Genomic DNA, 72,089 nt, shown 5'->3' on the forward strand with positions numbered 1-72,089 from the left:
TTATTATTATTTTTTTTTTGATGCAGCATTTCAGAAAACATAATCAATGGCATGCGTCCAGTTCCCATTTAGTAACCAAAGAACTAGCTGCAGCTGTTTTTTATGCCTGGTGGTGCCAGTTTGATAGTGTATAATCATATTTGCATAAAGATAAAAAGGAAGGTGTTATAGAACACAGTTAAGCCTATGGTTTCGCCATGAATTAAAGGTAATTTCAGACTAATTAGGTATAATTTGTTAAGGAATTCTTCCCAGCAATGATGACTCTGATTTTGTAATTACAGGACAATGCTTACTGTGGCTTTCAAGGCAGGAGAAAGCACACCCGAGGGGGTCGTGTCCCACACTAGGCAGATCTAATGGTGCCACAAAAGACAGGTGTTTTGTCAGATTTCAGCCACACACTTTCACACCTGCAACGCATTAACTACCGCAGCAATGTTAATGAAGACCAGGTGCCTATTCTCCAGCATAAATGAGGAACTGGCAGGAGATTTGCTGTTTGCTACCTGACGTCTACCCCTGAGTCTCTGAACCCTGTCCTTCTGGTTGAAGGGGAAGGTGAGTGGGGTGTAACAGGGTTTTGGGTTCCTTTTGAGTTGTGGGATGGAGATACTGAAACATTGGTCTTCGCATTATGGTAGTGACCTTTTTACCCACCCATTGAATTTCCCATCAATTCCCACCCTAAAGTAGTGGAAAACATTCTTCCAGCACTAAGTATCTCCAGGCTTTCTGTGCTGCTACCCCTTTTGTGCAGAGTTCAGCCTCTGAGAGTCCTGAAAATAGCTGATCTGCACAATCTACAAAATGGATTTCTGGAAAGTGCTGTGTTATCAGCTGCTACCAGAGAAAGTTTGATTGTAGCTACTTGAGTCTTTTCAAACTTGAAGTTTTGCCATTTCATCCGGAAATGAGTAATGGAGGCCTTGAGCAAGCCTTTTCACTTTAATAAAACACAAGGTTTTCATTGTGTGGGGCTACATCATTTTAATGCTCTCTGTTATGAAATACAAAATCTTTTTCTTCCTCCCTTAAGAAAAAAACTCGGCAGCAAAGCTTTTCCCTCCTCTTTTTTTCCTCCTTTTCTTTGTTTCACCTCTTTGAGCTGCAGTTGTCTGCTCCCTGCAATTTCCAGCAGTTAAGTGAAAAGTTAATATTGTCACACACACACACACACGAATTGAAAGTGAGGAAAAGAATGAGCATGTCTAGGTTCTCAACAATAGAATATAATTATCTAACTCATTACCAGTGACTTCTGGCCATGAAAAAAAAGCCTCTTCACCCTGGGAGATGGAAGGATGGACAAATATCAAAATGCTTGACACTGTACTTAAATTCCAGGTCCTAATTAAGTTAGAAAATAATGGACTCATAGACTTTTAGAGTAGCAGATCTGGGTGTGAAAAGGATGGTTCAAATCCAGATTTCTTTAACTCTTCAATCCCTGAAGTTAATATATTGGGCAAACCTTCAGAAATGGATGCTCACACTCTTGAGGTGACCTGTTAGTAACATAGATCCAAACCATTCATTTCAGGTCATTCTGCAGTGTTTTTCAAGACGTTTCCAATGAGCTTGCTTAAGATTTTCAAGAGGCACCCTCAAGGTACAAATATAGCTGGGGAGTTTCCAGAAATCTCTGGCTTTCCCTTTCCAGGTCCCACCACCTACAACTAAAGCAATTTTAGTTTTCAATTTACTTTATTGATTTGGTGTCTATCAATGATTTAATATATTAATTTTTTTGAATTAATACCAAAAGCTTTGGTTACAGCTGCCAAAGAATACCCTATCTTATGGCAGAAAATACTTGTGCCTTTACCAAGTGCTCAAGTACTTGAGCAAATCCAAATTCTTCATGTGGACAATGTAGGCTTGTATGCAGATTCTCCTGAAGGCCACTTCTATGCACAAGTGCTGAGGCATTTGGACAGAGTAAGAAATCATGTCTTGTTTTCAGTGTTTCTAGCAAGCTTAATGTCTAAAGCAAATGAATTACTTCTTAATGAATGCTTCTAAAAATTTGGATTATAGGTACTGACCAGGAAACTCAACTTCAAATCCTTGACTCCCCAGTCTTATCAAAAGCCAAACTGAGATCACTGACATTTGAGAGATTATCTCAGGCCTTGCTACTCAATATATGATCTATGGACTGGCAGCAGTGACATAATCTGAGAGCTTCTCAGAAATGCCAAATCGCAGGCCCCAACTCAGACTTACTAAATCAGAATCTACATTTAAAAAACTCCACTGTTTTGGAGTCAACTTAATGACTCATTTGCCTATTAAACTTTAACATTGTAATCATGTATTCTTCTAGATCAGAAATTCTTAGTTTGGGGTCCTTTGAGTCCATAAATTGGCCTCAGGTTTATCAACTCACTGCAATTAAATGCAAAATTGAATCTGTGTGGAGGCGTGGCTATGTATGTTTGTGTGTTAACCCATAGATCCTTGTTTTTGGTAAAGAGAATTCATAATTTTTCAGCTTTTCAAAAATGTTGCAAACTATACAAATAAAGGTCTTCTTATTTATAGTGGCCATGCACTTCCCTGGGTAGTGCTCTGGGACAGAACTCCAGACATAAAAATGCTATCATAAAATTATAATGGAATTTAATTTTCCGAGCTTCTGCTGAGTGTAAAACTAAATTGTTTTTGCATCTTCTGCAAACAGGTGTACAAGTTTGTCCACAGTGTTGTTCAATATCACTTATCAATTTTAGGGCACTAAACAAAGAAGTGTCCGATGGACTATTATGCTTCTTTTTGTCAATGAGCACTCTATAATTTCTTGTCTCCTCCACACCCCTCTTTTTTTTTAATGTGCGAAGCTTAAAAAAGCTCAGAAGTATTATGAATATGGCATTCAATTACAAAACTCTCCAAAGACAAAATTTCTGGGACAGATCTGTGAAATAGTTAATACTGCACAGCAGTAACAATTGAACTGTGCTGGAAAAATAAGAATCGACAACGATGAAAAAAATAAAAGGAGGGCATTTAACACAGAACTAAGAATTAAAGTACACATCTAATGAGGGTTGGACTCTCTATTTTCTTGCTGCTTGCTCTGCCATATCATGTATAGTGTCTGACCATAGCTACTTGGAAAATATCTTTTGTCAAACAAACACATTGATTTAACAAATACTTACTAAATGCCAACTGTGTGGTAATGTGGAATTGTAATTAAGAGATATCTTAAAATGAGTCTGTCTGGATTTCAGTTCCAGCTCCACTGTTCAAAGCTACAAGATCTTTGGCAAATTTCTTCTCCTCCCTGTGTCTAAAATGAAGATAAAAGTAGCACCTAACCTATAGGCCTGTAATGAGGGTTATATTAATTAATGCACGTAAGTTCTTAAAACAGAGCCTGGCATGTAGTAAGCACTCAATAAGTAGTGACTATTACTAGGTACCTGGCACTTCTCTAGGCTTTGTGGAAATGGGAATACAAAAAGTACCATCTTAGCTCTCATAGGTCTTCTATCAGGGAATAATAGATATTCAATAATTAATTTTATAATTAATTACTCTAAATTGTAATATGTGCTATGGATGGAGACATATAAGCTGCTTTTAGGAAGACCTGACCAGAGATGGGATGTCAAGAAGGTTTCCCTGAGGAGGTGAGTTTTAGGTGAAGGGGAATAGGGAATGGGAGATAGAGCAAGCCAGGTCCAGGGGGCTGGAGCTCAGCAAGTGATCAGCAAAGGGTGTACGGGAAGCTGATGAGGTAGACAGGGCCTGGGTCATGCTGTGCTTTCTGGAGAGTCTTGGCCTTCAAGAAATTTGAGGTGTACAGAAAAGGTTTTAATCAAGGGAACGACATGAGCGGGTTTGAATTTTTAATGTATCTCTCCAACAGGCATGTGGAAAATTGATTATAAGTAAAATCAGAGTAACTGTGGAGACATGAGTTAGGAAGCATTTAGAGTATAATATGAAAGAATCAATTGTACAATTCTGTAGGATGTTGACAGTGAAAGATAAAGAGAGCTGGATGAATTGGAGAAACAGTAGGTAAAGTAAGGAGGACTTGGGGTTGATAGAGTCCTAATTGAATTGGATTGTGCTTTTCCTTTCTATTTCTTCAAGACAACAAGAGACCTTCAAAAGTGACTTTATTTCTCTCTTTTTCCTTCAATTTGTAAACACAGACCCACTTATTCTCACAGGCTTCCCTTAGCTTCATATATGTATATATTCATATACATCCTCCCATAGATCTGTATATAATTCATATTGAAAATAGCCTTCTCATGTAAGACTGTTCTGTTCATTTCAGAAGGAAATTCATTTATGCTTATAAGACAAAAACTCTGTTCTCTGTTGACACTTCTTGAAAGCTTTTGAAGTTCTTTGAGGTGCCTGGGGTAGGTAGGACTAGATAAATCTTACTTTTGCCTTTCTTAGAAGGAATACAGCAAACAATATATTCTCATGGTTGTGATATACAAACAGGATGTTAGTTATTATCCATCTCCACCTGCTTAATGTTGAAAGGTTGGGGAAAAACCCACCTCTTCCCTCACTCTTTCAACGTTAAGCAGGTGGAGATGGGTAATAAGTAACATCCTGTGTGTAAAATCTTTGCTTTTGTTTTCCTGGGGGGATACAGGCAGTGAAGAGCCTGGTTACTCAGAATTCCTAGTGTTTTTGCTTTCTGCATACATTTGAGCATATTTAATCTTAATCCAGGACTTATGCTTCCTTACTTCCTTGTGGAGGGGGTGACATGATTACAATTGTTATTTCTGCCCAAAGAAAAAGAAGACAGTTATAAGAGGAATTAAGAAAGTATCAAGTAGGTTATAATATTAAGATAATAAAATGGTAATTATAGATGACTATTAGAGAGGCTAGCACTTAACCAGGTGCCTGTAACCACCTTCTGAGTATTATTATTCCCAGTTGCCTAGGAAACCAAGGCACTCCATTAGGCTTATGTTGGCCCTGATCCTAAAACAGCACCCACCCGTTGGTTTTGCGGGATTCTTCTGGCTCTGTCCTATCCTATATCCCAGAATCCCACCTCTTGCATTTCTACACAGAACTCTCTGTCCTCAAATATTGTGTTTCCCACTTTCTTCTCCAGACCACTGTCTTCTGTCCTCTCATTCCCTGAGGCCCTTCTCTTTAAGGTGATGGCCAAGAAATTAGAGAAAAGAATGCATTGAGATGTGAATGACTCTTTTCTTTTTCAGTGGCATTGTATGAGAACATAGTGAAGGAACCCCAGGGTGTGCCTCTGATAGGCAGACAGTGCAGCTCCTTGGGATGCACGGCGGTGCAAAAATATTTTTCAGACCCTATTAAATGTTGTCCTATTGATGGCACTCATGGCTCAATAATCTGTTGGTTTTTTTCCTTAAGTAAATAAGGTGAGGGTTTTAGGCTCCTGGCCTTCACCCAGACTGGGTTTGCACAGCCCTGAAGTCTGAGCTGAATTCTGCCGTCTCTCCAGCAGCACTTAATTGCTTTTAATTATCCCTCTACTGAAGCCGAACCATCCTTCACCCAGGTCACACTACAGAGCATGGCTCATAAGTTTTACAAGCCACCTTGTGTATCTCATCCATGTGTGCAGCCACCTTTTCTGACCGTAAACAATCCATCAGCCAGCTATCCCTGTCCCTGCAAAGGTCTGGATGCTGAGAGTAAGATCAGGGTGTTCTTGGTGTCACTATGTTGACTACCATTGTAGCAGGAAGCCTTGAGATGAACTTGAGATTTGAATTTTAAATCTGAAGATTGCACATGAATTGAACTTTGAAATCGTCTTCCTTTTATTCACCTGTGAATGTAATCAAATTTGAGAAAACTAAAGGGGTTTGGATTTCCTAAGCCCAATTCTCTTGCTAAGCTGTGAATTCTCACTCTGGATCTCTAGTGAGATCTTAGGTACCAGGTCTAAGTCCTCATTTGAATTCAGTAAAAACTTGCAAATTAAATGAAAAGCCCAATATTTATGGGTAGCTTGCATAGCTATGAGATCCAAAACGTACTTTCCACTGGCTCTGGTCAGTATTGTAACATAGATGTCTTCATTCATTCATTCATTCATTCCTCAGTCTTTCTGAGAGAAGCTTAGAGAAGGGAGGTGGAGAGTTTTCAGTCAAAGGAGCTAAATTCTCAGAAGTTTGACTTTTTTCGTTTCTGGATTGACCATGAAGGCATCCAGGCATATGTGTCTGTTTATCTGTGAAGGATACTAGGTAAAAATACAACTGATGGATACACCTCTCCTCAAATAAATTGATTAGACTAGCTAGTTGTCTCAAGTAGGCCTTGGTAAGAGCAGTCCTTCTCAAAGAGGGGTATGGGTACCATAGATACAGGCGAGATGGCTTTTAGAGGTTCCCGAATGAATGCCTTTTTATTATTCTAATCTAGCATTTAATATTCTATTCTATTGCTTGCAAGTGATAACGGTTTCCATTTAGCAGTGATGAAAACTTTCCATTAAAAATGTGTGTATTAAGGAAAGTGAGTCATTAAAATAAAAATATTGATAACAGTACCAGTCAGTGATAACTGAAAATGTCAAGTCATGAAAGATGCTACACAAGTGATTGGACTTCGGGAATCTTTGGGATAGAAGATGCAGTGATTTGAATAAAGGCTACAGGGAGCTATAGAAGGCAGGGCACTCATTGGAGGGTATGGAGTGGGAATGAAAAGAAGCAGAGGGATATCTACACCTGCCAGCATAAGAGCATGCAAGGGAGTTGACAGGAGGCTGATGTCTGCAAGCAGTCCCCGTCTTGTGGAGGAGCAGTGGTTTCAGAGTGAAGCATGGTGAGGGAACCTGGTGTGGTGAGAGAGATCTCCACTCTCCTAAATACCCAGCTCCCTGGGGAATGTCTGCACCAGCTCTGGCAGCATAGAGCTCTAGGATTTTTCTAGCTGGCTACTTTCCTACCCTCTCCTACATTCCAGTATCATTTCCCCATTTTCAGTTCCACCAGAGATAGATTCCTCAAGCCCTTGAGTATTTCACATGAAATAATTTTGACACCAAAATTGCTTTATGCTCACCAGAGAATGTCCTGTCCACTTGGAAATAAGGCCTAGTTGAATTTGCCCCCTTTGTCCTTCCAAATGTCACTGGATGAGGGAGAGGACTTGGCAGAAGAATGCAGTCGGTTTTGGCAGAAGCATCCAGAAGCCTTGGATCCCCTGATATACAATGAAAGCCGTGGAAGTGTCCAGTCTTTGAGTCCGTATGCCTCTGTGGGAATGTGGGTGAGGGTGGAGGTATGGGTGTGGGTGCATGTTTGTGTAAAGGGTGAAAAGAGAATCTTTGTTGGAATAAAGAAAGGCATGCAACAGGGATCAGCTAGACAGCCAACCCTGAGGGAGTGAGGGAAAGAGTAGACCATAGCAGACTCCAAATCAGTAAATGCAAATTGCAGCAGAAGGTTGACCTTTTACTGTAACCGAAATCAGCTGCATATTGTAACCTCATGCCATTAATTATAACCCAGCATACCTCTGGTGGGCTCTCCCATTGGCCTTGATCTCGTGCATCCTCCCTCTCCACCACTTCCCTCCTTAGTCCCCACCCCACTGAAAGGCTCATGTTGCAGGCTGCACTCTGAGATAAAATGCTTTTAAAAGTAATGGGTCTTATAGGACTGGAGTCAATTCTATACATTTCACTTTTTTGCAGAAGAAATTGTCCTGTGTTGAAGACTGAGATGGTCTGAGAATGCCCATTTAAAAAAAAATTAGCTAAAGCTTAGATGAACAGAGTCCTTAACCAAAAAAGTAAAATATTCATCAGCAAAAGTAAAATATTCTGGGCCAACATTGTTTCTGGAACGTAATAATGCACCCCCACTCTCCTTTTGGAAAAGGTTTGCAAGCATTTTGTTGCATGACTGGGAACCTACAAAAATATAATTTAAAAATAGATGTATAAAGGAAATATAACCCAGAGAATTCTGTGCACAGGTCAAGAAAGAAACTTGCATAATAGGTCTAGGAATATTTTGAAAATTCTGAGCCCTTCTTTCTGTTCCATTTCTTGTTGGATTGTTTTAGGAAATCGTATTCGCTTTATGTGAGAATCTTTGGTTTTTACCTCAATTGAAAGAATGGAAAACTGCAGACAGACATTTTATACAGACAGCACTGGCTTCACATTACATGTGCGGTTGCACAGGGTCCTGTGCTTAGAAGGGCCCTGTACTTGGTTTAATGCTCTGCTGTGAACATCCTGAAGCCCTGAATAACCTTAAACAAAGGGCCCCACATTTTCATTTTGTACATTATGTAGCCCTTCTGGTGTAGGGGCACTGGAAAGTGAAACATATTAATGGCTGGTGAAGCCAATACCAAACTTAGAAAAAGTTGATGTCTTCTGGGCCAATATTGTTTCTGGAAGTAGTTAAAAATTTAGAATAAAACAAATATATGCTGAGGCTAGTCTTCCCCTTAAAACACAAATTTATATCAGCCATGTTTTGGTACTTTGAATAATTAACTGACCCATAGTACACCAGATTTTCCATAGTTTACCTTGTTTAGGTTGTCCAAAGCCTCTTGATATTCTCCTGTTTTAGTTCTTCAGTTCATGTATTAGATAAACTTCTAATATGATCATGATACTATTTTAAAATTGCATGAAATAGGAAAGACTAAAGCACAGCCATGCCCTCAGGAAAGTTTCTCTATGGGGAATGATACAATTAAAAATTGCAAAAACAAAATCTGACTCAAGCTTGAAAGAAAAAAATGCATTGAGATACAACAAATGTTTGAGAACAGAGGAAGGAAATATAATTCACATTGGGAGGATGAGGAAAGGTAATGAAGATCACGATACACATAAGTGAGCGTGTGTGTATATATATGTGTGTGTGTATATATGTGTATGTGTGTGTATATAATTTCAATATACAGAGAAGTGATCAAAGGATATTTTTGGGACAAGGAATGATATATAGGGAAGGGAGAACAAATGGCATGTTCAGGCACCAGTGGCTAGAACAGAGTGATTGGTGTAGGAGATACAGATGGGAGGGAGGTGTTATTGGAAAGGAGCTAAGACCAGATTGTGGTATGGGCAGTTTATTTAGTAGCAACTGCTAATGGAAATAGGACTAATGGAATAGGAGAAATGGTCATATAGGTCTATGAGTTTTTTATACCGAAAAAAACAATTAGAAACTGTCACTCTAGTCTCACCAGGTAATTGAGATTAGGGCCAAGACAGACCACACAGAGAATGTGAATGTCCCAATACAAACAGAGTTATGGTGCATTCCCTAATAGTAAGGATCAGTATACCATGTAGTCTTACTGGGAGAAGGAGAAGGAAGGAGAATCTTCTCATTCCTATGCAGTCTTAACACTGAGGTTCAACTTCGGACTTTCCCACAGGTGAACAAACCTTGGGAACTGTCCTTAAACTCCTCTACCATTGGTTGGCTGCTTTTCTGTGTCTTGGAGATATTGGTCCACTTTCCATAGCATCTTCATTTGAATGGTTTTGAAAGAAATACGTAAAAACATATGAAAATGTTTGGAGTTGGAAAACCAACAATGTACAGACTGTGTATACAAAGCACTTATTTTGTGTATAAAAATAAATGGATGGATGGAGTCATGTATGGGTTTATGCTGGTATGAAACAAACCAAAGTTTTAACAGTGATGGTGTTATCTTTACATGCTGAGATTATGGATGATTTTTATTTTAAACAATTTTCATTTTTGGCTTGATTTTGTTTGGTTTTTGAAGATTTTAGAGAAAAATGCATTGTTACTAGGATTAGATTAAAATTCCATTTTGGGGGCTCGGATGGATTTAGCATTAAATCCATCCACAAAATGAATGATCATTTTAGGAAATATTTTATGATGTGGCAGTGTGTCCATCCTGAATCTTTAGTGCCATGTGGTGCAGTATGTCAGGATTTGGCTTACTAAGAAGATCAATAAGTACAATGCTGAATAATCTGATGTTGCTTGACTAGCGTAGGAAAGTATCCGGATTTTTTTTTCTTTACATTATTTGTTTTACTTTTAGTTTTATAAAAATATTTTCCAGGCTACACTTTGACGGTGGGATTTCAAGTTGTAAAAAGTTCCTTTCAAATTTTGGATGCAGAATTTACTATTGCCCCGGGGTTTCTTGGAAGAGAATTAGAAGAGCTGTTTTTCTTATGAAACATATTCAAAGAGATGAATTACTTTTCCATGCAACAAACTCAAGTAAAAAGTGAGATGCAATATCAGTGATGATGTGATTGCTCATTTGGAGATGTCCCACTCAAGTGCTCAAATAATTTCCTGTGTTATGTCTTGGGCCAAAAAGCTATTGAAAGAATATAATTTCAAAAATGCAATGTTTGCTGTGAGAATGTCAACTATGACAACTGTATTCAGCATACTTATATACTGATTTGTATTTCATTCAGGTTCACATACTTGTTCTTAGGTATTTTTAATTGTGATCATATTAGTAAGTGTTTCTAGTCCCTAAGTGGTTTTTAGTTGATTGTGTATGTCAATAAACATGTAGATGTTAGATTGAGCCATATGATATTAAAGGTAAGCTTCTTTGTACTTATTTTGATAAATCATAAAATGTTTACATTTTGTCCCATATACTTGATCATTTCTTTATGTATTTACGTGTATTTGTACATTTTATGAACTATTTGATTTGGGGACATTGTGCCCTCTTACCTCTAAATGCTATAATTTGTATTTCGTAAGATGATAAGAAGAAATTAGAAGAGATTTCCTAAGAAGAGATATTCTCTTTTCTACCCACAGAACCATTACAAAATAAGAAAATCTGACATAAATACAATGCTCTTATTTAATTCATAGTCCAAACTCATATGTTCTCAATTGTCTCAACAACATCCTTTATAAAAATTTTTTCCTGGCGCAGCATCCAACCTAGGGTCATGCTCTATATTTGTGTCTCTGTAGTCTCTGTTGATTTAGAACGGTTTCTTGGCCTATCTTTGTCTCTCTTGACCTTGTTATTCAAGAGTTCAGGCCAGTTGTTTTGCAGAATGACTCTCAGTTTGGGTTTGCCTGATGTTTTCTTATGAGTAGAGTCAGGCTATGCTTTTTATAAAAAATATCACAGAAGTGATGAGTGCTGTTTTGTCCTTCTCAGATAATCCTAACAGGAGGTAAAATATATTAGTTTGTCCCAGTGTTGGTGGTAACTTTCATCACTGATTAAGGTGGTATCTGCCAAGTTTCTCCACTCTAAAATTCTATTATAAATTTATCCTTTATAAGTAATAAGGAATTTGTGGAGAGTTACTCTGAAACCGTGTAAATATCCTAATCCTCATCAAACGTTCACCCATTCATTGGGGATTTTCTATCTCCATCATTCTGTTTACTTTTGTTGATTGGCATTGTACTGTAAGGAAGAGGTTTTTCCTTCTCCACTCTATGTTTATTTGTTCATTAATTTATTTTTATAAATATAGTATTTAATATGTTTCAATCTTCACTTGATCTTAGCCAAAAGGCGGAGAAGTGATCTTTTTGATCTTTAACATGGCAGTTTTAAGTAGTTCAGCCAAATACGTCATGCTATGCATTTAGACTGGAAATATATCAAGCATGTATCTTCATAGCCCATTGTATTTTCAATAATTAAAAAAATTATTCATTGACTAAATTATGGCATGTTCTTTACTTGGTGACTATGTCAGTCTCAATTTTGATTGTCAATATTAAAACCTCTACCCATCCCCTTTACTCACAATAACACATTTCACTAGGCCTGTATTGAAACAGTTGTAAGGTGAGCCCTTAGTATAATCTAGTCTATATTGAAGGCAATGTGAGTTGTGGATGTATAAATATGAACAATGTTTTTAATGATCATTCAAATATTTTGTTTTCGTAAAGTCCCTGTTCTGTTTTTAAAACTTAAGTTCAATAACCATGATTTTAGGGAGGACAGAAATTGAACTCATCTGGTAATAAATGCAGAATACAAACTTCTCCTTTAGCCAGTTTACCTGCACATTTATGGTAGATAGTTGTCATTTTTTATGACAGTGAAAAAATCAAAGTATTATATATAATTGTTCAAAAGAATTGTCCCCAAATTGAATGAATGTGTTTTAAATTCCACTTACCTTTTGTTTTATGTCTACATTTAAAATGTTAGAAGATTTTTGAAACTTCAACACTTTTTGAATATTCTACATGTGGTCTTTTGAGATTCTGCATGTTGTCTTTAAAGAGATCTTGTCAGAGTTACATTTCTTTAATAGTGAAGTTTATATACTTAAGAAAATGAAGGCAAAAAAATAGTCATTCATAATATAAAAATAATAGTCATACACCAATTAATGGCATTCCGGTCAATGACAGATCGAATATATGACAGTGGTTTCTTAAGATTATAATATGGCATTTTTTTCTGTACTTTTCCTATGTTTGGATATACACATACTTACCTATGGTTACAATTGCCTATGGTACTCAGTATAGTAACAGGCTGTATAGGTTTGTAGCCTAGGACCAATAGGCTATACCATATAGTCTAGGTGTGTAGGAGGGTGTACCATCTAGGTTGTGAAGAAACACTCTATGATGTTCACACAATGAAACACCTAAGGACATATTTTTCAGAACATATCCCATCGTTAGGTGACATATAACAGAAGTACCTACATAATAATTTTTATGAGGATTAAATGAGATATTTGTAAGACACATAGCTCATGCTTGACACTTATTACATAAAATGTTAGCTATTTATTATTACTCTAATTCTTAATATAGTAATTGCTACGGCTCTTAATTTCTTTAAAGAAAACCTCAAAAGGAAATTTCTGTAGTGATATAAAAAGGAACTGATGCGAATAACTTGCATGGAGTAGTTGAAAGAATACGAAGTTTCAGTGTTAGGTTGTGTGTTCCATTAATCCCAATGGGTTTTAATTCCAGTTTCAACACTTGTTAGTTGACAGGAAGGCCAGTTGCATGGTTTCTCAGCTAATCTATCTTTAAAAGGTAGGGCATGAATAATGGTATCACTTTCCTATGAAAGAATGTCTCAAGTGGTCTAGTGAGAAAAGGTTAATATACAAGAGAGCCCTTGGTGAATATGTGGAGTGGAGGTCAGAGAATCAGAGAGGAGACAGGAGGAGGAGGGGCAGAGTGTCCTTGTGGATGGCAGGAGGTGGTCCTGACTAACATTGCTTGTGGAGACATTAAAGTGAAATGCTATACAACTCTTTCATAATTTTCAGTGGTGGGCTAACTCCATTTAAAGAGACTGGCCAGGACAGGTGTGGTGGCTCACACCTGTAATCCCAGCACTTTGGGAGGCTGAGGTGGGCGGATCAATTGAGTTCAGGAGTTTGAGAGCAGCCTGGGCAACATGGAAAAACCCCATCTCTATTAAAAATGCAAAAATTAGCTGGGCATGGTGGTGGGTGCCTGTAATCCCAGCTACTCGGGAGGCTGAGGCAGGAGAATTGCTTGAACCCGGGAGGCACAGGTTGTAGTGAGCTGAGATCGTGCCACTGCACTCCAGCATGGGTGACAGAGCAAGACTCCATCTCTAAATAAATAAATAAATAAATAAATAAATAAAATAAAAATAATAAAGAGACTGGCCAAAATTACACTTCAAGGACCTCTGGGCCTCAGTTTCCTCAACTGTGACATGGAGAAAATTTCTATTTACAAAGTTGTAGTCAGGACTGTGTGCTCGATACCTTTTGGGTACTCAGAAACAGTCCTGTCAAGTACCTACTGTAAGTCAATAACCTAGATTATTTTCTGACTCACTCCATTTCCTGACATGGCTGATGTTGTAGCTCTACAAACAGACACACGTTTGGGTTGGTTTGTTGGTTCAGTCGTTGCTTGTCCAGGCTGAAGGCAGTTTGCATGGGAAGTAGTAGCTTGTGTTCAGGGAAGAAACTGTGAAGGGATCACAGGTGGCACTAAGCAGGAACTTGGATGAGCAACATGTCAAGATTTGATAGTGGTTTGGCAGCATTCCCACAAAAGAGGATGATTTGATTGTTGGAAGGGTTCTTGGAAGATGAAAATGGTCTTCGTAAGCTTGTTTACAACAATAAAATGGGAAGACAAGGAGGTAGAAAGATACAGAGTTGAATGATAGAGAAAAAAATCTTATAACTGAGTGACGGAGTTATTGAAGGGAATGAACTAAGGAGCAGAACCAAAGGAGAGGAACAGAGATGGAAGCCTCGGTAAGAAAAAAGCTTCAATTATGGAAATACAGTACAGTGTATTCCATTAACTGCTCCAGCGAGTCCTTGGTTGAATTCTAGTTAAAATAAGATATTTTAAAGAGTGAAGAGACATTTCCTTTAAATATCCACATTTACAACTTTTCTATGTAAAGTCCAAGGCTTTAGCCTCAGTATGACAAATGTAGCCAGGTATCGTTAATCAGATTAGATTTTTATGTTAAACTTATGACATGAAAATGTATTTTACAAAAAAAATTTTGTGTTTGATTTTCTCAGATTTTCTACGAAATAAAAAAATTTAAAAATTTGCCTTTATTGGAAAAGTGTTGCCCAACTTATAAGACTTTATATTTTTAAAATATGAGAATGAGATGTATTGAGAAAAGGTTGACTGTGTCCTGGGAGGTGGAAGGCCTCGATCTTAGCCATTGGGCTAGTCATTAGATACGAAATTGTGAATGTTCTCTTGTAAAATAAGCGTGATGACTATAACGTTGAAGAGCTTTCCAGATTTGGTAGTGGAAGATCCCATGTCCCCTCCCTTCCTTAGTGAAGATCCATAGACAAGTGTGATAAGAACACCTACACTGGGGTGAGCCGGGTGGAGGGCTCGAGTCTCCTTGGTATCTTCCTGGGCAACATCAACTTTAAAATTTTTAACAATATTTGGGCATAACAATTATTCTTCAGACAGCCTTATTTTTCCTTTTTAAGTGCATTTAGCATTTAGAACCATAATAGGCATTATCAAACATCTGAGGATGCATTATTCAAAGTTTAGAGGTCACATACACAATCACACTCATTTGCTTACTTTCTCTATACTCTCTTTAAATGCATTAGGGAGTTTGGGACATTTAATTAGGGTGAGTTAAAAATAGGTGCCTTGGGCTGAACGCTGTGGCTCACGCCTGTAATCCCAGCACTTTGGAAGGCCGAGGCAGGCAGATCATGAGGTCAGGAGATTGAGACCATTCTGGGTAATACAGTGAAACCCCATCTCTACTAAAAATACAAAAAAAAAAAAAAAAAAAATTAGCTGGGCATGGTGGCAGGCGCCTGTAGTCTCAGCTACTTGGGAGGCTGAGGCAGGAGAATGGCGTGAACCTGGTGGAGCTTGCAGTGAGCCGAGATTGTGCCACTGCACTCCAGCCTGGGCGACAGAGCGAGACTCCATCTCAAAAAAAAAAAAAAAAAAAAAAAGGATGTTGTGGTTTGTCTACTTATTTACAGCTGTTCTAAAGATATAGTTTTAAATAAAGACAATTATTTTAATTGAATATTTATAATGTTACTAAAATATAAAAATCAGAATTCCAGACATTAAAGATTTTGTGTTTCTTGCCAGTAGTTTTTTAAAGAATGGACATAAAATATCAATCAACACAGAAAAACAAATCCTCAAAAAGTCTGTATTTAGAGATTAGCATTTTTAGAACATATTCAGTATACGGCATTTCTTCCTTGTGGCATTATAAAACTTTGTATTAAGTGTATTTAACATAATGGTTTCAAAGTGATGACAAACTATGTAAATGAAACAACCATATTTTTCTTGTTTTGTTTTTCAACATAACTTTTCTTCCCTTAATGTTAATCTTTCTTCCTTATGAGCTGTTAACTCATGTTGTGTAAATTGGAATGAACTAGATAGAAGGTTCTAAGACTTAGGTTCTAGTTGGGTTCTGTTCTACATCTTAAAATCATTTAAACACTCCACTCTCAGGTTTCTTATCTACAGAATGGTGTGATGGAATAAGTTGATTTGTATAGTTCCTTCTCTTCTGACATCCTATGATTTTATTAGTCTTTGGCTATGGACAAACAGCAGAGTTTCATACTCATGAAGGCAATTTAATCAATATGAAAGGCAATCTGGATCATTTACCTCAACATTGCCTTTATTTTTTAATTGCATGGTAGAAATTCTTTTTCTTTTTGGTTTAGCTGGATAATTGCTTGAATGCTTTCCAGGACCATTTTGCAGCGGAATTTCAAATTTCAACTTCCATACTATCTCATTGCCATTATACTCCATTGACTGCTAATCCTGGTCTGAGGGCCTCTTTCTTTTTGAATTTAACAAGTATTCTGAATACACAAACTCATATGGAATTAACAATAACTGTGAAAAATAAATGCATCCATTCCACTGTGAGGATTTGCTTGGTTCTGGTGCCTGTTTTTATTGTATCTTTAATGTGTGTGCTATGTGTGTCAGTTCATGGAATTGCATGTGGAGGAGTCTATGACTGCTTTTGAACCATGTCTTCCCTGCTATATAAACCCCTAGTTTTAGTCAGTCAGGGAGATGGATTTGAGACCAAACTCCCATCTCCTTGGCTGCAGCACCAGATTAAAGTCTTCTTCCTTGGTAATACTTGTCATCTTAGTGATTGGCTTTCTGTGTGGTGAGCAGCAGGACCTAGACCGAAACCCTGGTTTTTCAGTAACATGCCCCGGCACTTTGCTAGATCTCAGATTGTCGTCAATTGTGCAGTCCAAGAGAGAGGAAGAACAGGTTATAAGAGCTCTATAAAGGCTATGAGATACTTTGTTTTACAACCTGGATCTTTACAAGAGAGTTATGTCTCCAATTGCCTTTCAAAATCAGAATAAAAAGTTTTGGAATATCAGTTGTTCTATGTACACTGTATCTCTTTGTTCCCTTAATGAATGATGGGAGTTACCTATATAAAGAAAGTTCTCTGAAAAGTGGGGCTCAAGGGAGGATTTTATGATCATCTACCTTTAAAAAAATAAATCATTACATCACATCAAAAGTCTTAAATGAGCTTAGGATGTTGGAGGGAATTTCAGAGACATCTGGTTCAAACTACTCAAAAAGTGTAGAAATAGACGCCCAGCATGGGTCTGTTAGTGAAAAGAGCTCAACCTTAAAGCTTCAGACACCAAGTCCAGATCCTTTCTGCCAAAATATATAAGTTTAATTCTTAAGAATTCTTATATCAGTTATTCTTCCTTTAATAGTATTTAATACAAGACACCTAAAATGTACAGTTCAAGGGAAACTCCAAGTCCTTTCCTTTTTTAAGGTATAAATGCAGAAGTCAAACTGGACAAAATGTAGTTTTACTAACACGTGTAAAGATATTTAATTTCCTTGACAATTATATCAGTACTAATCTATGTCAGGTATATTTTTCTGGTGAAGTTGTATTGAGGGGAAACTTTTCTCTTGGAACCACCTAAGTATAAATGTAGTGAAATGACCCCATGGTGTTTTCTTTGCATAGAAATAGCAGTGGATGCCAGCCAATAGACAGAACTTGGGTCATCAGTTCAGATTTGTAGCAGTTTTGGGGAAAGTAGCTATGGTATGAAGAGAATAGAATTATTGAGACAATTAGGTTGAAGGTTATCAGGTTAAATGGCTGCCTTAAATGTGATTAATTCCAACAAGCCAGTAATAATGAGTCTTTGCCTATGGATTGTGACTTTAATTCTTGCTTGTTTGGGAGGAAGCATGATACCCTATTCAATGATTATATTGAATTAGCAGTAGCTGGAGCAAGAGGAGAAAGGAGGTGGTTATCTAACCAAACATTTAAAACGAGTGAAATATATTATTGAAAATATTGACAGCATAATTTAAAAGTCTGTAAATGATTATAATAAAGCTAGTAATTTTCTATTCAAATTCAGCTTCCTCAAGACGTAGACATTACTAATGTTTATTCAGCAATACTAAAAAGAATCACAGAAACCAAGGAAGAATGCCTTGTATCTGTAATAATACTAGTTTCAATACTATTTAAATTTGTCCTTAGATCAAAGAGTATTTGAAGAAAAAGATGTACAGGGAATTTGCCTGATGCTACCAATAAAAAAGGTAAGTCAGATGTGTTTATATGGTCATTTAATAAAAAATAACTGTCTCAAGACAGAGATTTTTTTGTTTTGGTTTTTTGTTTTGTTCTCCTTTATTTAGACTCAGGTCTAGGGTAGATGCTCAGAGAAATCTCCACATGTAAGTTTTTTTCTGTTATGAAAGAGAGATGACAATATTCAATATTTTTTATGAGATAACATATTAGTGAATAACTTTATTTTAAAACTTTTTGATGTTCTAATAAAAGATACTAAAAAAACACAACAAAAAATTTGTCAAGATTACAATCTATTTTGCTGTTGAGAAAATATTAGCCTTCTAAATCACACTGTCTGCAGGACTTTTCTTGATTTGTTCCCATTTTTATTCTTCTACTTTTCTATTCCTGTTTTCTTTTACTGCTTTTACCAGCTCTTACTACCACTTAACCTAAGAGATCTAACCTAGGTCAGTTTTTGCTAATAAAGAGAATTACACATATACTGGGTCTGGTCTCATTTGCCCATATGTTGTTGACATTTATTTTATGATAGCCATGTGGAAACTTCTCTTGCTTCTCCCAAGATTAAAACTACATGAAATATTTATGATTATTTTTAGGTTTACTCTGTTGATACTATTGGTTATAGACAGAGTGTGAACTTTAGTTATTTAATATAAAAGCGTGATTCAGTTTTATATTTTGCATAATTCATGCCGTCAGGCTTGATTAGTGTGGCTGTGTTGAAATTTGTATTTAGTTTAGGGCCAGCGTTTCAAACATGTTTGGTTAACATTGTTGATCTGAACAATAAAGCAATCAATCTCTACTAATTCGTGTCCACATAGAAATAGACAATTACATGCATGGGAAGACAGGACCATGAACTATTCGGTTGATGATATTAAATATTAGTGGGAGAATTAGAGCAATCAAGAATTATCCTTACAGTATTTTTTACAAAATACTTGAAAGGTCAATGAGCATAGAAGTGTGAACATGTCATTTAACATGTTTGGTTCATATTATCTTTTATATACACAGTTGATATCATGATAGGTTGAAAAACAATTTAGCATTAGAGCTAAAATGATCTTTTCTTTCTATATCCACAGCTAAACTCTCCAGACATTTTAAAACTTTCTTTCAAAATTTCTAGTATGGACTTTTCTAATGTAATACTTCCAGATATTGCTGACAGTGACTGTGTCTTTCTAGAATTATATAATTAAGGAAAGAAAAGTAAATTTCCTCCAACATACTTTTTAAAGTTCTATAAAAATTTCAATATGGGAAGGAAAAGTAAAATACTGTTTTTTTTTTCCTCTGTATTTTTACTGGATATTACTTTTCCTTGGCAGTCTCTTATCTTTACTTGGCTAATATTCTTGGTCTTTCTTAACTATAAAATCTGAATCTCCAAAGTGCTTATTCATTTTACTGAATTATTTGATTTAATGTTGGTTTTCTTGTTTTACCCTGAACTTATTTTACCTGCTCTGAACTGAAAGAAATGTAATCTTCCTATTGTATAATTTTCTTTGGGTTCATAACCTTAGTGTCCCTTATGCCTTATTCCATAATGTTCTTGTCACATTTTATGTTTCCTTTGGTATTGGTGTTCACTGTATTCAGAAAGCACTGACTTTGTAAAATTGAGTTGTTTGGAAAGTTGTTTGGAGAGAATCTACTGTTTCTCTCTTATAAAGCTCCTCAAGACCTTATTGAGGCATGTATTGCTAAGAGCTAGTTTAGATTCTTTAGGGACCTTGCCTAACTTCATATCATTTATTTTATTCTTCTGCGAGTAGAAAGCCATCTAGGAGCACAGATAGGAGAGGCTGAACTGTTTACTGTGGTGAGATGGGATGATATTCTTTATCCATAGATGGTATATCTTGACAGGTAGTGATTCTTTTTCTTTTTGTTTTTTTCCTAACTCTCAATATACTTGGTACCATATAGTAGATCTTAGGCTAAAATATAATAAATACAAATCATATTTCTTACTTTGGAGTGAGAGCTCTCTGTATCTTTGAAGGAAAAATAAAGTAATGTCTATTCAATGTCAACATAAAACATTTTATTAGCACTACTATAAAGTTTATTCTTCATCCATTCGGTCAGTAAATATATATTGGGTTTCTACTGTGTGTCAGGCTCTATGCAGGTGTGGTGATATCAAGATACACAAGACATTGTTATTGTTCTTAAGAACCTCTTTGACAAATGGGAAAGTTAAGCATGTACAAATACAGTGCAATGCAATGCACCAAAAACAGAGTACACAAGTTTTCTTGGTATCACATATTACAGTTTACATATTTTGGTGAACGGTTTCAGATTGTTCTTAACTAATAGGTTCATCTAGAAATTTCCCTATGCAACCTCCAGTCTAAGAAAGATGATTTACGATCTTTTAAATCCATTATTTCAGGGCTTAGTGAAAGCCAGGCAGATGTAGGGGTTTGGGTATTAGGTCTGTGGTATTGGGTGCATGTTACACAGTGGATGTTCTTATTCCTGCTCATGCCTGTGGTGATCACAGTTACCAGCCTTATGTTGACACTGGCTGGAGTTCTGTGTCTGTGGCCCTTAGGCAACCCTGACTTGGTTAGCCTTATTTTTAGGGTTTCAGATGATCACAAACATAATTCTCTGCCATTGCAGAGGCTGCTACGGTATCTAGAAATGCCTGCATTCCTCCACCACGAAGTCCGTAGCTCTCATGTTCTTGCCACCACGTACTTAGGATGATCATTTCCCCCTGCACCTGCCATGCTTGTTCTGCCTACAGCTGGTTTTCACTCTAAGCAAGAACTTGTCATTGAGAGACCTCTAGAAGTGCCTGAGACTTTAGAGATGTGCCAACCTATGGGTGGGGTTAACCTTTTGTGTTTCAGAGAAAAGCAGCATCAACCAAAATGGGGAGTCCTCTGAGCCATTATGATGGGGCTTTTCTAGATTGAACCACCTAATTGCATGGAGGCAGAAACCAGGTTTGCTGGCTCCTTCATCTAAGAGGTTGAATTTTGACAAAATGTTTTCACTTTACTTTGCTGAGTGATAAGAATGATCAGGTTGGATCTGACTTTTAAATTGTGTGAAGAAGACCCCTTAAGAAAACTCTGACCGTACCTCAAGCCCAGTAGGTCATCTGTTCTCCCTTTTTAATAAAATCCAGTGCCAAATAAAGGTGAATGAGGGACGGCATCTTCAATAAATAGTCTGATCCTATGAAAACACTGAAGTTCCAGAGAAAAGTAAAGAAAATGTTTGATCATTTATTTTGGTCAGTAGAGATATGCTTTAACTCATCTGACTTTATTTCTTCTCACCATTAGAAATTATACCCCTGGAATGTTTGGGAGAATCAGGGATCATGTATTGAAATTGAACTGATTCTATTCACGTCCTTCAACACTGACTAAAAAATATACACTTTAAGGTATATGAAGGCTGATGATTGTTCTGGGGAAAATAAAAAAAAATTCTACATATCAGAAGACATTAAAAATTTTACTGAGCATGAGTTTTTCTGTGGTCTAAGAGAGCTTCTGGTTATGAAACTCTTTCATGGAAGGTCTTTCATAAGGACACCCAGTTGCTAATCTAGATCTTATATACACAGGTATACGTTTCTCTACAATATAACTTTTTTTTTTCTAATTACTAACATCTATCATTTGAGAAACTCTCCCTTCTATTCGGGATTGATCTGCCCCAGGACTTCTCTCCATTACCCTAGCAATGTTATGCAACAAAACTCTATAAATGGCTGGGCTTCAACATGTTTTGACCTATGAAGATGGAAATTTTATGTGTTTAAAGTTAAAAACTTCCTGAACTCTGATCTAGTTTGTCCAGAGTAGTGCTCCAGATTTTACATAGAACAGAGATGAAAATTTTTTTTCTTTTTTCTTTTTTTTTTTTTAACAATTTTTACAAAGGATTGGCACTCCAAGTCTTCCCAATGGGTTGAGGTGATGTGGTCTCCCCAAGCGTGCATCTTTTCAAGGTATTTCTACCAGCATGAGTTGAAACAGCTTGCAGACGTGCTTGCTTCTTTGTTTATTCATGTCCAGTCAACACCTGTAGGCTCACACACAAATACAAACATGCACACACATACATTTTGAGGGCAAATGTTAATTCAGTTGGCAATAGGGAGAAAGAGAAACATTTTTTAAATGTCTATAATTTGATTGGCAGATTCTTTCACAAATAAGCTAGTAACAAACTTTTTATGGAGAGCTGAGCTAGTTCCATTTATTCATCTCTCTGTTTTCAATAACCATTCCCTTTACTAAACAATGACCCATCCAAAGATTTGAAATTGATTTATTTAAAGAGGACCCTTCATTATTTTAAGCAGGGCTCATCTACCACTTCAGTATTTCTTTTAGTGGGGAGGATGACAAAAGAGTATAGTGATGCCTTCTTTAATTCAGTATGAGTAACTGCTGTTAGCAGTTGCTGCTCAACAAGTAATTTGTCCAGGGTATCTTAGGGAGAAAATGTACGTGCTGTGTATTTGCCCACCCTGCTTATTTTAATTGTTCTTTTCTGTACTATGAGCAGGTAGGTTGATGTAGTGACCTTTTGTCACTAACGACATTTGGCCACATGAGGATACTCATTCAGCTATTCAGTAAAGACAAATCTCCAAGTCCCAGTCATGACTGTAAAGCAATATTCAGGAAAATTTCAGATTATTTGGAAAGCACTGTTTGATAGGTTATTGAGCTTTTTCTTACACATCGCAGAATATACATCACAGAAGTAGCATGGCAAGGAGGAGGAAGATGATGCTTGGAGACATATATCCTGCCTTTGGGTTCTGATCTTTCTGATTGCTATCTGGGGAAGATTCAGGCAAGCCACTGAGCAACTTCAGTCTCAGTTTCTTGACTGATTGTGAGGATTAAATGAGAGAACAACAACAGTTAATATCTGTTGAGCAGGCTGGGTGTGGTGGCTCATGCCTATAATCCCAGCACTTTGGGAGGCTGAGGTGGGTGGATCACCTGAGGTCAGGAGGTCGAGACCAGCCTGGGCAACATGGTGAAACCCTGTCTCTACTAAAAGTACAAAAATTAGCCGGGAATGGTGGCACATGCCTGTAATCCCAGCTACTCGAGAGCTGAGGCAGGAGAATCGCTTGAACCCCGGAGGTGGAGGTTACAGTGAGCCAAGATTTTGCCACTGCGCTCCAGCCTGGGCGACAGGAGTGAAACTCCATCTCAAAAACAAACAAACAAAAAATCTGTTGAGCACCTTCTGCTATATGTTTTAACTTACTGATTCCCTACTCAACCCTATGAGGTAGGTACTCTTATCATCCTCATTGTAAGGATGAGGAAACTGAGGCACAGAGAATGAGGTAACTTGCCAAGTGAAGGAACCGTGATTGGGATTCTGCATGTCCCACTTTAGAGACAAGAACTTTGTCACTAAATTTTGAGTGACTGTACAATGTGTACTCCAAGGCATAAAGGAAATAGCAAATCTAGCATATGACAGGCTCTAGCTTGACTGCTGAAACTATGAAAATGAACAAAGCAGGCTCACCTTTAGGCTTCCTTTTGTCTTCTTTTTCTTTGACTATATAACTGGCTATCATTGATATATTTCTTTTGTACCAATTTATAAAATTGGGATTTTTTTTTTCCAAAGCAAGTTCAGATCAGAGTGTGAACTCTGTTAACTCTTAATTTCCTGTTAGAGCTCTTGCAACTTAGGTGAAGTGGGCTCTCAACACCACCCTACCCTACTTTTGGTGCACAATTCTCAAATGTTCCCAGTGTCCATAACCAGTGGCCATGAACAGTAAAACTCCCTTGAGGCCTTTTTGCTCCCTCCTTCCAATTGAGCCACATTTTCTTGGAAACTTGTCTTCTGACTCATTCTTTCCAACTCTAAATACTTACCTACTTACTTACATATCAGGGCTACATACTTCGTTCCTTAGTTGGATACTCTAAAATTCTGGTGGTAGAACTTTTGTGCTGCTTCTCCTGGGCCATTCATATGAATTCATGAGAAGTCTTTTGGAAATGGTAGTGGAACAAACAAGCTTTGGAGGCAGAGTTAGGTTCAGATGTTGTTTCTGCTACTTCTTAGCTCTGTGTCCTGAGGCAAATCACTTCTCTGACTCAACTTGATTATCTGTAAAATGGGGATAATAATACTGGCTTACACACACTGAGTATTTGTCAGGAGGCAGGCAGTGGACCAGACACATAGATTATCTTGCTTGTTCATGACACCATCCTACGCTGTAGGTTGAATAAACTGTCTAGGTCAGGAACCTGAAGCTTTGAAAGGGTAAACAAATTAGCTAAGGTCTCACAGCCAGTAAATGTTGGAGCTGGAATTCAAACTTAGGTCTGCCCAATTGTGGAGCTTATGTTCTTATCTCTTACTAATTGCTTTCTTTATGATATATGCACTAGTAACTTCTTAAGATATTTGTAGAGTTTAAGTGAAGTAATGTATATAATGTATCTAGCATACAGACAAGCACATTTTTAAAAGAAATATAGTTGCCTTTCTTCTGCTCCTTTTCCCAAAGGCCCTCCAATGTTGGGAAAATTGTCCTTGGCAAGCAAGATAGGGGGACTATTTTTGTCTGGGTGATTGGGGCTGGAGAAGAGGAGAACCAGGAGCTTTTCTGCATCTCAAATCAAACCAGGCTGGCAGCTTTCAACTCTGTCTATACATAGGCCTGGCTGGCCTTGTTGGTTTTGTCTTTATTTAGAATCTCATGTCCCTTTCTGAACTTTGTAACCTGAGAAAGAGTGAACAACTGAAGGAAGAATGAGAAAGATTAATGGATTAAAATACATTTGCAAAAAAAAAAAAAATCCCATAGGAATTGGAGATAGTTAGCCTGGCAAAGAGGAGACTGAGGGATAGAATTCTCAATATAATTTGAGGATTATATTATTGATATTGACAACATGTTTTTCTCTAAAGGTGAGAGGTTAGACATGTTGCCATTCAAGTCCTTTCAAAATCTAAAATTTCATGTCTCTGAAAATGAAGAATGGAAGAGTTAGGATTAGAGTAGAAATTTCAGACCCATAAGGGCTTAAAAACAGTAAAAACCTGATATTGAGTTCTGTGGATATGTTAGGCAAATAAGTCTTTCCTTCTTCCTGTGATTGCTCCTATTCTATTTAGGTGGGAGGCAGTAATTTATTTTGTGTGTCCCAAAACATAGCTCTTTGAACACAATTCATGTGAAAAGTTCTGTTTTTTTCTTCATATTAAGTCATAACTTTTTAAAACTATGAATATGTATTTTTTATTCTATAAGTAATGGTCACACAATCAACATTTCTTAGTAATTTATACCTTAGCATAAATAAGGTTAACTCCTGGTCAGTGAGCAGCTCTTCTATATGTGGTTCTTGAGGGACCAAGGCTCCCTCATTTGTGTGACTCCATCATCTAATGGAACTCCATCTTCCATAACATTCAGCTGGTAGAAGGTGGAATGAGAGGCTGGAGGAGGCCTCCCCACTTCTTAAAAGTGATTGATCTCACTTGGGCTCCCATTTCTTTGTGACAGCCAGTTACATGACCACAGCTAACTGCAAGGTAGGTTGGGAAAAGTAGCCTACTTGCCTGACCAGGAGAAAAAGAAACAGAGTTTTGGTAAACAGGTAGCATTGTCTACTACACACATTTACAACTGGCTTTATGAAAACAATTACCAGTGTTCACAGAACATTTGCCTGTTAACCATAGTAGTTATGCCTGTACGAAAATTTCACAAACCCTGGGCCAGAGCATTTGTTATAAGATTTAACTTCCTAGCAGATTTAAGTATTATACCTTCCTATCCATTGCTCTTCCTTTCTCTCGTCCTCTCCTCATCTTGCCTGTATCCTTATGGCTTGGGGCCACTCTATACTTACATACTCTTTACATACATTCTAGGCTAGGAGCCAGCAATCTGTGGGCCTTTTTGCATGACCCAGGAGCTAAGAATGGTTCCTACATTATTTTATACACTGTTGATAAGGGAATGTAAATTAGTGCAATCTCTATGAAAAACAGTATGGCGATTTCTCGAAGAACAAAAAATAGAACTACCATGCAAGCCAGCAATGCCACTACTGGGTATCTACCCAAAGTAAATCACTATATCAAAAAGATACCTGCACTTGTATGTTTGACAGCATCATTTGCAATAGTAATGTCATGGAATCAACCTAAGTGTCCATCAGCGAATGACTGGATAAGGAAAATGTGTCTAATACACATGCACGTGCGCGCGCACACACACACACACACACACACACATCATACACCATACACCCACAATGGAATACTGTTCAGCCATAAAAAAGAATGAAATCATGTCTTTTGCAGCAACATGCATGGAGCTGGAAGCCTTTATCTTTTAAGTGAAACAACTCAGACACAGAGTCAAATACCACGTTCTCATCTATAAATGGGAGCTAAATAACATGCACACACACAGAATGTTGAATAATAGACATTGAAGACTTGGAAGAGTGGGGGGGTGGGTGAGGGATGAGAAATTACTTAGTGGGTACAATGGACACTATTCAAGTAATAGTTAGACTAAAAGCCTAGACTTTACCCATATGTAATATATCTATGTTAACAAAACTGCGCTTGTACTCTTTAAGTTTATTTTTTAAACAGAATGGTTTCTACATTTTAAAATGTTTGGAAAAAATTTAAAAAGAATTTTTGATGACATGTTAAAAATTATATGAAATACAAATTTTTGCTTGCTTCTGCCTATATCTAAAAAGGTAAGCAGTTGCAACAGAGACTGTATGACCCATAAAGCCCCAAATATTTACCATCTGGCCCTTTGCAGAAAAAGTTGCAGATTACTGGTCTAGGTCACAGGACAGTGGAGAGCCGATACTGTGGCATAAAGGTATGATAAACAAGCTGTAATTGTGCTGGTCAGGGACAAGAAAAGGCAAGTGGAGACCATGTTCCTAATCCCTGATAATAGTTATGAGAAAGAGAAGAGGGGATGGTGATCAAAGTTAGGAGAAGTGACTTGTATTATGTTCAATCCAGGAAAGGAAACAAGATCAAGACAGGATGAGAATAAAGGGGCCTACCATGAAGAATTGAGAGATGAGACCCACAATCTGAAGCCCACTCCTAGTATTTCATTTTTGCTTCTTTTATCCCTTTAAACTTTATATTCATGCGCATGCTGAATCTCCCTAGGCTGCATTGCTTTGTTTTTTTAATCTCCTACAATAGCTAGAACAATGTTTTTTACCCAATGGGTACCGAGACAATATTAATTGATTGAGTGAGTGAATGAATGGAAACTGGGCTGCAGGTCATTTGTGACATCTCTGTGAAAATTTGGAGAAATTGACTTATTTGAGATTATGCAGCCTCTCAGACACGTGTATTAGCAAGAAGAAGGTGCTGTAGATTTCACTGTCCTCTTCTCATCTAGTCTGGCATCGTTGTACAGGGAAGAACCTGCACTGAGGATGCAGTATCCCTGGATGGAGTAATAAGAGCGTTTTTGTTGAGAAGTACCTTGAGCACACATACAGCTAAGCAAGTATCATGATTAACTTTGTGTGTCAACTTGAATGGGCTAAGGGATGCTCAGATAGCTAGTAAAACATTATTTCTGGATATGTCTGAGAGAGTGTTTCCAGAAGAGACTAACATTTGAATCTGTAGACTGAATAAAGTTCACCCTCACCAATGTGAGTGGGCAACATTCAATCTGTTGAGAGCCTGAATAGAACAAAAAGGCAGAGGAAGGGAAAATTAGTTTTCTTTTCCTGAGCTGGAACATCCATCTTCTCCTACCCTTGGACATCAGCATACCTTATTCTCAGATCTTCAGGTTTGGACTGGAACTACACCACCAGCTTTCCTGGGCCTCCAGCCTGCTGACGGCAGGTCATGAGACTTCTCAGCCTCTGTAATTGTGAGCTAATGCTTTACAATAAATACCTCCCTATATAGCTTTACATGTCCTATTTATATAGAGTTCTGGAGAACTCTAATACAGCCAGATTCTTGTTTTACACCCACCTATATACAGGTCAGCTCTCCAGTCTCCTAAATTTGCTCAAAGTAGTACAATGCAAAGGAATTTTCAGGCTTTTTGTCTCCAGCATGTAAGTTGCTTGGTGGTAGTATGCCTACTCAAATACTCAGACACTGATCAATTTTCAGCTTAAAGGATGAGCAAAAGCTAGTTCAGGGGAAAAGGCTATATACCATAAAAACACTTCATGCCAGTTATTGGAGAAGTGCAGAAATTGGAGCCTATATAAATACCTTGGTGCTGTTCCATTTGGATATATGCCACAAAAAATAACCTAGAGTAGTTCCGAAAAAGTGTCAATAAATCATCTATTTAGCTTGACACTGCAATGTACCAGTTTATTTCTTTTATAAGCTTAAGTGCTCTTCAAAGCCAGACAACATTTAAAGCTCTAATTTGAAACTTACCCCCACATAGGACTAAAGGATGACCAAAACTACTTTAGGAGGAAGATTAGGGAAGGGGGCTCAAATTCTGCTTGACTAAACTAACTGACATTTCAATGGTTCTAACATGATATCCCTAACCCTAAAAGGATTTTTGAATTAAGAGACTCATGCAATTTCTTCCAATATACTTATGCCATATATGTCCTTGCTGTTTGATTCATTCCACTGTCTTTTATTTTCTCTCATAATTCTTTCTCTCCTTCTTTATAAACTTGTTTTTGCCTTTGTTTTCACCCCTGTTATTCTAATTAGCTACTTAGTACTATCTAGATGCACTACTAAGCCATGTGAAGGTGACCTCAGAATGAAGAAGTTGGTGATTAGTTTATTATAGCATTATGGAGGGGTGGGCATTCTGTGATGTGGAATAAATTTGAAAAATATTGGCTTAAACAAAAGATTTTTCACCAAATGCCTTCAGTATACTCATGATGGCTATAATTCCTTAAGGTATGGATACATATTAGTGTACAGTGCCAAACAAACTGGATACTTTTTTTGACTTCAGAACCTCTTTTGGTAGAAAGATAATACCCTGGACTGCTCATGTCATGATACTGTGCTCAGTGTGATAGGTCCATTTTCAGACCCTGGTCAGTGGGTCTGCCATACAATGTGTCAAAGATAAAACAAAGTCCAATGCAAAATTAATGAAGGCTATTTACTTATAAACGTGCATCCAGAACTCGTATGTGGTCATTTTCTTTTCAGCAGGTATACAAAGGTCTTAGAAAGGAGGGTACATTTGATAGAGTAAAAAGAGGAAATACTGAGACAGCCTCTGGTCGGCAAGCCTTCAAGTAGGGTGGGATTTGGGAAGTGGAGGAGATGTTCTAATTTGTCTTCAGGTGTATTTGGCCCTCCTTAGCTGGCTGCAAGGGGACAAGGGAGCAGTGTGGGGACATTTCAAAAGAGGAAGAAAAAGCAGATTGATGAGATGCTTTGCGACCACACTGTCATAATATTCCTTACAGAAGGCAGCTGCACAGCTGGCAGCTTCTCAAATGTAACAATGGATCAGAATGTTTGACACTGGGTCAAAGCGAAAGGATATAGTTCAAGATGCTAGGCACTGTACTAAGACGTATAGGTTAACTTTCCATATGCTATTTTTCTTTATTTAAGTATACCAACTGTGAGAGAGGCATTATCATTTCCATTTTACACATGAAGAGCTATTAAATAACTATTCACGTTTATGGCAGGGAAGTCATGGAATTCAGTCTCTAGTCTGCCTGGCTCAAAACTTCTTCCAAATTCACCAACCTTTTTCTCCTGCTGAAGCCTGGTAAATTCAGAACCTACGAGGAGTTGACATTATTAGACCTTTCACTAGTCACAAAAACAGTAAACGCCTCCTGGCTAACACGGTGAAACCCCGTCTCTACTAAAAATACAAAAAATTAGCCGGGCGTGGTGGTGGGCGCCTGTAGTTCCAGCTACTCCGGAGGCTGACAGGAGAATGATGTGAACTCGGGAGGCGGAGCTTGCAGTGAGCTGAGATCCGCCATTGCACTCCAGCCTGGGCGACAGAGCGAGACTCCATCTCAGAAACACAAACACAAAAACAAGAACAAAACAACAACAACAAAAAACCCGGTGAACTCCAAGAGAGGATCAACAGTAAACTCCAAGGGAAGGCCAATTTATGATGAAATATTGTTGAATTAAGAATGACTTGTAACAAATGGGGTGTTAATCTGGTTTTGCCACACTGAAGTCCCTTTTTGAAAAGATATGTGTGGGTTTTTTTTTTTGTTCTAATGATATTTGCTAGTATAGTATTTGATCTAAATTTTTTTTAGGCCTTTGAATATTCTCAATATATACTTCAGTGATGGATTAAGATGGAGCTTAGAATAAAGATTTTTGTTTGTAAAGTTCTATTGTTCTTTGCTTGGCTTTCAAGGTTCTTAATAATTGAATTTAATCCAACATTCCCAAACTTACTTTACATCTTCTCCTCTCTTCCACAACTCATATCTTCTTCTTTAAAAAGTCATCTCCCTTTACTTCATAGAAAATCTGTCCTCATTTTCATTCTGTTCCTAGGCCTTTCTGTCTTCCCTTTCTTTCTGTCTAACCAAACCTTCCGCATTATTCAAAACTCATCTCAAGGCTTTATGAAGGCTATGCAGAGTAGTGGGCAGAACAGAGAAAACTCGTCCTCTTTAAAAAAGTAGATTTTTCCCATTTTTCCAATTATGAAAAATCTCATTTGTAGATAAAAGTAGTGTGAATAACAATGAGTGTTATTCATTGGTCACCCAGGTTTAGCATTTATAAATATTTTTCAGACATTGATTCATCTATTTGTCTTTACTACCACTCTTCCCCTTGCTCTTCCACTGAAGCGTTTACAAGAAAACTGAGACATCACGTTATTTCACCTCTATATTCTTAAAAAAGAATTTTGCATTGAAATTCTGACTTTGTCATTTATTATAATAGCTGTGTGACTGTGGGGAAGTTTTCAGAAATCTTTCTGAATCTCTATTTCCTCTTCTGTAAAATGGTAATGATGATGATGATAATATTAATACAAACAGACATACAGTCATTCCTTGTACTGTTGCTATGAGGCATAAATGAGATTATATATATATATATGTATATATATATAAAGATTTCCAGCACATAGTAAGAGCTCAAACAAGTTTTAGTTTTCTTACCCACTCATGGTATTTGCTCAAGACATATTAGTTAGTTCCTCTAAAAATCAGTTACTCCAGCTCTCATTGTCCTGCTCATTTAAATTCTAACAATTAAAAAATATATTCTGTATCATTCTAAATGTTTATAAAGCATAAGGGAAGAGAGGGAAATAACCTAGTATGAGCTAAGACAAAAATATGAATTAAAAAAAGTGGTTAGATTAATGCAAAGAAATGTGCAATATGCTATTGACCCAATGTAATTGTTAGAGGCAGATGGAAATGTGGATATTTAAATGCACAAATATATAGTTATGTATACTTGTAAACTGGTTGTTAGTTTTGCATCAATACTTAGACTGTAAGTTCAAGCAGGAGAGTCCTTCAGTTTCTTCTTTATCCTGTTTAATGCTTAGAACAGAAATAAGTAGTAGGTTTTCAATGAAGACAATTTTCCAGAGAGATTGTTGAAAAATGATTTTTAATTTTAATTTTTTTATTATACTCTAAGTTCTAGGGTACATGTGCACAACGTGCAGGTTTGTTACATATGTATATATGTGCCATGTTGGTGTGCTGCACCCATTAACTCGTCATTTACATTAGGTATATCTCCTACTGCTATCCCTCCCCTAGCCCCCCACCCCACAACACGCCCCAGTGTGTGATGTTTGCCTTCCTGTGTCCAAGTGTTGTCATTGTTCACTTTCCACCTATGAGTGAGAACATGTGGTGTTTGGTTTTCTGTCCTTGCGATAGTTTGCTGAGAATGATGGTTTCCAGCTTCATCCATGTCCCTACAAAGAACATGAACTCATCCTTTTTTATGGCTGCATAGTATTCCATGGTGTATATGTGCCACATTTTCTTAATCCAGTCTATCATTGATGGACATTTGGGTTGGTTCCAAGTCTTTGCTATTGTGAATAGTGCCGCAATGAACATACGTGTGCATGTGTCTTTATAGCAGCATGATTTATAATCCTTTGGGTATATACCCAGTAATGGGATGGCTGGGTCAAATGGTATTTCTAGTTCTAGATCCTTGAGGAGTCACCACACTGTCTTCCACAATGGTTGAACTACTTTACAGTCCAACCAACAGTGTAAAAGTGTTCCTATTTCTCCACATCCTTTCCAGCACCTGTTGTTTCCTGACTTTTGAATGATCGCCATTCTAACTGGTGTGAGATGGTATCTCATTGTGGTTTTGATTTGCATTTCCCTGATGGCCAGTGATGGTGAGCATTTTTTCATGTATCTGTTGGCTGCATAAATATCTTCTTTTGAGAAGTGTCTGTTCATATCCTTCACCCACTTTTTGATGGGTTATTTTTTTCTTGTAAATTTGTTTGAGTTCTTTGTAGATTCTGAATATTAGCCCTTTGTCAGATGAGTAGATTGCAAAAATTTTCTCCCATTCTGTAGGTTGCCTGGTCACTCTGATGGTAGTTTATTTTGCTGTGCAGAAGCTCTTTAGTTTAATTAGATCCCATTTGTCAATTTTGGCTTTTGTTGCCATTGCTTTTGGTGTTTTAGACATGAAGTCCTTGCCCATGCCTATGTCCTGAATGGTATTGCCTAGGTTTTCTTCTAGGGTTTTTATGGTTTTAGGTCTAATATTTAAGTCTTTAATCCATCTTAAATTAATTTTTGTATAAAGTGTAAGGAAGGGATCCAGTTTCAGCTTTCTACATATGGTTAGCCAGTTTTCCCAGCACCATTTATTAAATAGGGAATCCTTTCCCCATTGCTTGTTTTTGTCAGGTTTGTCAAAGATCAGATGGTTGTAGAGGTGTGGTATTATTTCTGAGGGCTCTGTTCTGTTCCATTGGTCTATATCTCTGTTTTGGTACCAGTACCATGCTGTTTTGGTTACTGTAGCCTTGTAGTATAGTTTGAAGTCAGGTAGCATGATGCCTCCAGCTTTGTTCTTTTTGCTTAGGATTGTCTTGGCAATGTGGGCTCTTTTGATTCCATATGAACTTTAAAATAGTTTTTTCCAATTTTGTGAAGAAAGTCATTGGTAGCTTGATGGGGATGGCATTGAATCTATAATTTACCTGAAAAATGATTGTTTTAAGATGTCATGTTTGATTTCTCCCTGATTTCAGCGACTGAACTGATTATAATTTTACTGAAGTATTACATATATTGGAACGTAAACTATTTAAGACCCCCAACCTCTGAATTTACAATTTGTAGAAACTAAGGCTCACTCTGGAGTAGAAAGTTTTACTTCTTTCCAAGCTTTGTCTTTTAATTATTTTCCTTGCCTCATTAGACTTGCCAGCACACGAAGTACAATGTTGAATGGAAGCAGTTGGAGACTTTTTTGCCTTTTTCTCAATCTTAGAAAAACATTTTTAAATATTGTATCATTAGTTATACTAGCTGTAGATTTTTCTAAATGCTCTGTTCAGATTGAGAAAGTTGTTTTCTATTTCTAGTTTTCTGAGAGTTTTTAAAAAAATCTCAAATGGCTGTTGAATTCTGTCGAATGCTCTTTGTATATCTATTGAGTGCTCATATACTTTCGCCCCTTTGGTTTATTAATATCGTGCATCATATCAGTTGATTATTTTAGTGTTAAACTAACCTTGCATTCCTGGGACAAACTCCACTTGGGAATAATGTCTTATCCTTTTTATATATTGTTGTGTTTGGTGTCCTAATACTTTGTTAAAGAATTTTTTGTATATCCCCTTGGTCTTTAGTATTTTCTTCTTATAATGTATTAGTTAGGTTTTAGTATCAGGGTAATATTATGGGCAATAAAATGAGTTAGGAAGTGTTCTAAACAACTTTATTATCTGAAAGAGTTTGTGTAAGATTGGTATTTTTTCCTCAAATGTTTGATACAATTCACTGGCAAAACAATCATGACTTGAAATTTCCTTCGTGGGATTAAAAAAAAATTACTCATTCAGTTTTCTTACTAGAGATCTTTTCATATATATGAATATATAAATGTGTAATTTCCCCCTATTTCTTCTTGGATCAGTCCTGCAGTGTTGTAATTCTTACAAAAAAATTTAAATTTTATCTAAGTTGTCAAATTTATTGGCATAAAGTTGTTTTCTTGTGTTCATAAAACTTATAAGTGGCAAAGAGTAAAGCAACCCAAGTCTTCTGATCTCATGTCCAGTGCTTTATGTACTATGCTACCATATGATACAAATCATGACTTTCCTAATTTGGCAAATATTTGTTTTCTGGCTATGTACCAAAGTTTTTGCTATGCTATGGAAATGCAGATTATTAAAATGATATCTTTGGCCTCAAAAATCCCATAGTCTAGAAAAGGAGATAAACTTATAGGTAGATTCTGTGTTTTTTGCAAAGTGATAAGGGCTACCATAAATTAATATTACAGATGAAGTGATTAATTACCTCTGGAAGTAGAGAAATCAGAGAAGGGTTTGTAGAGAGGATGATATTTACACTTAGCCATTTTTGTAGGGATATCCTAGGCAGACAAATAATTCAAGGTATTGAAGAATAAATGTATAAAGGAGCCAAGATGTGAAAAAGCAGGTTGTGCTCAAGGAAGAATGACAAATTTGTGTCAGTGGAGGTGAGTTCGGTAGAGTTTCACATGTGGATGGGGTCAGATTTTGAAAGATCTGGTCTTTCAGAGGGAGTCTAGGATTATTTCCACTAGCATTAATGGTTTAGGTCTCTAGAATCTGTATTTGTGTGTCTTTTCCACTTTATGACTCCTGTCAACACAATAATGACAGAAGAAATCACTAAATATAAACGTCAAGATTCTCATCTATTTCTAGGCTGGCAGTTTACTCATCATAAGCCACTTGCTTAGAAGGTTAATCCTTAAGCTGATTATTTATCATGGAGCATTACCACCTCTCATTAAAAGGAATCTAGATTTGCTTTAAAAACAAATGTCACTCTAATCTAGAGAATGGGTAGGCATGAGCTGGAAAAATTGTGTTGTTATAATGATTCCCTGCCAGAAATTCTCCTCTTTTCTGGGGCAGTGAGCCAAATTTACTACTCCGTTCTTGAGCAGAAAGAATTTATAGTCAAAATAAAATAACAACAAAAACCCTTTAGGGTTCAAAATAAATAATTTTAAAAGTTTGGAAAGGAGACTCTTCATGATCTTATTTTTTTTGGTTTGTTTTGTTTGCTTTTTATTTTTTAAAAAAGTTTGATAGTTGGCTTAAGTTTGGCCTGCTGACCAAAATAATGCAAGTTAAACCCTTATTATTTTGGTTTACTTGTTGCTGAGAGGTTCTCTAACAGCACCGATTGGTTAAAAAGAGGATCACAATGACCTGTGATGCTGGGTTGCAAAAAAAAATACGCAACCTTCTCAGAAAACTGACAAGCCACATATTTGTTAACCTGTTTGAACTGGTGAAGAAACACTGACACACTGTTTTCCTAATGCTAAATTAAATCGATGGGCTTATATCATGAACTATAGTGAAATCAGCTCTTATGGCCAGTAGCAAAAACATAACATACTGTTAAATCTTTGAGGCAGTTGAGAAGCAACAGAAATCTGTTATTATATGGTTCTGTAAAGTACCCCAAACAGCACCACTGATTAAATTTGTTACTAAAATATGACCTAGTTCAGGTACCTAAAAGGGTAGTTATGAGATCTCCTTCACTTTATTCTTTCAGATTAATCAAAATGTGCCAGTAATTTAGGTCTCTAAATACAGGAAAAATCAGGAAATTAAACGTTAGCACATTATAGAAACGTGGTTTGGACAAATGAGCTCACTTCAGATATTTATTTAGCAGAGGATCAAGATACAACTCTACTTCTTTTAGAGATGTAATCTTGGAAAAGTCTCTTGACTACTCATCACTCATTTCTAATCTGTACTTTCACACTCTTAAGAACAAAGATATTGTAAATTGTTTATTGATTATAAAATAGTAAATTGATAGCCTGTACAACATTCAACACAATTTTTTATACATTTATTAATGTTTGTTAATCTCTGAATGGCCAGATTGGTGACCTAGAAGTTGAACATAAAGGTTTTTTTCTTGTCCAGTCTGAAGACAAATTCAGCTCTTTCTTATAAAGTCTTACTTCCTCAGATGTGCAGCTTTTGTAGTTTCCTGGTCCTTTCTTCCACATAATTTATTGAAAACTGAATTAGAATAATAAAGATTATCAACAGTTGTGAGAGCTTTACAGTCTATAAAGCACTTTCATAGACCTTGTCTTTTTGGATCCTCATTCAACCCTTTAAGGGATAATTATATTTCCCAGTTTATAACGTGGATACTGAGGCTAAAAGTGGTAATAACTTGTGTAAGATCATTTAACTAGTACCATAGTCCAAGGCACTCATATTTTCTACTACAGTATGTTTGCTGTATGCATATGTTCCAATATAAAATTTAGGTAACCATGAAATTCATCATCCAAGTTGGGACATTTTAGGGAGCGAAAGGAGGTGACATAAATAATTATGCCAGGACCACAGACATAAACTGTGACTGTCTTGGGAAAATAGGAACATATTGGCAAAATCCCTCTTGATAAAATCCAAGTTTTATGTGACTGGATGATCTATATGAAGTCTCTCAGTTAGTCTCATTTTTTAGACCTCCTTTGACAGATAAAAGTATTATTTAAATACTAAACTTTAAAATTTTCCAGAAAGGGAATATAAATTTAAAAATACTTTTTGACACAAGGCAAAAAAACACAAGATAATTTTTGATTTTCTAATTGCATTCTTTCTCCTTGTATAGGAGATAACTTGTCCTTTACTCCTCAGATGAATTCCCTGAGATACAATTTGGGTCAATTCTGAAAATGCCTACCAAAGGAAAGAGCCATTGTATGTTAACAAGATGACTAAGAAACATATTGAAAGACTTTATAAAAGTTTACTAAACAGGATTTTCAAGGCAGCCTGGGATTATTTAACAAATGCACAAGGTTCTGGAAAACATAAAGTGATTTTTAAAGATTAAATGCTGACTGCATCTGTTGTCTTCTGTTTTCTACCTATATTCATTGATAACAGGCCAAACAAATATGCAAAATCTATCCAATCACAAGGGAATTTATAGGCCTAATGAAGGATTTCTTTAGAATTACTTTCAATGAGGGGGGAGCAGTAATGAGCTGAAAAGGTATTTCAGATGCTTGTGGATGTTTCTAAACAGTTTTTCTTTTCTCTGCTCCCTTCTCTCCACTCTGCCCTTTTCCTTTCTTCCTTTTCCTTTTCCTTTTCCCTTTCCCTTTTTCCTTTTTCTTTTTCCTTCCTTTCCTTCTTTTCTTTCTCTCTCTCTCTTTCTCTTTCTCTCCTCTCTTTTTCTCTCTCTCTTCTCTCTTCTTTCTCTCTCTCCCTCTTTCTCTCTTTCTCTATGTCTTTCTCTCTCTCACCCTTTCTTTCTCTTTCTCTTTCTCTCCTCCTCTCCTCTCCTTCTCTCCCCCTGCCCTCCTTTCTTCCTTTGTCTTTTTTGATTTTTTTCCTTTTTCCCTCCTAAAGCCTAGCACTGAACTTTGGACTTACAAGGATTCCAAGTATACAGTAGTACCCTCTTATCAGCAGGGGATATGTTCCAAGACCCCCAGTAGATGTCTGAAATTGTACATAATACCTAACTATATACTATGTGTTTTTCCTATATATACATACCTATGATGAAGTTTAATTTACACATTAGGCACAGTAAGAGATTCACAACAATAATAATAAATATAATTATAACAATATACTTCAATAAAGGTTATATGAATATGGTCTCTCTGAAAATATTGCACTGTACTCACCTATTTTTGGACTGCAGTTGAACACAGGTAGCTGAAATCGTGGATAAGGGGAACTACTGTGCTTGCTAATGGATTATTTGTTTTTGAAAAAAGTGAGCAAGTAGTTGGCCAATCTTCCAAAAAGTACCCTTCTAGACCTCAAGTTTTCATCATCCTCCACAGCAAAAGGAATGGAACAACATCGTGCTGCACTTCTTAAACTGATGTCAAAGAGCCAATTAGTGCTATCTGACAATTACCTTTGCACCTCATCAAGGAAGATTCTAGGCAAATACAACCTCTTATTATGTCTTGGCAGCTGGACAGTTTCTGGTCTTCCTAAAAACAAAAGGTAAATCACCTCAATAAAACTTATCCAAGACATTCTAGACTTAAGTGGGGCTTGGTGAGGAGGCAGGCAAGAGAGTCTATTTTTAAATTTTAAAGAGAAGAAAAAATGGTGGATAAGTAACTGAGAAAGCTTCATGTTACACTTCATATATTTCCTTCCTCCTTCCGTGAGTCAACTTAGCAGTGAATGAAAGGGATCAAACAGATAATACTTCTAACATGGCATCTCCTGTATTTTTGTTTTGTAATCCTGGCTCCAGCAGTTGCTACTTGTGTAACCTTGGGTGATTACTTAAATCATCTGTAAAATGAGAGTAAGAAGAGTCCTCCTCTCAGAGCATTATTACTGGGATTGAATATGGTAACACAACTAAGGCCCCTGGAACAGTAACTGACACATAGTAAATATTCAAAATTATCTTACTATTCAATTTATTATGCAAAATTTTTTTTTTTGATGATGTCTGTGCTGTTCCTGTTCTTGTCTCATACCCAGGGTGACTGTGTTGCTTCCTGGGTAATGTTCTTTTGGAGATTCTACCAAGGAATCCCAAACCCCAAAGTCTTACTCCATGTGCTCAGCAAGGCTCAAAAGGCCTTTAACAGGGAACAAGACCTCTCACCCCTCAAATGCTTAAGAGGCAACTCTGGCTTGAGTCCAAAAAAGATTTTTTAAAAAAGTAATTTTTGACACTGATAAGGCCAGAGAGTCTCAGGTATTCCCTGGGAGAGAGAGCAAAGGCAAAAAGAAAAAAAAAAAGCCACATCCCACTGTACCAAAACAAATCTGAACCTCCTCAAAATTTCACCAACATTTCATTCATCCAAAGCTTTGAATAAAAAGCAAGAAAGTAACACAGCCCACAGGGCATTTTTTGGGACAAAGAAGATTCATTCCCAGGGCTGCAGATTTCCTAACACCTGGGGATATGTTAGTGCACATGAATAAATATTCCATTGTTTTGAGGATCTCTTTGTAAGTATCTTGCTTCAAGAATGACGGGTGACGTCAATCAGGAAAAAATCCCCAGTGAATCCTAGGACTTATTGCTCCAATTAAGCAAGAAGACACGTTAGAGCATGAAAGATTGGGTAATAATTCATACCTGTTGTGTTTCGATGTTAACTGTGAGCCTAAATGTAGACTCTAACCTCTCTTAAGCATAATTTTTTTCTACACAATAGCTCAAGGCCTTGAATATTTAAGAAAATTACATATAAGGAAATGTTAAAAAAAATCTCTCTGAAAAAAAGTACATGGCTCATGAAAAATAAATCTGGGTAAATTAAGTTATGAAAGATGTATTTCAGTTAGAGCAGGAGCTTTGAAGTACATTTCCTGTGCAAAAACAAAAACTTGGCTTCCTAGATAATAAATTGCTAACACAATAGCCTTTCGGGTATCACAGGAGCTTGCAGTTTATCTGGGCTTCCAGGTCACCCTGGGTTTAAGCCTTACTTACTGTCACCCTCCCTTCAAGGGTACTAGGACTTCTGGTACGAGGCAGCATTTAAAGCCCTGGAAGAATGTGTTTCTTTTTGTGAGGAAGTATCTTGCTTTTTCTGACAGCTGCATCTGGCTGCCTGTTGAGCCTAGTTTTCTTCTATGAAATGATTTTTGGAATAAGGACCGGAAGGCCTTACTCAGCTGACCAGGAAGTAGAATTATACAATAGCCGTGAATGTGGAATTTGGAAACAAACGTCCTGGGTTCAATCCCAGTTTTGCCAATTCCCTAGTAGGGTGAGGTTGGGCAAGTTACTTCATTCTTTAAACTTCAGGTGCCTCAATTGTAAAGGGGATAAGACTACCTAAGAGAGTTCCAGCGAGGATTAACATGGAAAAATGGAAATAAAGAAGCACTTAGTATATCACTGGGCATAAAATGAGCCCTCGAGGAGAGTTAACTATTATGGTTAACTCAAAACATCTTAGGATATAAGATATTGGTAGGGGTTCTTTTGATCAACAGTTTAACTGAACTACAATCAGAATAGATTTACTTATATATAAACAAACAAAAATTATGAGGGCCTTCCATAGACAAGAAGTAAAGCACTCTCAAGCTTTTGCAGGGGCTATTGCCCTCAAGTAGCATGACTCTAGTTGAGTTGATTAGACATGCATCTGCATAACAACACCAAGTAGAAAGTGCCAAGCTATAAGAGAATGTAGATAAAGTGCTACTGGACTTCAGAAGGAGGGATTATAATCTAGTTGAGGGAAGTCAGAGAAGACTTTGCAGATGAAGGTCCTGTGGTGAACATCTCTTTATTCTTAATATATTTGACAACAGGGTTCATATGATTATATTGACTTAAAAATTTCAGACTGGAAAGGTCTACCTTCTATAGTATAAAGATTTGGACATGTCTGAGAGAGTTCAAGCTCAATGTATATTCTCTGATTACAGTAACCTCGGGCCATAAAAATCAGTATCCCTTTAAAATGAGAATCAGGTTTGGCTTTTCCCCAGAGGACAGTTGGCCATTTGCCCAGTGGTCTGTGCAGTAACATACTTATACAAACTTCCCTAGTTTGAAAAGAAAGGGAGGGAAGCAGGGGAAGAAAAGAAAGGGAAGCAGTGCTGATCTTTTGTCTGTAAAAACACTGTATGATGGCCAGGTGTGAAGAAAACTTGCTCAGGCTCTCAGGCAAAGTTGTGTTGCTCTTGGTGGAAACAATGGAAACTTTTGTTGTCTTCTTGTCCTCTCCTGTTCTAACTCTCCTGCTATCTTCTTTCATGTTATTTGCCGTTCTATTCACTCCTTTGTTCATTCATTCATCAAATATTAAGTTTCTAGTCTTAGAACTTAAATGTTGCTGTAGCGGTAAGCAGATGAATACAGCAAGATTCCTTGCTCCAATCACCCTTATAAGAAAGGCCAGCAATACTCAGGAAGAGTTATAACCCAGGATACAGGGAGTGGGGTCTTGCTGAAATGCTGGAGAGGCTGGCTTTTCTATATTTCTTCTATTTTGGTGTGTATTTCCCAGTTGACCACCTCTTTGATTTTGCATGCTGCTACTTCATGCTTACTGCTCTTTTTTGTAAGTAAGCAGCTAAGTCTATATCTAAAAACATTTTTAAATTTGAGTATATATATATATAATGCATATATATACGTATATGTGTATATATATGCATATATATATATATAAAGATTCCTCTCTTATTATAATAAGTTGAGTTGAGTTATAGGCATGAAAGGGGAATTACGACAGAGTTGGGAAAAACTGATTGGGAACATGTTGTGAAATAATAACACAGAAGTAGATTTTGGTTGTGTTGTAGAAGGGAAGAACAAATTCATTTTCCTCCTCTCTTCTTTGCTCCTAGAAGCATCTAATCATGACCAATTTTATGGAGGGGACGCTATTTGAGAGGATTTTAAGAGTAAGAGAAAGGCCCTAGTCCAAAAATATTTCCCTCTTTGATTCCAGACATCTTCAGATAAGTGATTTAATTCTTTGTCTCAATTACTGCCCTCTTTGGTCCTATTATTTTTTTCAAATGTAAGATTATATGGGATATCATCAACTCTTGCGAAAACTGTCTCTTAAAATCACTTTCCTGTAGAATTGAGAAAGATGGGCAAATCAGAGTTTTGTTTTTTTGTGAATATCATCTAACTCCATTCATTCGACTCTGTATAACTATGAAAGTACAGACTGTTGCATTCATTTTACTTCTTTTTGTGGAACTCTGGACCATATCTGTGATGAAAGTAAATAGAAAAAGAAACATTTAACTAACGAATACGAAGCCTAAACATGTTCACCGAAAATATCTACACAATTCAGATACAGTTTATTTTCTGGCCCCTGATTATCAGGATAACTGCCTTATTTGTTTCTTTCACTGTAAATGCGAGAAGATGGCATTGAATTATAACAAAGATTGTTATGGTCTTCAAACCACTAATAGAGAGCTTATCCAGTTTTGTAAGTTGGATCAGTTGACACGAGGCAGAAAGCTAGAATACATTTGCATTCATTGGTTCAGTGGAGTTTCTTGCTGAAGTATGTTGTGCCACATTATCTCGTCACTGCTTTATAACTGACATATGCCCAATTGCCTTATATACTTTAGAAGCAACTGTCATTTTATCTTGAAGAACAATTAAGTCTTCTGAAGGCTAAATGTTTCCAAGGAAGAAAAAAAAAAGCCAGACTACAGTTTAATTTATTGAAAGTTATTTATAATTTAGTACTTACTGTCCTGAAAATGCCTGTCCCCTTGGAAATATGATTCAGATGCCCTGAACTGAAGAAACATTTTCCTTTTTCCTGTGTAAAATGTGAAACAAAAGACAACTGAAAAACACTTCATTAAAACAGTTCCTTTGTCCTTTTGACAATGAAAATTGAAAAGAGACATGCCAGTTTGGCTATGTGGGTGGTCCTTTTTCTATGCTAACCTTAATATGACCTCACAGAAATCACTGAAAGTTATTTGATGGTTCTAGAGATTTTAAAAATATGTGTTGAAAGGCAATGGTTCCATGAACTCAGGGATTTCAGAAATGCCATGTTTTAACAATGAGATTCCAAAGGCTGAAAGATCTGCCCAAGGACTTCTGCTCTGCCCAGACCTTAGTGTACTTAGGACATAGCCTGTTTTCACACCTGGACACACTTTTCTCTAGTCATGTCGTGCTCTTTGGTTGTTTACGTCCACTTTTTCAAGGTCTTCTATAGGCTAATTTTGTCATCAACTGCATATAATTTGTCTAAGTCAATGTATGTATGATATGATTAAATGAACTTAAAGTATGTTCCCCATGGGAATATCGCTGACATTTGTTTTTTGGTTCAGTAATTCTAGAACATTTCTAATCTTATAATGTCCTCAGCTTCTTCAGAGTGCAGCAAAAAAGATTTGATTTTCTGATAAAAAATGAAGACTAGATACGTATTTTTGGTTCCTTTTAAGTTTCTTAGTCTTTTAGAGTTAGTTTTTAATATCTAAGGATTGTCTGAGAAAAGTCAGTCCAGTTACTAAAAAACCTGTTTTCTGATTAATCTATTTTGCCAGTCAGACAATTCAGTCTAAAAGTTTTGAGAAATGAAAAATGAACCATGTACTTTTGCCGTTGGTTACTATTTCTCTGTTAAATGAAATTTGATATTTTACCTCTAACTATATTACAATGATGCTGTCCAAAACTATCATATGGTAAAAGCCATCTTCTTTTTGTGCTATTGTAAAGTATCTTTGTCTAGTGTGGTTGTAGAAAAACCAAAAATAATAAACAAAAGCGCTCTTGTTTTAGTGATACTACCCTGGTAAGTAGCATATAGGAAACCTTCGGGGATGTTGTCATAAAGTCTTAGGAAATGTACCTTTCTTCTCTAAAATATCACAAGATTAGAAAAAAAATAGCTTCTACACAGCCTTCCTGTAAAATGGAGTCACTGCAACATGTATTTTTTAGCACATTGTATAACTTTTGTTATTCATCTTGATATGAATCATGCTTTTAGAATGTTTGGCAGGTCTTTGAATTTAAGTTCCCAAATGAGTATTCAACATAGATTAATTAAGACTGTTATTTCATGGAGTATAAATACAACTGCTTATTAAAACATATTTATTGAAGATAAACAATTATGTAATAGAAACCAGCTACAGAATATAATATGACTAATGAAAAAGGCAATTGATTACAAATGACATAATTACTGAAGGTTAAGAGCTATGCAATTGATATTGTTATTTCTTATGTAGGCTTTAATAAGCATTTTGATCATTATTTAATGTGCAATTTATTACATCCAAACAAAGAGTTACTTTCCAACTTGGTACACGTTGCCTTAACAGTGCTTAGGGGAGTTGAGAAGCTTATAGCTTTACCCTTAGGATTGAGGAAAGACATTGACAAAGAATGTTAATTAAGTGTTACCGATTGTATTTTATTTTAGAAAATGGAAAGAAAAAACCAAGGTCTTTGATTGGCACCTTCTGCCAGCTTTGTGACAAATGAGGATCCTTACATACTGAACAGTGGCCACTCATTTTCCACAGAGAGAACTGAAGACTACCATTTGAATTTTTGTGACTTGCTCTTTCCTAAGGAATTCTCTAAGAAATAATTTCATTACCATTGTCACCCCAAGGGGGTTTAATGGGAATTAGTAGCTTTGTTTTGATTCTGGCATTAAAATGGATATTTTCCCCCAACTTCTCTGTGGTTCCTTAGTTTCCATAGTAATGTGATATGCCCCGTGGTACTGAGAAGAGGGTGAGGCTTAAAGAGGCACAATCAGTAATTTATGACCTCAGTTTTAGGCTATGGAAATAAGGAATATGTTATGAAGTTAGAATAGTGTGGATAGAATTAAGCCCTTTCCCAGGGGCTTAGGGGATCTGAGAGATGGGAATTGGAGCAAGGAAGGATAGAATATGCTGAAGACAGGTTTTTTTAAATACTATTATAACTTTTATTTTAGGTTCGGGGTAAATGTGCAGGTTTGTTATATAGGTAAACTGTGTCATGGGGTTTTGGTGTACAGATTATTTCATCATCCAGGTAATAAGCATAGTCCACAATAGGTATTTTTTTCTGATTCTGTCTTCCTCCCACCCTCCACCCTCAAGTAGCCCCCGGGTTCTGTTGTTCCCCTCTTCGTGTCCATGTATTCTTGTTACTTAGCTCCTACTTATAAGTGAGAACATGCAGTATTTGGTTTTCTGTTCCTGTGTTACCTGGCTTAGGATAATGACCTCCAGCTCCAACCATGTTGCTATAAAGGACATGATCTCATTCTTTTTTATAGCTGCATAGTATTACATGGTGTATATGCACCATGTTTTCTTTATTCTCTCTACCATTGATGGGCATTTATGTTTATACTATTGTGAATAGTGCTGCCGTAAATATATGCATGCATGTGTCTTTATGGTAGAATGATTTACATTGTTTTGGGTATATACCCAATAATGGGATTGCCGAGTCAAATGGTAATTTCATTTCAGTTTCTTTTAGGAATCACTACACTGCTTTCTACAATGGGTGATCTAATTTACAGTCCCACTGGCAGTGTATAAGTGTTCCCTTTTCTCCACAACCTCACCAGCATCTGTTATTTTTACTTTTTAATAATAGCTATTCTGACTGGTATGATATGGTATCTCATTGTGGTTTTGATTTGCATTTCAGTAGTGATTAGTGATGTTGAGCATTTTTTCATATGCTTGTTGGCTGCATGTATGTCTTCTTTTGAAAAGTGTCTGTTCGTGCTCCTTGTCTACTTTTTAATGGGATCTTTTATTTTTGCTCCAGGAGAGTCTCAAAATGATATTTCGTATGGATGTCAGTCTGGCTACAGCTTTTATTCTCCTGAAGGGGTAGCATTCAGCACAATTGTGAAAATGATGAAGTGTGTGTTTGTGTACGTAGTATTCCTGTGCTCTTTGTTCTCAGTTCTTTCTGGCTGTACTCACTTCAGATGTTACTAGATGTTGGTAGTACTTGTTTTCAGATCACTATAAGCTTCCCCTACTTCCTGCTTACACACATGCCAGTGTGTACATGCACAAACAAACGTATATATGCATGCACTGTATAGGTAACTCTTATATGTCTAGACTTTCTTCCTCCATGCTTAATTCCTAATTTAAAAATTTATATGTTTGATGTATTCTCTCTGGGCTCTACTAAGGGTAGGAAACTATTGGAGTGGTGAAGTTAAAAGCATTCACTTTGGGTTAGAATGCTTTGGATTTCCCTACTTTGGCCCCTATTCTAATATCTATATCTCTACTACTTTGACAAAACCAGTTTAAATTCTCTAAGTCTCAGTTTGTTTTCTGGAATTTCAGAAAAAAATTTTAAAAAGTAATGTCTAATCCTTAGCATTATAAACAATAAATTAGATAATTCATATAAAGCATTTACTTAGCACAGTGTCATCCACATAGTGTCCCATAAAACATAGAACAGTTGGTTTCTGCTGTTATTGAAGATGAATAAGCTACCCTCATATAATCAGATCTTCATGTAGGTGTGACAAGTCAGATTATTTGCCTCTTGCACATCGAGACATCAAGGCTTATAGGAGCTATTATCCTTCCTGAGTTCCTTATACACTTCTCACTCCACAAGTCCAGCTCAATCAAATTTTTCAGCTCTCTTCATAGTACTTTGCTAAATGCAAGGGGGCTATATGAAAATGAATAAGAACTTTGCCTTGCCTTTATCCACACCTGAGATTTTTTTTTTAACCTTCAAGATTTTCCTTGTTTCATCTGACATAAATTTGACAAATTTCTTGTTTTGAAATTTGTAGGAGAGGGCAATAAGACTGGGCAAAAATGTGGAGGAGAGGAAGGGCTGACAACAGAGTTTATTCAGGGGTTGTCTTATTCATTTTTGAATCCTCAATATATTGTTAAATACATGGTGCTTAAGGTGCTCAGTAAGTATCAGTTGATCTGTGAAATGAATGAGTGAATGAATATTCCATCAAATGTGATGGTAACTTCTTGCTGGGTAGAGACCATTGTCCTCTGAATTGGTCTGTAAGGCTTCCAATGTAGAAGAGTATATACCCAGGTCCTCAATGTGGTTGTTGTGACAGCTAATAGCAGAGTCATTCTCATATAATTCTCATTTTATATGTCACTAAAAATTGGAATCTCCTGACTCCGTGTCATCATACGAAAAAGAATGAGAACAAATTGTTTTGTCTTTCTTTTTTAAAGCAAGGGATCTTAACGTGGGATTAGAAGCTTCAGTGGCTCTATGAGTTCCATGAAATTATTGCCAAAAATTTGGGTGCATATGCAGATTTTCTGGGGAAATAAATCATAGTTTTTATCGTATTCCTTTTTTTCTTTTTTTTTTGAGATGGAGTCTTGCTGTGTCTCCCAGGCTGGAGTGCAGTGGCACGATCTTGTCTTGCTGCAACCTGTCTGTCTTGGTTTCAAGCGATTCTTCTACCTCAGCCTCCTGAGTAGCTGGGATTACAGGCGTGTGCCACCACACTGGGCTAATTTTTGTATTTTTAGTAGAGACAGGGTTTCGCCATGTTGGCCAGGCTCGTCTCAAACTCCTGACCTCAGGTGATCTGCCCACCTTGGCCTCCCAAAGTGCTAGGATTACAGGCATGAGCCACTGTGCCCAGCCAGTTTTTATCATATTCTTAAGGGACCCAACAACCTTTAAAATGTCACCTTTGAATTTATAAATCTCCAGATTCATAAAGCAAGTTCTTAGAGACCTTCAAAGAGATGTAAACTCACACAGAATAATAGTGGGAGGCTTCAACACTCAACTAACAGTATTGGACAGATCAGAGAGGCAGAAAATTAACAAAGATATTCAGGACCTGAAATCAACACTGTACCAAATGAACCTAATAAATATCTACATAACTCTCCACCTGAAAACAACAGAGTGTGCATTCTTCTCATCTGTACATGGCACATACACTAAGATCAACCACACAATCAGATATTAAGAAATCCTCAGAAAATGGAAAATATCTGAAATATCATACCAACCACTCTCTTGGACCACAGCACAATAAAAATAGAACTCAAGACTAAGAAAATCACTCAAAACCATACAATTAAATAGAAATTAGAGAGCCTGCTCCTGAATGACTTTTAGGTAAATAATGAAATTAAGGCAGAAATCAAGAAATTCTTTGAAACTAATTAGAACAAAGATACAACATAACAAAATCTCTACACAGCTAAGGTAGTGTTAAGAGGAAAATTTATAGCAGTAAATACCCATATTAAAAAGTTAGAAAGATCTCAAATTAACAACCTAACATCATAAATAAAGAACTAGAGAACCAAGAGCAAACCAACCCCAAACCATTCATTTGAGGGCATGTACAAATAGAGGCCCCTAATTCCACTGACATTCAAAAGACCCCAGTCAATGATAGTTTAGTTCAACTGCTCAGATTTAAATATCAAGTCTGGGAGGCTACTGAATTATTCTATCAACTTATATATTTTTGAAATATGGATCTTAGCTAATTGTTAAATCCCAGATTGCACCGAGAGGGTTTGTTATGAATTAGATGTAATATGGGGTAAAGTTTCAACTAAAGTCTCTAGGGAAAGGAAACTAAATTTTGGTGAGAAGGGAATGTTGGAACTAGAACAAACCAAACGTGTCTTATGGATTGATGAGACAAACAATCAGTATTAATTTAAGAAGGACATTTGTGGGTCGGTGACTCTGTGCAGTCTCTTCTGAAGACACAGCCAAGAACTCTTCCTTTAAAAATGTAATACACTAGTAAGAAACTTTAGGGTATTAAGAGCTGTTACGATGGGGTGGGGAGACTTAGGGCAATAGCACATCAGCAAATGACAATGGAAATAACCTTTATATTTTTCAGCTTTCATATTTGGGCCTGTGGTCATCACTCTGACATTGACAAATGACAGAACCTGTACTTCATTCAGACAATTTTCACAGATATAGCACAGGTCTATGTCAGGCTTGTCTTACAGAAAATATTACTATGTGTTTTGAAAATGAGCTTTGTGAGCACCTACAAAATATATTTCTCCCTGAGTGGAAAGAAAGATGGCAACTGTGGTTCAATGGAAGGTGGATAACCTTTGAAATGAGAAAGCTTGGTTTGAATATCAACTTTATTGCTTAGAAGCTGGGTGAGGCTGGTAAAGAGGAATCCTCACTGAGCCTCAATTGCTCCACCTGTAAATTAGGGATATTAATGCTTAATTCTGCGGTTGCTGAAAGGCTTAGAGGTTAATGCCTGACTTGATGAATAGTTGGAAACTAATAAATAGTAACCGTTATTAATAATACAAAATTGATATAATTCATTTATATGATGTTAGGTAATAAAGTGATTCATATAAGTGAATTTCGAGGAATAGAAGCTTTCCTCTTGAAATGCTAAATTTTTAATTTTTAGCTGCCTAATAGAGGTGAGGTAGAATCTCATTGTAGTTTTTAAAAAATTGAATTATTATTATTTTTTTTGGTAGGAACAGGTCTTGCCATGTTGCCCAGGCTGGTCTCAAACTCCTGGGCTTAAGCAATCCTCCTGCCTCAGCCTCCCAAAGTGCTGGAATTACAGGCATGAACCACTGCACCCAGCTTTCAGTATAGTTCTGTTTTTCCATTTCCCTAATGATTAGTGATGTTAAGCATCATTTTATGTGCTATTTCCATTTGTATTTATTCTTTGGAGAAATATCTATTTAGATCCTTTGTCTGTTTTGAATCAAGTTGTTTCTGTGTTGTTGTTTTAGGAGTTCTATATATATTCTGAATATTAATTCCGTTTATGAGATATATCATTTCCAAATATTTTATCTTATTCTACAGGTTGTCTTTTTACTCTTGATATTGCTTTTGGATGTACAAATTTTAAAAATTTTTATAAAGTTCAAGTTGTCTGTTTTTTTCTTTGGTTTCCTGTGCTGTTGGTGTCATATCCAATAAATTATTGCCAAATCTAATGTTGTGAAGCTTTGAATCTATATTTCCTTCTAAAAGTTTTATAGTTTTATATCTTATATTTGGGTTTTTAATCCTTTTTGAGTTAATTTTTTTTATGGTGTTAGGTAAGGGAACAACTTCATTCTTTTGCACGTGGATATACAGTTTTCCCAGTACCGTTTGTTGAATAGACTGTCCTTTCTCCATTTAATGGTCTTAACACTCTTGTCAAAATCATTTGACCATATATTCTAGTTCAATGATTTATATGTCTGTCTTTATGCCAATGCCACACTGTTTTGATTACTGTAGTTTTGCAATAAGTTTTGAAATCAGGAAGTGCGTGTCTTCCGGCTTTGTTCTGTTTTTTCAAGATTATTATGACTATTTGGGGATTTTTGAGATTTCATATGAATTTTAGGATGGGTTTTTCTATTTCTGCAAAATACATCATTGGGATTTTTTTATACTATAAGTTCTAGGGTACATGGGCACAATGTGTGGGTTTGTTACATATGTATACATGTGCCATGTTGGTGTGCTGCACCCATTAACTCATCATTTACATTAGGTATATCTCCTAATGCTATCCCTCCCCTAGCCCCCCTCCCCACAACAGTCCCCTATGTGTGATGTTCCCCACCCTGTGTCCAAGTGTTCTCATTGTTCAGTTCCCATCTGTGAGTGAGAATATGTGGTGTTTGGTTTTCTGTTCTTGTGATAGTTTGCTCAGAATGATGGTTTCCAGCTTTATCCATGTCCCTACAAAGGACATGAACTCATCCTTTTTTATGGCTGCATAGTATTCCATGGTGTATATGTGCCACATTTTCTTAGTCCAGTCTATCATTGATGGACATTTGGGTTGGTTCCAAGTCTTTGCTATTGTGAATAGTGCCACAATGAACATATGTGTGCATGTGCCTTTATAGCAGCATGATTTATAATCCTGGGTATATACCCAGTAATGGGATGGCTGGGTCAAATGGTATTTCTAGTTCTAGATCCCTGAGGAATTGCCACACTGTCTTCCACAATGGTTGAACTAGTTTACAGTCCCACCAACAGTGTAAAAGTGTTCCTATTTCTCCACATCTTTTCCAGCACCTGTTGTTTCCTGACTTTTGAATGATCGCCATTCTAACTGGTGTGAGATGGTATCTCATTGTGGTTTTGATTTGCATTTCTCTGGTGGCCAGTGATGGTGAGTATTTTTTCATGTATCTGTTGGCTGCATAAATGTCTTCTTTTGAGAAGTGTCTGTTCATATCCTTTGCCCACTTTTTGATGGGGTTGTTTGATTTTTTTCTTGTAAATTTGTTTAAGTTCTTTATAGATTCTGGATATTAGCCCTTTGTCAGATGGGTAGATTGTAAAAATTTCATCACTGGGATTTTAATGGGGATTGCATTGAATCTGTACATTGCTTTGTGTAGTATGGACGTCGTAACCTATTGTGTCTTCTAATTCATGGACATAGGCTATGTTTCCATTTGTTTATATCTTCTTTAATTTCTTTCAACAGTATCTTGTAGTTTTCATTGTAGAAGTCTTTCATTTCCTTGGCCAAGTAATTTCCTGAGTATTTTTTGATGCTATTGTAAATGGAATTTAAAAAAATAATTTCCTTTTCAAATTGTTTATTGTTGATGTATAGAAAAGCAACTAATTTGTGAGTATTGACTTTGTATCCTGCTACTTTGCTGAATTCATTTAATAGTTCTGACAGTTCTTTTGTGTATGAAATGTTGAGGGTTTCTATGTAAGATCATATCGTCTGCAAATAAAGGTAGTTTTACTCCTTTCTTTCCAGTAGGAATATCTTTTATTTCTTTTGCTTTTTATTTCTTATCTAATTGCTGTGGCTAAAATTGCCAGTACTGTGTTGAATAGAAAAGGCAAATGTGGGTATCTTTGTCTTGTTCCTGATCTTAGAGAAAAAGTGCTTAGTCTTTTACCATTGAGTATGATGTTCCCTGTGAATTCTCCATATATGGCTTTTATTATGTTGAAGTAGTTCTTTCTATTTCTAGCTTGAGTGGTTTTTTTTTTTTTAGATCATGAAATGATGTTGAACTTTGTCAAATACTTTTTCTGCATCTATTTAGATGATCATATGTTTTTTTCTCCCTAATTCTGTTAGTGTAGTAGATTATATTTATTATGGAACCATTTTTATTTCAGGCATAAATCCCACTTGGACATGGTGTATAATCTTTTTAATATGCTGCTGAATTTGGTTTACCAGTCTTTTGATAAAGATTTTTTCATCAATATTCATAACGGATATTCATCAGTAGTTTTCTTTTTTGTAGTGTTTTTTGCTTTGGTATCAGGGTAGAATGAGTCAAGAAGTGTTCCATTCTCTTCATTTTTTTTGGAACATTTTGAGAATAATTTGTGTTCGTTCTTCTTGAAATATTTCGTAGAATTCATCAGTAAAGCCATTGGATCCAGGGCTTTACTTATTGGAGATTATTGGTTACTAATTCTATCTCCTTCCTAGTTGTAGTTATAAGACTATTCAGAATTCTCATTTCTTGTGATTTAGTCTTGGTAGGTTTTGTGTTTCTAGGAAATTGTCCATTTTATCTAGGTTATCCAATTTATAGGCACACAGTTCATAATACTGTCTTTAACGGTCCTTTTTATTGCTACAGAATCACTAGTAATGTCTTCACTTTGCCTCTGATCTTAGTAGTTACAGCCTTTTCTCTTTTTTTCTTAGTCTATCTAGCTAAAGGTTTATCAATTTTGTTGATCTTTTCAAAGAACCAACGTTTGATTTTATTGATTCTTTTATACATTATTTTTCTATTATCTATTTCACTGATCTCTGCTCTGATCCTTACTGTCTCCTCCTTCTGCTAGCTTTAGGTTTAGTGTTTTCTTTTTCTACTTCCATAAGTTACAAAGTTATGCTATTGATTTGAAATCTTCGTTTTTTAATGTGAGCATTTGTAGCTACACATTTCCTCCTTAGTGTAAACTTCACTGCATCTCATGAGTTTTGGTATGTGTGCTTTCAGCTTCATTTGTCTCTTAAGTATTTTGTAATTTTCCTTATGATTTCTTATTTGATTCATTGGTTCTTTAAGACTGTATCATTTAATTTCCACAAGTTTTTGAAATTTCCAATTTTCTTTCTATTATCAATTTCCAACTTTATACTGTTGGGGTCAGAGAAAATATTTTGTGTCTTTATCTTTTTAAATTTATTGAGACAAGTTCTGGCCTAATATGTGATTTATACAGGAAAACATACTATGTGCACTTGAGAAGAATGTTGTTGAGTAGAGTGTTCTGCACATAATTTTAGATCTAGCTGATTTATTGTGTTCTTTAAATCCTCTATTCCTTATCTTCTGATTGTTTATCCCTTATTGAGAGAAAGGTATTGAAATTTTCAAGTATTATAGTAGAAGCATCTATTTTTCCCTGTAGTTCTGTCAGTTTTTGCTTCATATATTTTGATGGTCTGCTACTAGAAGTGTAAATGTTGATGGTATCTTTGTGCTGTATTGAAACTTTTGTTAATATATAATGTCTTTTTTGTCTCTTATAAACTTTTTTGATTTAGAGTCTATTTTGTCTGATATGAGCATAGCCACTACTGCTATCTCTTGGTTACTTTCTCCATGCAATATATTTTTCCACCCTTTCACTTTTAATCTATGTATGCCTTTGGATCTTAAGTGATTTTCCTGTAGGTAGCATATAGTTGGGTAATATGTTTTTATTTATTCTTCCAATCTGTCTTTTGATTGGATAGTTTAATCCATTTACACTTCAGTTAATATCTGGTATAAACGGACCTCTGCCATTTTGTTGTTTGCTTTCTAGATGTCTTATAGCCTTTTTGTCCATCACTTCCCACATTAATGTCTTCTTTTATGTTTAATTGTTTTTTTATAATGAAATGTTTAAATTCCTTTTTTATTCCTTTTGTATGTATTTTATTGGTATTGTCTTTGTGGTTACCATGGAGATTACATTTAACATCCTAAAGTTACAGCACTCTAATTTGATTCTATACCAGCTTAACCTCAATAACATATGATGATCCTTTAATAGCTCCATTTATCCATTTCAGTTGTGTGCACAAAATTATATGTGCACGCACGTATGCACAAAATTACATGTGCATACATTGTGCGCCCCAAAATATAAACCAATAATGCTTTTAAATGTACAATTCTCTTCAACCATGTGTAAAACAAAATTTGCAGTTACAATCCAAGGTTATAATAATACTAGCTCATTAGCCTCTTAAATCATATAAAAAAGTGAAATTATAAGTTATTAAGATAATACTAGCTTTTATAATTGTCCATGTATTTCCCTTTACTGATACCTTATTTCTTCATATGGCTTGGAATCACTGTCTTGATTCTTTTCATTTCACCCTACAGAACTCCCTTGAGTATTTCTTGCAGGGCAGGTTTAATGGTAATGGACTCTCTTAGCTTTGCTTATCTAGGAATGTCTTAATTTTCCCCTCACTTTTAATAACAGTTTTGCTGGTATAGAATTTTTGGTTGATTTTTGTTGTTGTTGTTGTTTATTTTGTTTTGTTTTGCTTTTAGGACTTTAAATATATTGGCTTACTGCCTTCTGGTCTCCAAAATTTCAGATGAGAAATTCGATGATAATCTTATTGAGTATCCCTTGTATGTGAAGAGTTGTTTCTTTCTTGTTGCTTTCAAGATGCTCCCTTTGTCTTTGGATTTTGAAAGTTTAATTATATTGTGTCTCAATGTGAGTATCTTTGAGTTCATCTTACTTGGAGATTGTTGAGCTCCTTGGATGTTTATATTGATGTCTTTTATCAAATTTGAGACATTTTCAGTCATCATTTCTACAGATATTCTCTCTTCTCCTTTCTCTCTCTCATTTTCTTCTTGGACTCCCACAATGCATATGTTAGTTTACTTCATTGTGTCCCACGGGCTCTTAAGGCTCTGGTCACTTCAATGTTTTTCTTTCTGTTCCTCACACCTGATAATTTCAATTGTCTTGTCTTGTTGATTTGTTTATTCTTTCTTCTGCTTACTCTAATCTGCCCTTGAATTCATCTAATAAGTTTTTCATTTCAGTTGTTGTGCTTTTCAGCTCCAGAACTTCTTTTTGGTTTCTTTTTAGGTTTTATCTTTATTGCTATTTCCATTTTGTTGACACATCATTTTCTTAACATCTTCCATATTTTCTTATAGTTCTTTGAGCATCTTTAATCTAGCAGAATTTCTGCAGTTCTTATGGACAGTTTCTGTTTATTTAGTTTTTGTCCCTTTGAATAGGTTATATTTGTCTGTTTGTGTGCTTCTAATTGTTTTTGTTGAAAACTGGACATTTGAATCTAATAATGAAGTAATTCTGCAAATCAGATTCTCCTTCCCCAGAGTTTGATTTTTTTTTTATTTTTATTTTTATTGTTGTAGTCTGCCTCTGTGCCAAAGATTAGTCTAAGGTATAAACCTAAGGTTTTCTTAGCTCTTTTCTGACCCTGTGCGTTTCCCTAGTCATGCATGATCACTTCTTAATTTTCCCTGTATATGCAGTTGCTTTTGAACGTCCTAGGATTCAGTGTCTGGCTTTGAAATGAGAAAAATAAAAATGAAGCAGGAAAACAAAAGAGGGGCACTTGCCCTTTAAATTATTTGGAGTCACTTCACCCAAAAAGAGTGGGGCTTGCAATAAGGGATTGTGGGGAGGTGAAACAACAATGACCTCTCTCCCCTTTATCTACACTTCTGTGATCGAAAGCAGTAGAAACAATGACAGCACAAATCCTTACTAGTTGGAAGATAGTTTTTTGCCCACCCTGGGTTCCTTAAGGTGTATACAAGTTGCTCCAGGATCACATGCACAGTTGCCTGTTACAGGGCTGGTGGTGAGAGTGGGGAGGTGCTGTGCTAAAAGCTGAATTGATCTGTAACTAAGCAACTTATTATCGAAGCCTTCCTGTAAAAGTTGCAAGACTCCAGAGTTCCAAAATAATTACATTAGACAGATTCTGCCAGTGTAATTGTTGTCTATGTGGGGAGACAGATTCCTTGTGTTTCCTACTCCTTCTTCCCAGAATCCTCTCCAGACTGGCTACTTTTGAGAGGATATTAGCTTCAGTTTTAAATTATCATTCTCATAGGAAAGAATCATGTGGAACTTTAGTTTTAAAAAGTGAATGTATGTAGTAGAGAAACAGACAGATTGGGTATGTTACTTCTGTTGATGAGGCTGTTTAAGGGTGGTCTCTCCTGGGTAATTAGACTGGCTTTCTGCTCAACTCCACAGTTTGTTGATGCATCGTCTGTAATCCATTGCACACTGCGGTTCCCCCATGAAGAGCTAGAGCAATCCTATTATATTACATCTGAGTGTATTTTGATACATTGGTGTTCAAATTCTGTTTCTCAGCATTTGAGGGTTCCATAGGAGTGATCTAGGGGCATGTAATTAGTAAGAAAGTGGCCAAGAAGTCAGAACTAGCCCTGTTTTTACTTCAGTAAGGGTAACTAAACTAGTATCTGTTTAAATATCAGGATTTTATATGAGATTCCATTTGAAAAGAAGGGGTTCTTGGCTTAATAACATCTGAGAAGTTAAATGGAAAATGCTTTATTGAGTAAATGTTTGGTCTGGAGAAGATGGGAAAATGACCACAATAAAATCTGAAACTAGTAACGACATTCACCATCTGTCCTCCTCCGTCATTTCTACTAACTAAATGAGCTCAAATACTAACCCCTGAAGAAACCACCTCCGATCATTCCCACACACAAGAATTTTCTTTGCTTCTTTTTCTGATCACTTATCTCCATCATTACATCGGACGGGCTAGGCTGATGGCTATGTCAAGCAACCCCAAGTCTCGGTGGCTTATCGCATTTTAAAGATGATTTCTTTTTTAGGCAAGCTTCAGAACCAATATTCTTGGGCAGTTGGCTCTGTTGGCTGCCCTCCTCAATGAGGAGCTTGGATCCTTCCACCATGGCATCCCATAGGCCCACTCAGAGGCCTCTGATGGAGATTCTGCAGTCAGTAGAACAAGGAGTGAGAGTGTGAGGATTTCACTGGGCATTTGAAGAGCCAGGCTTAGAATTGACATATACGACTTTCTTCCACATCCTATTGGCCATCATTAGACATACTGTCCCATGCAGATACAAAGAGAAATAGGAAGTGTAGAATTCTTTGGTGACCAACAGGAAAATGAAATTATTTGTTGAACACATATAATTATCTTTTCCAGTGCCATTAGCTCACCCTTGTCCACATACTGTCTTGGGGTACAATTTTCTGTGTGTTCACCTTAAATCTTCAACTAGTTTGCAAGCTCCTAAAAGTAGAAGTTATGCTTTATATGGTACTACTTGCAATACTTAAATTGACCAGGTATATTAGTTAAGGTAGTGTAAACTACTGTAAAAACAAACTTAATGGTAATTTAATACCTTAAAGAACATAGGCTTTTTTGGCCTCAAAATAGCCTTGGGAAGATGTTACAGTTCAGCAGCAGCTCTCATCACTATGCCATTTTCCTGGGGCATAGGCTAATGCAGTTTTATTATCCTCAGGGTTGCTTTCAGGATGGCCATTCCAGCCAGCAGAAAGAATGAAATGGTATAGAGAATGTGTGTGCAAGATTCAATAGATCAAGCTGGGAAGAAGCACATACCATTTTCATTCACATCCCACTGTCAAGAACTCAGTGACATGGCCACACTACACTATAAGAGGTAGGAGGATTGAATATGTAGTTTTTAGCTGGATAGCTACACTCCAATTACAACTCAGTTGCTATGGAAGAAAAGGATAATGAATGTTGGTGAAAATTTTCAACTTTCTCCACAGAGGATAAGGGAAATTTTGTTCAATTCTAACAGTTCTTCAAATTAGGTATTGTCATTTCCTATTTTTGAGGTCAGAAGTGATATTGAGAAGTGAACTAATATGTTCAATGAGACACAACTAATAGGTATTAACGGGGGGATTTGCACCTAGTTCTTGCTCCAAAATTCACTTATTATCTTCTATACTACCCTGTGTCTTGCCTATCAGTGATGCCTTATCATTGTTTCATCTCATTTTCTGTCTTAATTCTTCTTAACCCTTTTCTTTCTGCTTCTCTTGTCATTTTCAGGTGTAGTGATGTACAAAAAATGATTCCTGTTGGACATTCAACACGATACTCCAATGTACTTTGAACACGTCGTGTTCTGTGCAGGCAAAAATGTAAGTCACACCAGACTCTTCCTTCAATTTTGACACATTCTATTTTTATTTCGTCATAGTCAACTGGCTATGACATATTTCTCATTATGGTCGGCTAGAATGGTGAATATGTATCTACTAAATACTGATTTCTCTGGAATAAGTGGTAGAAGTACAGAATACTCAGTTCTTGCCCACACTGAGAAACGTGAAATTCACAGAGGACAGTGGGTACTTAGGGAATGCTAAGGAGGGAACGTCACGGAAGCATATTCTTGATTATGCTGTTTGCCCATGGTGGTGTTTGTTGTTGTTTGTTTGTTTGTTTGCTTTAAATTCTCTTAGAGGTTTTTCTTCCTTTGGGTTTCATTTTGCCATGAAGCTGCTATGGACAGTGCTATCATAAGTCATAACACAATACCCCATGGGGAATAGGGATTAATTAAGCAATGTTGGGCATAGTTTATAAGCCCAGGATTCCAATTTGCCAAAGACTTGGTATTTTATTTTATTTATTTATTTATTATTATACTATAAGTTCTGGGTTACATGTGCAGAACGTGCAGTTTTGTTACATAGGTAAACACATGCCAAGGTGGTTTGCTGCACCCATCAACCCATCACCTACATTAGGTATTTCTGTTAATGTTATACTTCCCCTAGCCCCCCACACCCCAACAGGCCCCGGTGTATGATGTTCCCCTTCCTGTGTACAAGTGTTCTCATTGTTCAGTTCCCACCTATGAGTGAGAACATGTGGTGTTTGGTTTTCTGTTCTTGTGATAGTTTGCTCAGAATGATGGTTTCCAGCTTCATCCACATCCCTACAAAGGACATGAACGCATCCTTTTTAATGGCTGCATTGTATTCCATGCTGTATATGTGCCACATTTTCTTAATCCAGTCTATCATTGATGGACATTTGGGTTGGTTCCAAGTCTTTGCTATTGTGAGTAGTGCTGCAGTAAACATATGTGTGCATGTGACTTTATCGTAGAATGATTTATAATCCTTTGGGTAGATGCCCAGTAGTGGGATTGCTGGGTCGAAAGACTTGGTATTTTATAGATGGTACTAATAAGAAAGCAAAGAGGGGCAAGAGAGAGTCTCTCAATCTCTCCCTCTCTCTTTGACGAGCATGTGCACATACACACATTCATTCGTACAAACACACTTTCCAAGTCACTGTTTTCAGGAGTCTAAACACATATAAAAATAACCTTAATTCAGAGATAGTTCTGTCATTTACTAGCTGTAAGTGATTGGTTCACTCAACTTTTCAAAGCCTCAGTGTTCTCATTCATAAAGGGGGATACCATTTGCACTTATTTCATAGAGTAGTTTTGATAATGTTTTGGTAATATATGCAAATTGCTTAATACATTTTAACTGTATTGTTTTTGTCTATTAAGTCCAAAATGTCTAAAATCTTCTCCAACCTATACCATTTCAGACTAGTGAAAAGCTGCATAGGCTTTTTTTTTTTTTTTAATGTCCACAGATATGAGAGGAAAGAACAAGATACAAAACTACTAGTTTTGCATATTTGTTTTTAACATTATAATTTTAGGGTCACCGTATTCCTTGATTCAAGCCACATTTAGCCTGAATTCATCAGAATATAACTATAACAATTGTCTATCTATTGTTCCTGGAGTTAGCCAATTAGACATTATTGCATGCATAACTGTCTGGTAATGCAGTGGTTTTGTGAAATTCCACAATCTTGAAATAATATTGCCAATGTTTTTATTCTGAGTGGAATAAGAAGAGGGGCCCATAGGCTTCCCATGGAGGAGGTCTTCGTTGGAACCCAGATACCACCATTAATTAGGCAGAATGTAGGAGAAAGATGCCAAAACCCCCACATAATCTTAGAAATTTACCATATGTAAGTTCTTATGTCTGTTGGAAATAATAGAGATTTATTCTGTTGAGATCAAATTTCCTCTAATGCAATGTTGTACACTGTTGGAGAAGATTGGTAGGCTTTACAATTCATAGCAGTGTTCTTCTTTCTAGAAGGCTGAAGGGTGTTGACAATAGAAAGTTTTTTATGGTGGTTAATGTTCTTCATGAAAAAATTAGATCCTTAAGCCTTCCTCTAAAGGCTGGAAATCTTTACCAAAACCTCTCTTAGGAAAGCAGATAGAAGTTTTTCTTAAGGTCCACACAGAAACCTAGATTTTAAAGTCAGATCTAAGATCCAGTTTCAACTAAAATATATTGGGACCCTTCTATCTGCTGAGTCTTTTCTTAGGAGCTATTAGATCCTTCATGTTATTGCCTTCACTAATTATATTTTCTAATCAGATGGCTCTACTGATGTATCATTTACTTTGCAAATTGAAGCATACCACCCTTTTCCTTTGATTACCTATTATAAACCGTCCTTTATGTACCTATCTGAAAAATCACAAGTTATTTTGTTGATCCAGACCTCATAAAGGAAAAATCAACTCATCAGTGTTTGAAGACCGTTTCAAGCAGCACAGTTAACTGGTTTGCTGTGAACTTCAGGCCACTTCAGGGCTGGGGTGCTGAGGTTCTTAGATCTGACTTTCAGGGGAGCTGATACCCCAAGACTAGAAGCATTTGTGAAATAGAAGGAATGAACAATAAAGGAGAATATAAACTTGGCTTATTTTTTCTTTCTACATCATTTGAAATATCTTTTTAGCTACGTAAAAGGGAAAAAATTAAAGACAGCCAAGGATCCAACCTCTGATGTTATTTCAATGGAGAGGAAAGCATGGAGACTTTACCGCTCTACCAGTTTAGCAGAAATACTGGAAGTCTGTCGATCAACTGGAGGATTCTTTCTTGTCTTGGCTTGTTTTGGAGCTGGTACAAAAATTGATAGTCTTAGCCCTGTGTAATTTATGTAGCTTCAGAAAGAAAGGTTGTCAGGGCCCACACGATGAAGAAAGAGGAAGAAAAGCAAATCAGACTGGGGACAGGTCTAAACCTCCTCCAGCAGCACTGTCATCCTGCTTATCAGGTAAGAAGAAAAACAGATTAAAGCAAGTTCTTTGTTTCCAAATTCCAGGCTTGCAAAGGATGTATTATGATATTCATTTCAAAATATGGTTACATCTTGAAAGCATTTTTGTTAGAAAGGCATATTATCTTTAACAATGAAGCAAGGAAAAAAGCTTGGTGCATTACTATAGACTCTTAAAATACCTTAGCAGATCTTACTTTATATTTATCTTTTTACATTAGCATTCAAAAATCCTTGGCAGGAACAATAGGAATGGTTCAAAGTTCAATTCATAATCATAAACAGACTTCTTCTCCATTCCCCCCCATCACGGTTTTAGTTTTTATGTGTGTATTTGGAAGGGGTGGAGAGAAGAGAAAGGGGTCATATTTAAACATTCCCCCCACCTCTCTTCCTCAGGATGAGCTCTGATTTTATAATAGGATAGTTTTATTCAGAGTTAACTACTTTGGTTTTGGTTCTGAATGATAATCATAGAAAATATAAAGTAACATTTTAAAAGCTCAGACTGTGAAAGAAAGGAATAGTACAGCTTAGTAAAAGCATATGTTGCTAGTGGGACCTCACAACCACATTCAAATTATGTTCTTGCCAAATCACGTTATGTTTCTAAAGCTCCTTATTTAAATTTCCCAAGTGAGGTTCATATGGCATGTTCTGTGTTTTTGCTATACAGTATTGAAGGGAGGTCCTTAGAAATCTTTCCCCTTAAGAACCAACTTTGTCTTTTCTAACTAAAAGTCCAAATTAAACCTAGTTTACATTTATGGGATATAGGACTCCATGCCACCGACAACAACAGAAAAAAAAAAAAAAACACATCTGCTCTTGGCACTGTTGGGGTTGTAATAATGGCCTGTGGCGTAATGGAGCAGCAGTGTCTACCATGAGTGCCTGCCAACATTTGCTGTGGCTATATGTAGAGGAGTTAGGTTCCATCATGATCAGCATTTGCAAGACCTTGAATTGCCGTCTAATTAAGTCCCAGTCTCAAAGAAAGAATGCATTAAAATCACTCCAGGGCTATGTATTCTTTTCTTTAAAAAATTAAAAATACAAAGTCACTGCATTTCCATGCTTTACAAAATCTGGAGTAAGGAATTCATCCTGAAGTTGAATGTCACCAGTTTATGTATATGTTTGCTCTCACATTTAAAGACAGTTTCTGTGTAGCCTTCTGTTCTGTTCAGAAAGCCTGATTCTTTTTGGTCCCTTTTAGGCTCGGTTTAATCATTATTTATGATTGCAACAGTTCTCCCTTGGTACTTCTGAGTTATTTACAACTTAATTATATCTATCACGACAATGAATAAAATAATTTCCCTCCTCTCCTCCCCATCATCTTAATACCATTTGCCCATGTGAACTTAAAAGCAAACCATACTGGATGGTTGGCTTGAATTAAGCTTGGAACCATTATGACATAGAGGTCTTTCTGAATCACTTTCTGAAATACAGAACACAGCCAGAGAGAAGGGTCCATATCATGGATCACACAAAATAAAAATAGAGTGTACATAAATGTAACCCTGCAGAATGCATTACAGATATGGTTCTCTAAGGTCCTGATATTTATTTCTAATCTACCCCTCCATCTTCTTTATGCCTCATCCCATGAATTTGGATTAAATAGAAAATAACCTTACACAAGGTAAAATAATAGCTTTGTTCTTTGCTACATAAATCTCTGTTCTTTGTTTAGCATAATGCTTGGTTATGAGCACAGACTATCTAGACCAAATCCTGGCTCTCTGATTTTAGGCAATTTACTTAACTTTCCCATATCTCAGTTTCTTAATCTATAAAATGGGGATAGAAAGGATCCTTAACACCTAGGGTTGTTAAAAGGATTTAATGGATTATTATATTTCAAGCACTTAGTACTGTTCATGGCCATAGAAGGCTATTTTAATATCACTGTTGTTATTCAGCTGTATTACTCTGCAGAATGTCTGGCTTCTTTTACTATCTGCACAGCCTGACATTATCTCTCTGCCTCTAATGCAAGTCCTCTGTGTTCTGCCTTTTTGTTCTGGCCAAAAGAGAGTCCTGTCCCATGTTACAGCAATGAAAAGGGATGTGTACTTGTGTACTTGGTTCTTTTTCTTGGGAAGAGTGATGTCCTGATTTGGGGTGGACAGGTTTGAAGATGAACTCTTTCTTCCTAAGGTTGAGAGACACGAAGGCTGTTTTTCTTCCTGTAAATTACTAATAAACACTTTTTCCAGTAATTCTAGACATACCACCTTCCACTCAGGTGGGCTATACTTAACCAATTTGTATATGGACAAATATACTTTCTTTCAACTACGCAATTTCTTGAGGCTTTGCCTTATAATTTCTCATTCTTCTATCTTTGTTATTTTAAGACTCAAATATACACATATTTTTGAAATGGAGTCTCTCTCTGTGTTGTCCTGGCTAGAGTGCAGTGACACAATCTCAGCTCACTGCAACCTCCGCCTCCCAGTTCAAGGGATTCTCCTGCCTCAGCCTCCCAAGTAGCTGGGATTACAGGCACGCACCTTCATGCCCAGCTAATTTTTTTATTTTTAGTAGAGGCAGGGTTTCACCATGTTGGCCAGCCTGGTCTCAAACTCCTGACCTCAGATGATCTGCCCACCTCAGCCTCCCAAAGTGCTGGGATTAAAGGCGTGAGCCACTGCACCCGGCCTCAAATATAATTTTTGTATCACTTTCAGTGTCCTAGAAAATATGAGGAGAATATCCTATCAGTTAAGTTGCTGTTAAAAAATTTGAGATCAAGAGGCTGACTAGAGGTGCCCAGTGCTTACCTCCTTCACAGAGAAGGAGCAAAACATAAATAACCACGTCTAGGGCATCTAAAAGAGAATAATAGAATACAGGAAAGAAGTGACAAAGACCTTCTGAGGCACAGAAACTTGAGAGCAGCATATAAAGGGAAGTGAAGCAGCTGGCCAGGATTGGTTCCAAGTCAAGGGGGGACTCCCTGCTATGGGGGAAAGGTAAGCAGGAGGTCCACAGAAGTCTGTATTTCTACCAGACATGTGCAGTGGGATAGGAAGGTGCCTTGAGTCCACACAATTGCATTATTCCAGAGGAAATTTGTCGTGGGGCCCCTCTAACCTGCCCAGGTCAGAGGCTGTTGTAGCACAGCGCTATTTTGAGATCAGAGGAACAACCAGACTACACCATGCCCTGGGACCCATAGCCACTGCATTTCCACATACCCTGGGTTCTGCCAGCATCCTCTCACATCTATCCAGAGGGCTGCAGTGTCATGAGACCAGCTGGACCCAGTGGTGCTGCTACGTCCCTGTCACTTGAACCCATGGAGTGCCCTATACCCTGGGTAACAGGCAGTCAAGTACATCAGGAAAGCTGTCACCCAGTTATAAGGAGCTGAAATGTACATTTCCCAGTCTGGCTGCTTGGGGCCATTGTCACCCACAGTGACTCTGCCCCCCTAACACACCGATAGCCCACTGGTGGCCTCCACAAACAACCATAGCCTAGGTCACTGAGAAACTTGCAGATATTACTAACATGGATTACAGCCAAAAAAATCACCCAGCGGCCCAAGGATTGGCTCATTGCTACAACTTCCCCCACTGATGCCATGCATGCTGCCTAGGTCCCTGAAAACCTGCCTGCCTACCTTGCTCACTGCTATCTGTGCCAACATCTAAAGAAGCTGCCTGGAGGCCCAAAGACTGATCTCCCCAGATGTGCCATCACTGGTGACCATGCGTACCTGGGATCCTGAATACCATTAAGTGAACAAATACTTGTATTTCAGGAGTTTCAGAAGAAAAGGTCAAAGAAGACATAGCAAACCTATTTAGTGAAATAACTAAAAATTTCCCAAGTTTGGGAAGAGACACAGATATCCAGATACCGAAAGCTCAAATATCCACAAATAAATTTAACCCAAATCTACTCTGGGGCACATTATAGTCAACCTGTTAAAAGTCAAAGATGGAGCGATTTCTAAAAACAGCAAGAGAAAAACATCATCTCATATGAGGGAACTCACATCAAACTAACAGAAGATTTCTCAGTGGAAACCTTACAGGATAGGACAGATTGGAATAATATATTCACAGTTCTGAAAGAAAGAAAGAAAAAGGCTGGGCATGGTAGCTCATGCCTGTAATCCCAGTAATTTGGGAGGCTGAGGTGGGCAGATTGTTTGAGCTCAGGAGTTGAGACCAGTCTGGGCAACATGGCAAAACCCCGTCTCTACAAAAAACACAAAAATTAGTTGGGCATGGTGGTGTGTGCCTTAGTTCTAGCTACTCAGGGGGCTCAGCTGGGAGGATCACTTGAGCCCAGGAGGTGGAGGTTGAAGTGAGCTGAGATTGTGCCAATGCATTCCAGCCTGGGTGACAGAGCCAGAGCAGACCATGTCTCAAAAACAGACCACAAACAAACAAAAAAAACCTGTCAGCCAAGAATATTATGCCCAGGAAAACTATCATTTAGAAATTAAGGAGAGCTAAAGTCTTTTCCAGACTGGCAAAAACAGAAAATTCATCACCATTAGACTGGCCCTACAAGGAATGCTTAAGGGAGTTCTACATCTGGAAGTGAAAAGATGGTAGTTACCATCATGAAATCACAGAAAAGTATAAGCATACTTCATTTTATTGTACTTCACAGATAATGCATTTTTTACAAATTGAAAGTTTATGGCAACTCTGCATTGAACAAGTCTATTGATAACATTTTTCCAACAGCATGTGCTCACTTTGTGTCTCTTGTCTATATTTTGGTAATTCTCACAATATTTCAAACTTCTATTATTTTATCTGTTATGGTAGTATGTTAGTGATCTTTGATGTAACTTTGATGTTACAGATGTTATAGAAATAGCAAGAGAAGTAGAAGTAGAGCATGAGGATGTGACTGAATTGTTGCAATATGATACGACTTGAATGGATGAGAAGTTACTTCTTGTGGATGAGCAAAAAGATGGTTTATTGAGATGGAATCTACTATGGGTGAAGATGCTGTAAACACTGTTGAAATGACAACAGCAAATTTAGAATAGTACATAAACGTAGCTGATAGAGCAGAGGCAGGATTTGAGAGGCTCGACCTTAATTTTAAAGGCAGTTCTATGGGTAAAATGTTATCAAACAGCATCACATGCTAAAGAGAAATCTTTTGTGAAAAGAGGAGTGAATTGATGCAGCATACTTAATTTGTATCTTATTTTCATAAATTGCCACAACAACCCCAATCTTTAGCAATCCCCACCCTGATCAGTCAATAGCTATCAACAATGAGGCAAGATACCTTGACCAGCAAATTGATTATGACTTACTGATGGGTCGGGTGATTGTTGGCATTTTTTACCATTTTTTCATTAAAAAAAAATGCTATTGCACACTTAATAGACTACAAGACAGGATCAACATAACTTTTATATGTACTGAGAAACTAAAAATCTAATGTGACTCATTTTATTGTGACATTTCCTTTATTGCAGTGGGCCAGAACCAAACCTGTGTTATCTTCAAGGTATGCCTGTAAAAAGCTCAGGTACAGCAGATATGCAAATATGAAAGGGAAAGGAATTAAATGTTATTACTACAGAAAACTGCCCAACCGCAAAGATTAACAGTAAGACAGGAAGAAAGGAACAAAGAAAAGAAGAAAGGAACAAAGAAACAAACATATACAAAATAATGGAAGAAATTAACAAAATGACAAGATTAAGTCCTTACCTGTCAATAACAACCTTGAATGTAAACAGTTTAAATTCCCAATTAAAAGGTATAGACTGGGTGAGTAGATTTCAAAACAAAACAAAACTAAAAACTAACTGCTACCTACAAGAAACACACTTCACCAGCCGGGCGCGGTGGCTCACGCCTGTAATCCCAGCACTTTGGGAGGCCGAGGCGGGCGGATCACGAGATCAGGAGATTGAGACCACGGTGAAACCCCGTCTCTACCAAAAATACAAAAAAAATTAGCCAGGTGCAGTGGCAGGTGCCTGTAGTTCCAGCTACTCGGGAGGGCTGAGGCAGGAGAACGGCGTGAACCCGGGAGGCGAAGCTTTCAGTGAGCCGAGATCGCTCCACTGCACTCCAGCCTGGGCGACAGAGTGAGACTCCATCTCAAAAAAAAAAAAAAAAAAAGAATCACACTTCACCTATAAAGATACATATGGAATGAATGTGAAGGGGTGGTAAAAGACATTCCATGCTAATGGAAACCAAAGGTGTACAGGAGTAGCTATATTTACATCAGACACAACAGACTGTAAGTAAAGGAAAACAAAAAGGTCATTATACAATGATAAAGAAATCAATTCATCAAGAGGATATAATAATTGTAAATATATTTGCACCTTAACACAAGAGCACCCAGATACATAACACAAATATTATAAGGGCTAAAGAGATAGACCCCAATGCAATAATAATTGAGAACTTATCCCATTTTCAGCATTGGACAGATAATCTATACAAAAAAATCTACAGAGAAACATCAGACTTAAACTGCGTGGTAGACCTAATAGACATTTACAGACATTCCATCCAACAGCTGCAGAAAACGCATTCTTCTCATCAGCACAAGGAACATTCTCCAGTATAAACCATATGTTAGGCCACAAAACAACTCTTACCAAATTCAAAAAAATTGAAATTGTATCAAGTTTTTTCTCAGACCACAATTTAATAAAACTAGAAATCAATAGCCAGAGAAACTTTGGGAAACTGTAAAAATACATGTAAATTAAATAACATGCTTCTCAATGACCAATGGGTCAATGAAACAATTGAAAAATCAAAAATTTCTTGAAACAATTTAAAATAGAAACACAACATACCAAAACCTATGTGATACAGCAAAAGCAGTGCCAAGAGGGAAGTTTATAGTGGTAAACACCTACATCAAAAAAGTAGAAAGATTTCAAATAACCTAACGATGTACCTCAAGAAACTAGAAAAGCAAGAAGGAGCCAAACCCAGAATTATTAGATGGAAAGAAATAATAAAGGTCAGAGCAGAATTAAAACTGAAATATAGGCATACCTCAAAGATATTGCGGTTTAGTTCCAGACCACTCAATATGGTGAATATCACAATAAAGTGAGTCACCAGTTTTTTGGCTTCCAAGTGCATATAAAAGTCATGTTTACATTATAGTAGTCTATTAAATGTGCAATAGCACTATGTCTAAAAGTGTATGTATTTTAATTAAAAAGTTCATAGCTAAAAAATGCTGACATGGAAACATGAAGTGAGCACACGCTATTGGAAGTATGGTGCCAATAGACTTGCTTTATGCAGGGTTGTCACAGACATTCAATTTGCAAAAAACAATATCTGTGAGGTGCAATAAACCAAAATACAATAAAGTGAGGTATGCATGTAGGGAAAGAGAAAATAATAGATCAGAAAAATGAAAACTTGTTTTTTTTTTTTGAAATGGTGACCAAAATTGGCAAACTATTCATTAGATTAAGAAAAAGAGAGAATACACAAAATAAAATCATGAACCAAAAAAGGAGACATGACATCTGATATCACGGAAATACAAAGACTCATTAGAGACTATTATGTGCAAGTATACACCAACAACTTGAAAAATCCAGAAGAAATGGATAAATTCCTAGACACATATAATCTACCAAGACTAAACCAGAAAGTAATAGAAGACCTGAACAGGCCAATAATGAGTAACAAAATTGAATCAGTAATAAAAAGTCTCCCAACGAGGAAAAGGCCAGGATGAGATGACTTTCCTGGTGAAATATACCAAACTTTTAAAGAAGAACTAACACCAATCCTTCTCAAACTATTTCAAAAAATTGAAAAGGTAGGAATTCTTTCTAACTCATTCTACAGGGCTAGAATTATCCTGATAACAAAACCAGACAAGGGCACAACAAAAAAAGAAAAGGGCAGGCCCATATTTCAGATGAATGTATACAATGGTTTACAAGATTGTCTTGTCCAAAACTCAGGTTAAAACTTATTTACTTATTTATTTATTTATTTATTTATTTATTTATTTATTTATTTATGACAGGGTCTCACTCTGTAGCCAGGCAAGAGTGCAGTGGCATGATTGACTCACTGAAGCCTCAACTTCCAGGGCTCAAGCAATCCTCCCACCTCAGCCTCCCAGTTAGCTGGGACTTCAGGTGCATGACACCATACCTGGCTAATATTTTTGTAGAGACAGAGTTTTGCCATGTTGTCCATGCTGGCTTCGAACTCCTGGACTCAAGTGATCCACCTGCTTCAGCCTCCCAAAAGGCTGGGGTTACAGGTGTGAGCCACTGCACCCCGCCTGATGTTAAAACTTAATCTCCAATGTGGCAGTATTGATAGACAGCATGTTTAAGAGGTGATTGGGTCATGAGGATTCTGCACTCATGAATAAATTAATTCATGGATCTATCGGTTAATAGATTAATGGGTTATCATAGGAGTGGAACTAGTGACTTTATAAGAAGAGGAAGAAAGACCTGAGCTAGTACATACAGCTCCCTTGGCCATTTAATGTCCTGTGCCACCTTGGGACTCTGAAGAGAACTCCCATCAGCAAGAAGCCTCTCAGCAGATGCAGCCCCTTGACCCTGGACTTCTCAACTGCCATAAGTGTAAGAAATAAATATTTTATTTGTAAATTACCCAGTTTCAGGGTATTCTGTTAAAAGCAACAGAAAACAGACTAAAAGGACATAAACTCAAAAATCCTCATCAAAATACCAGCAAATCGAATCCAACAGCACATCAAAAGCTAATACACCATGGGATTTATTCTATGGATGCAAGAAGTTTCAACATATGTGAACCAATAAATATGACACATCACATCAATAGAATAAAATAGAGAAAAAGCAAATGATCATCTTAATAGATTCAGAAAAAGTATTTGATAAAATTCAACATCTGTTTATGATAAAAACTCTCAACAAATTAGGTATAGAAGGGACATAACATAATAAAGGCCATATATGACAAACCCAGAGTTAACATCATATTGAATAGGAAAAAGCTGAAAGTTTTTCCTCTAAGGACTGGAATAAGACAAAGATGTTTACTTTCATGACTCTTACTCAGTGTAGTACTGAACGTCTTAGCCAAAGCAATTAGGCAGGAGAAAGAAATAAAGGGTATCCAAATTTGAAAAGAGAATGTCAAGTTGTCCCTCTTTATAGATGACATTATCTTATGTATAGACAATCCTAAAAACTTCATCAAAAATTTAGAACTAGTAAACATATTCATGGAAATTGTGGGATAGAAAATCAATATACACAGATCAGTAGTGTTTTTATAAACCAATAGCAAACCAACTGAAAAAAAAATTCTACAATAGCTACAAAAAAAAATCTAGAAATAAATCTAACCAAGGGGTGAAAGATATCTGCAATGAAAGTATAAAACATTGATGAAAAAATTGAAGAGAACACAAAAAGAATTAGTATTATTAAAATATACTACCAAAAGAAATACACAGATTCAATGTAATCTTTATCAAAATAACTATGACATTTCTTAGAGAAATAGAAAAATCCTAAAATTTATATGGAACCAAAAGAGACACTGAGCAAAAGAACAAAGCTGGAGGCATCACATCATCTGACTTCAAAATATACCACAAAGCTATAGTAACCAAAATAGCCTGGTATTGGTATAAAAACAGACACATAAACCAAAGGATCAGAATACAGAACCCAGAGATAAATTTGCATATTTACAGCTAACTTGATTTTTGATTGTATTGGTATAAAAACAGACACATAAACCAAAGGATCAGAATACAGAACCCAGACATAAATTTGCATATTTACAGCTAACTTGATTTTGACAAAGATGCTAAGAACATCCATTGGGAAAAGGATACCTTCATCAATAAATGGTGCTAGGAAAACTGGGTATCCATATAGAGAAGAATGAAACTAGACCCCTGTCTTTCACCATATGCAAAAATCAACTCAAAATAAAGACTCAAATATAAGACCCAAAACTATAAAACTGCTAGAAAAAAATAGGGAAAACACATCAGGGCATTGTTCTGGGCAAAGATTTCATGGGCAAGCCTTCAGAAGAACAGGCAACAAAACCAAAAATAGACAAATGTGACTACATAAAACTAAAAAGTTTCTGCACGACAAAGGAAACAATCAACAGAGTAAAGAGACAACCTGTAGAATGGGAGGAAATATTTCTAAATTATTTGTCCAATTAGGCACTAATATTCATAATATACAAGAAACTCAACAGCAGGGAAAAACCAAATCTGATTTAAAAATGGGCAGAGGATTTGAAAGGAGATTTCTCAAAAGAAGACATACAAACTGCCAAGAAGTATAGAAGACATGCCCAACATCACTAATCATCAGGAAAATTCAAATTAAAACCACAATGATCTATCATCTTACCCCAGTTAGCATGGCTACTATTTAAAAAAATAACAAATGCTGAAAAGGATGCAGAGAAAAGGGAATTTTCATATGCCGTTGGTGTGAATGTAAATTAGTACAGCTATTATGGAAAACAGTTTGGAAGTTTCTCAAAAAACTAAAAATAACACTACCATATGATCTAGCTATCTCACTACCGGGTATTTATCCAAAGGAAAGGAAATCAGTATATTGAAGAGATATCTGCACCTCCATGTTTATTGCAGAACTGTTCATAATAGCCAAGACATAGAATCAACTTGAGTAAAGACAATGTGCCATATACATACATACATTACATACACACACACACACACACAATAGGATACTACTTAGCCATAAGAATGAAATCCTCTCATTGGAACAACATAGATGAGTCAGGAGGACATCCTGTTAGGTGAAATAAGTCAGGTCCGAACACATAAATACTGCATGCTCTCACTCAGGTGGGAGCTAAAATAATGTTGAGCTCTGAAGTAGAGAGTAAAATCGTAGTTATTAGAGTCTGGAAAGGATAGAATGGGGAGAGGAAGATAAGGAGGAGTTGGTTAACAGATACAAAATTATACCTAGATGAAAGGAACAAGTTCTAGTGTTCTGTAGCATTATAAGGTGAATATAGTTACTATTCATCTATTGTATATTT

General features: G+C 36.6%; 1 long non-coding RNA gene across 1 annotated transcript; it reads right to left on the reverse strand.

Annotated features, from left to right (window-relative positions):
* Positions 1 to 36,317: 36,317 nt before the first annotated feature.
* Positions 36,318 to 42,665, reverse strand: LOC134759751 (uncharacterized). The gene is made up of 3 exons (XR_010136463.1): positions 42,589 to 42,665; positions 38,280 to 38,358; positions 36,318 to 36,400 (listed from the first exon to the last, which is right to left on the reverse strand). It is a non-coding gene; the product is annotated as an uncharacterized LOC134759751 (long non-coding RNA).
* Positions 42,666 to 72,089: the final 29,424 nt, after the last annotated feature.

Source organism: Pongo abelii, chromosome 13, assembly GCF_028885655.2.
Source record: "Pongo abelii isolate AG06213 chromosome 13, NHGRI_mPonAbe1-v2.0_pri, whole genome shotgun sequence".
NCBI classification, from domain to species: domain Eukaryota; kingdom Metazoa; phylum Chordata; class Mammalia; order Primates; family Hominidae; genus Pongo; species Pongo abelii.